At 48.4% G+C, this 69,397-nt stretch overlaps 4 protein-coding genes and 1 non-coding gene across 13 annotated transcripts; 1 reads left to right on the forward strand and 4 right to left on the reverse strand.

Annotated features, from left to right (window-relative positions):
- Window positions 1-12,412: 12,412 nt before the first annotated feature.
- Window positions 12,413-15,182, forward strand: LOC100191538 (uncharacterized). Of its 6 annotated transcripts, none has more exons than XM_035962012.1 (5): window positions 12,413-12,998; window positions 13,983-14,067; window positions 14,163-14,304; window positions 14,425-14,476; window positions 14,714-15,182. In XM_035962012.1, the coding sequence occupies exons 2-5, from the start codon at window positions 14,025-14,027 to the stop codon at window positions 14,891-14,893; spliced, it is 417 nt and encodes a 138-aa protein (XP_035817905.1). In that variant the 5' UTR covers window positions 12,413-12,998; window positions 13,983-14,024; the 3' UTR covers window positions 14,894-15,182. The 6 variants fall into 6 exon arrangements, with proteins under 6 accessions (XP_035817905.1, NP_001130441.1, XP_035817904.1 ...); NM_001136969.1 differs by having other exon boundaries at window positions 12,616-12,998; window positions 14,160-14,304; window positions 14,425-14,485; window positions 14,714-15,176; XM_035962011.1 differs by having other exon boundaries at window positions 12,621-12,998; window positions 14,160-14,304.
- Window positions 15,183-15,287: 105 nt separating this feature from the next.
- Window positions 15,288-24,219, reverse strand: LOC100280309 (uncharacterized). Its single transcript, NM_001153235.1, has 12 exons — window positions 23,871-24,219; window positions 23,549-23,688; window positions 23,203-23,421; window positions 22,985-23,125; window positions 22,701-22,892; window positions 22,578-22,624; window positions 16,680-16,756; window positions 16,453-16,528; window positions 16,300-16,369; window positions 16,063-16,186; window positions 15,899-15,948; window positions 15,288-15,623 (listed from the first exon to the last, which is right to left on the reverse strand). Exons 1-12 carry the CDS (start codon window positions 24,178-24,180, stop codon window positions 15,417-15,419), a joined length of 1,653 nt encoding a protein of 550 aa, NP_001146707.1. The 5' UTR covers window positions 24,181-24,219; the 3' UTR covers window positions 15,288-15,416.
- Window positions 24,220-25,163: 944 nt separating this feature from the next.
- LOC100275724 (uncharacterized) lies at window positions 25,164-30,667 on the reverse strand. Of its 3 annotated transcripts, none has more exons than XM_035962176.1 (11): window positions 29,697-30,667; window positions 29,107-29,596; window positions 28,459-28,557; window positions 27,417-27,517; window positions 27,265-27,336; window positions 27,048-27,138; window positions 26,824-26,904; window positions 26,197-26,253; window positions 25,994-26,116; window positions 25,875-25,913; window positions 25,164-25,687 (listed from the first exon to the last, which is right to left on the reverse strand). In XM_035962176.1, exons 2-11 carry the CDS (start codon window positions 29,449-29,451, stop codon window positions 25,559-25,561), a joined length of 1,137 nt encoding a protein of 378 aa, XP_035818069.1. In that variant the 5' UTR covers window positions 29,452-29,596; window positions 29,697-30,667; the 3' UTR covers window positions 25,164-25,558. The 3 variants fall into 3 exon arrangements, with proteins under 3 accessions (XP_035818069.1, XP_035818070.1, NP_001358653.1); XM_035962177.1 differs by having other exon boundaries at window positions 25,875-25,909; window positions 30,267-30,628; NM_001371724.1 differs by having other exon boundaries at window positions 25,179-25,687; window positions 30,267-30,455.
- A 7,033-nt stretch (window positions 30,668-37,700) lies between these two features.
- MIR169r (microRNA MIR169r) lies at window positions 37,701-37,826 on the reverse strand. The gene has a single exon (NR_121141.1). It is a non-coding gene; the product is annotated as a microRNA MIR169r (primary transcript).
- A 3,599-nt stretch (window positions 37,827-41,425) lies between these two features.
- On the reverse strand, window positions 41,426-43,807 carry LOC100284034 (uncharacterized). Of its 2 annotated transcripts, none has more exons than XM_008660451.2 (6): window positions 43,455-43,807; window positions 43,221-43,323; window positions 42,688-42,823; window positions 42,507-42,582; window positions 42,280-42,405; window positions 41,426-42,188 (listed from the first exon to the last, which is right to left on the reverse strand). In XM_008660451.2, the coding sequence occupies exons 1-6, from the start codon at window positions 43,611-43,613 to the stop codon at window positions 41,919-41,921; spliced, it is 870 nt and encodes a 289-aa protein (XP_008658673.1). In that variant the 5' UTR covers window positions 43,614-43,807; the 3' UTR covers window positions 41,426-41,918. The 2 variants fall into 2 exon arrangements, with proteins under 2 accessions (XP_008658673.1, NP_001150404.1); NM_001156932.1 differs by having other exon boundaries at window positions 41,429-42,188; window positions 43,221-43,302; window positions 43,455-43,772.
- Window positions 43,808-69,397: the final 25,590 nt, after the last annotated feature.

Below are 69,397 nucleotides of genomic sequence, written 5' to 3' on the forward strand. Positions count from 1 at the left end.
CAGTCCGGTGCACACCGGACAGTCCGGTGAATTTTAGTCGTACGCCGTCAGCAAATTCCCGAGAGCGGCCTCTTCGGCCGAGGCAGCCTGGCGCACCGGACACTGTCCGGTGCACCACCGGACAGTCCGGTGCCCCAGACCGAAACAGCCTCTTGGCTGTACACAGCCAACTCTCTTCTTTTCTTCTTCTTCCTGTTTCTAATACTTAGACAAGTATATTAGTACACAAAACCAATGTACTAAGACTTAGAAACATACCTTTGCTCTAGATTTGCACTTTGTTCATCCATGGGCATTGATTCACATTTAAGCACTTGTGTTGACACTCAATCACCAAAATACTTAGAAATGGCCCAAGGGCACATTTCCCTTTCAATCTCCCCCTTTTTGGTGATTTATGCCAACACAACATAAAGCAACTAGAACAAGTGCAAAATCACTTCAAATAACACTTAAATTTATTTTGATTCATTTTTGGCATATATGGATCATCCTTTGCCACCACTTGGTTTGTTTTTGCAAATCAAACTCAAATCTCTATCTTTAAGTCAAACACACATGTTGAAGCATAAAGAGAGTCATTCCAAAAGAGATTGATCAAAGATTTCAAAAACTTCCCCTATTTCCCATAATTACAACTTCTCCCCACAAGAAGCCAACTTTTGACAAGAGACACAATAAAAGAGTTTTGCCAAAACAAAAAGCTCTATTCTACTATTTTCAAAATCTCTCAAGTGGTAGCTGATCCATTTATCACTTTGCTTTGGCCTTTATTTTCTCCCCCTTTGGCATCAAGCACCAAAACGGGATCAATCTTGGCCCTTTAACCTCATTGCCTCACCAAATTCTTCAATTAAGAGCAAAATAGGCAATAAAAGTACATGAGATGAACTTGGAAAAGTTACTCTTTTCATCGGAGTGCAGTGGAAGTCTTGCATGGTCCAATTCCACCTTTTCCCTTTCAATCCTTCTTTGAGACTAAATCATGAAACTCAAGCTCATGGTTAGTCTCAAAGGGTCAAGTTGTAACACATCTCCCCCTACACATGTGCATCACTTTGCAACGGACTTGTGAGGTCCAGGGAGTGTTTGTACAACTTGAGCACCATAATAAGCAACAAAATGCAGAAAGGAACATGATCAAAAGCATAAATACATGTATGCTGCAAATCAATCCAAGTTCCGCGAATCTAAGACATTTAGCTCACTACGCAACCTGCAAAAGGTCTTCTCATCTAGAGGCTTGGTAAAGATATCGGCTAGCTGGTTCTCGGTGCTAACATGAAACACTTCGATATCTCCCTTTTGCTGGTGGTCTCTCAAAAAGTGATGCCGGATGTCTATGTGCTTTGTGCGGCTGTGCTCAACAGGATTTTCCGCCATGCGGATAGCACTCTCATTATCACATAGGAGTGGGACTTTGCTCAGATTGTAGCCAAAGTCCCGGAGGGTTTGCCTCATCCAAAGTAGTTGCGCGCAACACTGTCCTGCGGCAACATACTCGGCCTCGGCGGTGGATAGGGCAACGGAGGTTTGTTTCTTAGAGTTCCACGATACCAGGGACCTTCCTAGGAATTGGCACGTCCCTGATGTACTCTTCCTATCGACCTTACATCCAGCATAGTCGGAATCTGAGTATCCAACCAAGTCAAAGGTAGACCCCTTTGGATACCAGAGTCCGAAACAAGGCGTAGCAACTAAATATCTAAGAATTCGCTTCACCGCCACTAAGTGACACTCCTTAGGATCGGATTGAAATCTAGCACACATGCATACGCTAAGCATAATATCCGGTCTACTAGCACATAAATAAAGTAAAGACCCTATCATTGACCGGTATGCTTTTTGATCAACGGACTTACCTCCTTTGTTGAGGTCTGTGTGTCCGTCGGTTCCCATCGGCGTCTTTGCGGGCTTGGCGTCCTTCATCCCAAACCTCTTTAGCAAGTCTTGCGTGTACTTCGTTTGGGAGATGAAGGTGCCATCCTTGAGTTGCTTCACTTGGAACCCAAGGAAGTAGTTCAACTCGCCCATCATCGACATCTCGAATTTCTGCGTCATCACCCTGCTAAACTCTTCACAAGACTTTTGGTTAGTAGAACCAAATATTATGTCATCGACATAAATTTGGCACACAAACAAATCACCATTACAAGTCTTAGTAAAAAGAGTTGGATCGGCTTTCCCAACCTTGAAAGCATTAGCAACTAAGAAATCTCTAAGGCATTCATACCATGCTCTTGGGGCTTGCTTAAGTCCATAGAGCGCCTTAGAGAGCTTACACACATGGTCGGGGAACCGATCATCCTCGAAGCCAGGGGGTTGCTCTACGTACACCTCCTCCTTGATCGGCCCGTTGAGGAAAGCGCTCTTCACATCCATTTGGTACAACCTGAAAGAATGGTGAGCGGCATATGCTAGCAAGATTCGAATTGACTCTAGCCTAGCCACAGGAGCAAAAGTCTCCTCGAAATCCAAACCTGCGACTTGGGCATAACCTTTTGCCACAAGTCGAGCCTTGTTTCTCGTCACCACCCCGTGCTCGTCCTGTTTGTTGCGGAACACCCACTTGGTTCCCACAACATTTTGCTTCGGACGAGGCACCAGCGTCCAAACTTCATTTCTCTTGAAGTTGTTGAGCTCCTCCTGCATGGCCAGCACCCAGTCCGGATCTAGCAAGGCCTCCTCTACCCTGAAAGGCTCAATAGAAGAGACAAAAGAGTAATGCTCACAAAAATTAACTAATCGAGAACGAGTAGTTACTCCCTTGCTAATGTCACCCAGAATTTGGTCGACGGGATGATCCCTTTGAATCATCGCTCGAACTTGGGTTGGAGGTGCCGGTTGTGCATCTTCCTCCATCACATGATCATCTTGTGCTCCCCCTTGATCATCCGCCTCCTGTTGATGAACCTGTTCATCGTCTTGAGTTGGGGGTAGCACCATAGTTGAGGAAGATGGTTGATCTTGTTCATCTTGTTCCTGTGGCCGCACTTCTCCAATCGCCATGGTTCGTATAGCGGTCGTCGGAACATCTTCTTCATCTACATCATCACAATCAACAACTTGCTCTTTTGGAGAGCCATTAGTCTCATCAAATACAACGTCGCTAGAGACTTCAACCAAACCCGATGATTTGTTGAAGACTCTATACGCCTTTGTATTTGAGTCATAACCTAACAAAAACCCTTCTACAGCTTTGGGAGCAAACTTAGAATTTCTACCCTTCTTCACTAGAATGTAGCACTTGCTCCCAAATACACGAAAGTAAGATACATTGGGTTTGTTACCGGTTAGAAGCTCATACGACGTCTTCTTGAGGAGGCGGTGAAGGTAGACCCTGTTGATGGCATGGCAAGCCGTGTTCACGGCTTCTGACCAAAAACGCTCGGGGGTCTTGAACTCTCCAAGCATAGTCCTCGCCATGTCGATTAGTGTCCTGTTCTTCCTCTCTACCACACCATTTTGCTGTGGTGTATAGGGAGCGGAGAACTCATGCTTGATCCCTTCCTCCTCAAGGAACTCCTCCACTTGAAGGTTCTTGAACTCGGACCCGTTGTCGCTCCTTATCTTCTTCACCTTGAGCTCAAACTCATTTTGAGCTCTCCTGAGGAAGCGCTTGAGGGTCCCTTGGGTGTCAGACTTATCCTGCAAAAAGAACACCCAAGTGAAGCGGGAAAAGTCATCAACAATAACTAGACCATACTTACTCCCTCCTATGCTCAGATAGGCGACGGGTCCGAAGAGGTCCATATGCAGCAGCTCCAGGGGTCTTGAAGTGGTCATCACATTCTTGCTGTGATGTGCTCCTCCCACTTGTTTACCTAATCCTTTTACCTTGCCTTGATTCCCATCACCGAATATAATTGAATCTTGGGAATCCTTATTCTTGACGTAGGAGGTGAACATTTTCTTCTCCCCCGTCATATGGTTTGTGCATCCGCTGTCGATAATCCAGCTTGAACCCCCGGATGCATAAACCTGCAAGGCAAATTTAGGCTTGGGACTTAGGTACCCAACTCTTGTTGGGTCCTACAAGGTTAGTGCAAATATCCTTAGGGACCCAAATGCAAGTTTTGTCTCCCTTGCATTTTGCCCCTAACTTCCTAGCGACTATCTTCCTATCCTTTCTACAAATAGCAAAGGAAGCATTTAAAGCACAATAAATTGTAGAAGATTCATTTACTACTTTCCTAGGAGCATGAATAGTATTCTTTCTAGGCACGTGATGAATAGCATTTCTCCTAGTCATACTTCTACCATGCATATAGGAAGAACTAGAAGCAGTCATGGCATAAGAATCATAAGCATGTGAATCAAAAGCATCATAACTTCTAAAAGCATTTCTAGAATTTTTCCTATCATGATACAAAAAGGCATGGTTCTTTTTAGCACTAGTAGCCATAGGGGCCTTCCCTTTCTCCTTAGTGGGAATGGGAGCCTTATGGCTTGTTAAGTTCTTGGCTTCCCTTTTAAAGCCAAGTCCATCCTTAATTGAGGGGTGTCTACCAATCGTGTAGGCATCCCTTGCAAATTTTAGTTTATCAAAATCATTCTTGCTAGTCTTAAGTTGGGCATTAAGACTAGCCAATTCCTCAGTTAGTTTGGAAATTGAAACTAAATGATCACTACAGGCATCAACATCGAAATCTTTACACCTAGTGCAAATCTTAACATGTTCTACACAAGATGTTGATTTACTAGATTTTTCTAGTTTAGCATTTAAATCATCATTTATGCTCTTTAAACTAGCAATTGAATCATGACATGTAGACAACTCACAAGAAAGCATTTCATTTCTCTTAATCTCTAATGCAAGTGATTTTTGTGCTTCTACAAACTTGTCATGTTCTTCATACAACAAATCCTCTTGCTTTTCTAAAAGCACATTCTTATCATTCAAGGCATCAATCAATTCATTGATTTTGTCTATCTTAGATCTATCTAAGCCCTTGAATAAGCATGAATAGTCTATGTCATCATCATCACTAGACTCATTATCACTAGAAGAAGCATAAGTGGAGTCTCGAGTACTCACCTTCTTCTCCCTTGCCATAAGGCATGTGTGACGCTCGTTGGGGAAGAGGGATGACTTGTTGAAGGCGGTGGCGGCGAGTCCTTCATTGTCGGAGTCGGAGGAGCAATCCGAATCCCACTCCTTTCCGATGTGTGCCTCGCCCTTGGCCTTCTTGTAATTCTTCTTCTTTTCCCTCTTGTTCCCCTGTTCCTGGTCACTATCATTATCGGGGCAGTTAGCGATAAAATGACCAATCTTACCGCACTTGAAGCATGAGCGCTTCCCCTTTGTCTTGGTCTTGCTTGGCTGCCCCTTGTGACCTTTTAGCACCGTCTTGAAACGTTTGATGATGAGAGCCATCTCTTCATCATTAAGTCCGGCCGCCTCAATTTGTGCCACCTTGCTAGGTAGCGCCTCCTTGCTTCTTGTTGCCTTGAGAGCAAGGGGTTGATGCTCGTTGATTGGTCCATTCAAGGCGTCGTCCACGTATCTTGCCTCCTTGATCATCATCCGCCCGCTTACGAATTTTCCGAGTACCTCCTTGGGCGTCATCTTCGTGTACCTGGGATTCTCACGAATATTGTTCACGAGATGAGGATCAAGAATGGTAAATGACCTTAGCATTAGGCGGACGACGTCGTGATCCGTCCATCGCGTGCTTCCGTAGCTCCTTATTTTGTTGATAAGGGTCTTGAGCCGGTTGTATGTTTGGGTTGGCTCCTCGCCCCTTATCATTGCAAACCTTCCAAGCTCGCCCTCCACCAAATCCATTTTAGTGAGCATGGTGATGTCGTTCCCCTCGTGAGAAATCTTGAGGGTGTCCCATATCTGCTTGGCATTGTCCAAGCCGCTCACCTTATTGTACTCGTCCCTGCACAAAGAGGCTAGCAACACAGTAGTAGCTTGTGCATTTTTATGAATTTGTTCATTAATAAACATAGGGCTATCCGAGCTATCAAATTTCATTCCATTCTCTACAATCTCCCATATGCTTGGATGGAGAGAGAATAAATGACTACGCATTTTGTGACTCCAAAATCCGTAGTCCTCCCCATCAAAGTGTGGAGGTTTGCCAAGAGGAATGGAAAGCAAATGCGAATTCGAACTATGTGGAATACGAGAATAATCAAATGAAAAATTCGAATTGACCGTCTTCCTGTAGTCGTTGTCGTCGTCCTTTTGAGAAGAAGAGGATTCGTCGTTGTCGTAATAGACGATCTCCTTGATGCGCCTTGTCTTCTTCTTCTTCCCATCTTTGCGCTTGTGACCCGAGCCAGGGTCGTTGGATTTGTCATCTTTTGGCTCGTTGACGAAGGACTCCTTTTCCTTGTCGTTGATCACGATTCCCTTCCCCTTAGGATCCATCTCTTCGGGCGATTAGTCCCTTTCTTGAAGAGAACGGCTCTGATACCAATTGAGAGCACCTAGAGGGGGGGGTGAATAGGTGATCCTGTAAAAACTTAAACTTATAGCCACAAAAGCTTGTTAAGGGTTAGCACAATAATTGCCAAGTGGCTAAGGAGGAGATCTTGCACAGTACGACAATCACAAAGAATTCAACACAGAGAAGACACGGTGATTTATCCCGTGGTTCGGCCAAGTACAAAACTTGCCTACTCCACGTTGTGGCGTCCCAACGGACGAGGGTTGCAATCAACCCCTCTCAAGTGGTCCAAAGACTCACTTGAATACCACTGTGTTTTGCCTTGCTTATCTTTATCCCACTCGCGAGGAATCTCCACAAATTGGAGTCTCTCGCCCTTACACTTAAGATTCACAAAGAAGCACGGAGTAAGGGAGGGAAGCAACACACACAAATCCACAGCGAAATGCGCACACACACGGCCAAGAATCGAGCTCAAAGACTATCTCAAAGTTCTCACAAGAACGGAGCTCGAATCACTTAGAATGACAATCGGATGCGCAAAGACTGAGTGTGGATGATCAAGAATGCTCTAAGGTTGCTTGGTGTTTTCCCTCCATGCGCCTAGGGGTCTCTTTTATAGCCCCAAGGCAGCTAGGAGCCGTTGAGAGCAAATCCAGAAGGCCAATCTTGCCTTCTGTCGTCGGGTGCACCGGACAGTCCGGTGCACACCGGACACTGTCCGGTGCCCGATTTCCTTCCTTAAACAGCGCAGTCGACCGTTGCAGATGCGAGAGCCGTTGGCGCACCGGACATGTCCGGTGCACACCGGACAGTCCGGTGCCCCCTTCCGACCGTTGGCTTGGCCACGTGTCGCGCGCAGAATCCGCGGCCGACCGTTGGCCCGGCCGACCGTTGGCTCACCGGACAGTCCGGTGCACACCGGACAGTCCGGTGAATTTTAGCCGTACGCCGTCAGCAAATTCCTGAGAGCGGCCTCTTCGGCCGAGGCAGCCTGGCGCACCGGACACTGTCCGGTGCACCACCGGACAGTCCGGTGCCCCAGACCGAAACAGCCTCTTGGCTGTACACAGCCAACTCTCTTCTTTTCTTCTTCTTCCTGTTTCTAATACTTAGACAAGTATATTAGTACACAAAACCAATGTACTAAGACTTAGAAACATACCTTTGCTCTAGATTTGCACTTTGTTCATCCATGGGCATTGATTCACATTTAAGCACTTGTGTTGACACTCAATCACCAAAATACTTAGAAATGGCCCAAGGGCACATTTCCCTTTCACATCCAACGACGGATCTACGGTCGAGATCGCGCACACCAAACTGACGACGAGCACGACGGCGGCGCTCTGGTCCCGCAGCGGATAGCTCGCCGGCGAGCGCGCAATTCGACCAACCACTACCCCGTGCCCAAAATTAAACAGCGCTACACATTGAGAAGGACATGGCGAACTATATGGGTAACATCTCACCGAAGTTAGGGCGGCAAGCACAGGTGGTCCCAGCAGGCGGATCCGCGGCACAGACCGAGCTCCGATGAGCGATTGCTGCTGTGCTGGACCGTTCTGGGCGAGGGCGAGTCTCACACGGTCTTCCGTGACAGGTGGTAGTCACCCCACACGTATCCGCAGGGACCAGAACAGCGACGAGACGGCGGTGGCCAATGGAGTAGCTCCACCGTGTGCCAGCAACCTGTTTCCTCACGACGACGGCGAGCTGACTTAGGGTTTGGGGAACAAGGGAGGAGAGGACGAGTCGGCGCGGGGCTCGCGACAATTATACTGCGGCGCGCGCACCAGGACGCAGCGAAAACTCCGGAGGTGGGTGCGCCATGCCAAGATCATGGGGGAGAAGACGGCGCTGACCGCCTGACCCCACCTGGACGTCTTACCGAGCGAGAACTGGACGCACTGCGTGTATGACAAGTGGGAACCACACGTTAGGGTGAGCGGCACGCGCGAGTCACCGCAGCTGGTGAATGGAGCCCACATGTCGGTGCAAATAAAATTGGGCTGCGTGGGGTAAAGGAGGGATGGACCGGATTTGAGGTTGGCGGCCCAGGTAAGCTTTCCTCTTCTTTTTCTTTTATATTTTCTTTTATTTTTCTTTCCCCATTATTTCCAAATTTAAAATTCAAATTTCCATTTAAATTCAAACTTTGTGGTAATTTTGCCTTCTCATTAAATATTCAACTTGGACATGGTAGGGGTGAATTTACCTAATATTTATTTCATGTTAACTAGTGTTCTCTTTCTCTAAATTCTAGGATCCTAATTTAAGTATGAATTCCAAATTAAACATTAACATCTTCTTATAAATTTGTATTGCTCTCATGTGGACACACAAATAAAATCCAGCATCATGCATGTATTATTTTTGGTGTCATTAGTTAATTAATGACTTTTGGAGTGTTTGTTCACATGTGATAATAAATACATGCAAAAACATGTATGTAATCCAACTATGTTTCCATTTTACATTTTTGGGTATAACACAGCACGAACAACTTTGTCCATCACTTTGTCACACATTGCTTTCATGACACCACGGTCATCCCCTAAGGCCTTAATGTCGTGACGAGCGACTTCCAACTCCTGCGAGATAAGTTTCTTCGAGGCGCATGACTCCTTGATGTCAGAATCTTTTGAAGACAGTAGCTTACTAAGTCGTGACACTTCAGTCTGGGAGGCCCTCAGCTCATCCCTATGATGGTCAAGCTCCGACATAGTAAAACAATGAATCCTCTCCAAGATAGTAAGGGAATTGCTGGCATCGCGGTACAATCTATCCAGATTGTCACGAGAATCAAGAAGCGTTCGCCTCTCCTCCTATAGGCAAGAAGAGCACTGAATATGAGGGTAAAGGCGCGAAACAGAAGCATCAGAAACAGTTAGGAAGATCTACCTCATGGGCCCTCTTCTCTAAATCAAGTTGAGCGTTCAAGGAAGAATTCAGGGTCCGAGCGCCATCCAAGAATGCAGAAACCTGATTCAGATCGGCTTGACTCTAAGCATACATTTCCTCAGCATCAGAACATCGTTGAGTCAAAGCTTGTAAAGCAATAGGAAAAATACAGGAGGTAAAATGAGAGAAGCGATAAACAACAAAGAAAGCTATAGACCCACTAACCGATGTTCGAGGCTTTTAGATCATCTATTTGCCTCTAGAGCAGGAGAGGATTCCAGTCCAGCAAGGACAAAATCTGATCGGGAACAGGAGCACCACAAGACCTCAATTGAGCCGACACAGAGCTCAGAACATTCTGCAAACACAAAAGTTAGCAAAAGAGACTGTTTGTCGACATAAGTAACGCAGGGCAAAGATCAGCTCACCTGAAGGTTAGAAAGGAACAAGGAAATCCTAGAGCCAGAGGCATCGACGTGCTATATGACGGTGGAGTATCGGCAGAAGCAATATTGAGAGCAGACTCGAGCCTCAAAGGAGGATTAGAGCTCATGCCCAAGGCATCACTCTGGGAGACCTCAGCTCTGACAGCAGACAGCGGATTCCTAGCATCTGGGTCACTGACCTCTAAAGTGATCGTACCGACAAGAGCAGTAGGACTTGTCATCACGGGTTCCTCAGATTGAACCAGTGGCGATCCGGCATGAACGTCCATGGAAGAAGCCGAAGAGGAGCCGAGCTCGGCACCCTTGGGGGCTAGGTCATCCTCAGCAGCACCCTCAGGGGCTGGGTAATCCTTAGCGGCACCCTTGGAAGCTGAAGCACCCTCGATCATACCCATAGAAGCTAGGTAACCCCAGCCTGTAACCTCAGGAACAGATGTGTTCCCATGAACTGGGCCGCCCTTAAACGTCGAAGAAGCGTGAGAAACCGTTCGGGTTATTTCTTGCCCGACTGGATTACTTGCTGAGGGGATGACATTCGAGACCTCTGTACGGATGTCAGCACCTTCAGTCTCAGGAAGCTCCAATAAAAGATCCTCAGGGATAATCTCCTCCAGTGCATGGTCAATGGCAGACATTATCAATCTCTGGAGACTAACTAGTCCTGATAGAGCTTGAATTGGGACGTCATCGCTGCTTTGGCTACGACTGTTCTTACAAATCAAAGGGAGAACTTCCTCTTCATCCTCATCAAGCGCACGACACCGACTCTGGCACCATCACAATTCTCAATATCATCCTCGAGGTTGGCGCTCGCCGAGCCATCGCCGAGAACTGATATAGTAGAGTCGGCACCCAGTTCCAAGCCAGATGACCGCCGAAGTCTTTTCTTTCTGTTCTTCCCCTCGACAGACGTGACTGGATGGCTCGTTCGACACAATCGTTTGCGAGTTGCGACGAACACTTCCAGGACTGTGAGTTCCTTCATCCTCGCCGAGATATGCCCAGTTGCAGCACTCGCCGACTCTGTACGGGCAGAGTCAGACGCCTCACCCGCCAGCATACTGAGAACAGCATTCACCTCAGCCACAAAAGGTAAAGACGTATCACGCGCCACCGCCGAGCCAAGGTGTGGCATGTCACAATCTAGCAAATGTCTGTCGTTGAATATGCTTCTTCTTAAGGATTGTTCCAAATCTATAGAGCTAATTGTTAGCTAGCTAATAAGTTGTTAGCTAGGTTGGAGAAACTAACAACTAATGATTATTTGAGGGTTATAGGTAACAGTTAGTTGGTCCATTGGCTGACCCGTTCTAAACCTCTCAGCTAATTTTAGTCGCTAACTATTGGAACAATGTCCTAGTAGTTTAAAATTGTGTTGCCCTCTACTTTATGCTAAAATCACACTTATATTTTTCGGTTGTCACCAATATTTTATTATTCTTTTGATGGATTAAAATTTAGGTGAAAATGTCTAATAATGTGATATTAATGTTCTCTTCTTTGTTAGTTCCTAGAACATGTACGTCGTTTTAGTTTTAGTTAGTGGTGCAGACACGCTCAATAAAGTTATCTTTCTTAGGGCTTGTTTGGGAGTAAGTGGAATGAAGGGTATTGATAGGGCTAGAATCACTGACTATTTAAAATTGAATAGTAGAGGATTATAACCCCTCCAACCCCCTCTATTACCCTTACTTCCAAATAAACCCTTAAGGACAGCTTGGTTCCTAGGTATTAGTCTCTCTATTTTATTATATTTTATTAGTTCCTAAATTGCTAAATACAGAAACTGAAATAGAGTTTTAATTTTCGTATTTGAAAATTTAGTAACTAAAAATAAAATAAAATAAAGAAACTAAAAATTAATCCCTAGAAACCAAACACTCCTTAAGAAGTGCTAAAACCTCATCCACCCTATATTTAGGGAATATTCTCCTCCTCTATCACACAACGTCTTCTAAACAATACTGACATTCATTCACCCTCTATATATGGAGGTTCTTTCCTCCCTCCTCTATCAATTTTAATGTCTTAAATAACAGATTTAGCAAAACTAAAATATGCATAAAATATTTTAGAGTGTGACAAATACATACATATAAAAATTAAAAATAAAATGTCTTTAAAATTTGGTATTTAGTATAGAAAACCAGATATAGAGAACGTGGCTGTAGAGAAAAAATATAGATGAGAGAATATTTTAAAGAAGATAGTAAAGAATCCATATATATCAATATATAAGATGAATATAGAGTACCTTGTTAAGACAGTGTAAAGCGCTCTCAAGCAATCAGGCCGGCACATCACACTTAGAGATGGCAATGGGTACCCGCTACCCGAAACCCGGTGGGTTTTTGCTCTATTAGGGTATGGGTTTGGGTCAATTTCTCTACCCATGGGTTTGTTAATGGGTTCAAATGGAAACCCAACGGGTACGTGGGCATGGGTTTGTTCTTCCACTACCCATACTCGCAAACCCATGTGTTTTTTAAAACCCGCCTTAAAATTAACATTCCTTATAAATATGTCTCATAATATTATTAATTGAATATGTTCTAATTGAAATAAACTTCATGTAACAAATTTTAGGCTAAAATTAGTTATCACTTGTTCCTTTTATGCTAGCTTATTAATGTATTGATTGTCATTTACATGATAAATTATTTTTTATGTTGAAGTTAGTGAGTATGGGAAACCCGTTGAGTACCCGAAACCCGCATGGGTACGGATTTGGCCAAAATTTTATACCCGTCATGGGTATGAGTTTTTTAGCGGACATATTTTTTTTCGTAGGTATGAGTTTGGGCAAATAATACCCTGCGGGTTTTTACCCATTGTCGTCTCTAATCCCACTCACAACGCATCTGCAACTGCGCGTGACAGGGTCACGGCGGCTGGGCGCGAGACGCGGCCCTGCGCCCACGCCAGCCGCCAGCCGCCGCCCATTTCCCTTTCGTCCCCGCAAGTGCTTCTTATCCTCTCGCAGTCTCGCTCTCGAGCCTCGCGTCGCAGCCCTCGTCGCATAGGCGTGCATCCAGCATCCTCTCCCGGATAAATACCTGGGGGCAAACAGCCCGGCTCTCCTCGCTTTCCCTTCACGCACGCACGCACGCACGCTCGCCAAGAGCAAAGGCGGCCGGACGGGGGGCGGCGGGGGCGGGGCAGAGCGGAGCGGAGCGGTTTGTCTCCACGCCTGACGTCTCCCTCTTCCCCGCTGTCCGCAGCTTCGGTGCTTCCTTCTCCCGTTCAGGTGTTTCCTCTGCGCTTTTTCATATCCTGGTTTGTATATAGGAGGACGACCAATCTGGCGAACTAGCCCCGAGTAGCGGCGAAGTTTGCCACAGACGTGACGTTTCCTTCCCTTGCCCGTGGTTGCCATTTCGACGGTGGTTTTGTTTCGCGTAGATTAACCGTTGTGGTGTCCTAATATTCGGGCGTCTCTTGCTTGCATCTATGTTCTTGTTGGTTCCATGGCGAATGGCTGTCTTGTGTGGATTGGAATCTAGGGTGAAGCATTGTGCGAGGCCGTTAGGTTTGTTTTTTTCGCGGCGTCAGTAAATGTCTTGATTCATTTACGGCTAGTTTGGGAACTCAAATTCCCTCTAGAATTGGAGGGGAAATTAGCTGAGAGATGGCAGGCAGATACAAACTTTCTGCGATTATTACTAAGAACAATTGAAGGCTCGAGGAAATCAATTGACCTATGCTCATCTCCAAAGTAGAAGTCTCACCAGCCAGACAGGCAGTCATTACAGAACGAGCACCTATGATGGGGATGGAAGTACCTCTCCAACCATTCCCCCTCCCAACCCTACTTTATATTCTATTATTCCTCATATTTCTCCTTCTCTCCAATCATTCTCCCTATTCAGCTCCCCTTTAACTTAGCTATTTATTTTTTACATCAGTTTTTGGAGTTTGTAGTACCGTAATACACATTGTTATCTATTAATTAAACTAAAAAAAATCTAGCCGTAAATACAATTATTAAGTGGAGATTGGGAGACTACAACTCCAACTCTCCACGGGGAAAATGGGGGGGGGGGGGGGGGGGGGGGCGGACGCCCCCACATACACCGGATAGCAGGCAGGGGGCCGTTGGAGGCCACCAGGTGAGTGCAGGGCCCAGTGTTCGGTCAGTGAGGCAGCAGGTATCCACAGGGCTTTCCAACTTTTCATTCTTGATTTACTGATCATTCACCACTTGTTACACTTAATTGACTTGATTGTGCAGGACCATTGTGTTTACTGAAGCAGCTTAGTTCATGTTCCTGTCATGGGTATGGAACATTTCATCAGTTCTGCAAACCTTTCAGCAGGTTCAAACCATGCTTTGTTGTACATAATATAGTTCCATTTTTTGGGTAACTTGCACAAATTGTGACTAAAACCCAGCTTACGTCTTATAAAGAAGGTTTCACATCGTATGGAAATGAAGCAGCAGAGGAAATGAAAAAACTACGAGGTCTAAGATTGGAAACACTGATGGAAACCTGCCAAAACACAGAAAGCAGAGATGTAGCGATCAGGTGTCCAATACCATGCAAAAGCAGCAGGTACAATCCAGCTCTCTGATCTGGTCTGGAAGTTATGTTACTATTGTACTTCTAAATTTGCATAAGCAATCACACACTTTGCATGTTCTGATGTTTCTTGTACTGATCTCATGAGTCAAGGCGGTATAGGGAACATGACTTGAGAGCTGCACAAGATCTTTCTGAATTCATTGTGAGTAAGGTTCGTTTCTGTACAGTTGTTTCATCAAACTGGCGCCTGTATACTGTCGTTTCTCAAATGTGCTTCCACTTCCATTTAATCTATCGCCTTTATTAAAAAATTTCTTTTTCTTTCTTGGTTTCTTTCTCTTTTCTTGAGGTGATTTTGTTGCAAATTTTTAGCACAGTTAAATTGAAATTTATTTGGAATTAAACTAATGCTTCTGTTGTGGGACCTTGCAATCTGCAGGCTTCACCTCCATACTTTATGGGATCTCCACCACTTCGTGCAACCAATCCTCTTGCTCATGATGCACAATTCTGTGCGTGGAAGGTGCACAGCGTAGATCAGTCACTAGGAATTCCTATACCAGCCAAGAGTTACAATGCTCGCTACTATGCAAGGAAAGAATCTTTTAGGAAGGCTTGAAGCTACTTTTTGTCAAGTTCATGATCGTCAGTGATGTCATAGTCGTATCTCCGCTTCTCTCAGCAAGGCTAACTTGTTTACTTGTATATGAGTGGCTGTCCCTTTTGAAGGTGTGAGTTGTCTTATTTGAGTGTTTAGAGTATCTCATCCCTAGTGTTGTAAATATATTTCTTTGCTCATTTTTTGTTAGTGGAGCTAGTTTTGGTGAATAAGTACTGGTATAAAGTATAAACAGTGTTGCTGAGTAATGAGGTAATCTGAATGAAAATGTTTGCCATTCTTCAGTTTCTGATTGCCATGTTAAAATGTGTTGGATGTGCAAGTCAATGTTCAGGTCTTCTGAGTCTTTGTGCTGGACTGCTGGATCTGCTGACAAACGTTGCAAAGTGTATCTGAATGCATCAATGAACATTGCATAAGACCATAGAGTAATTCGCGTATGTTTACACCACAATCAGTTGTGTAAAAATTTGCTTCATCTCCTACTGATAGATGGTTCAATTTCAAGTGAATCAAGAGCCTCCTATTTTACTTGTCTTATGTACACGTTGTTTGGTCTTCTCTGCCGGTTGAATTGCTGATCCTTCCTCTGATTTCCACCATCAAACTTCAGTGGTACTACCTGCCTGATGTATGAGGCTCCTGGGAAATTTCTCCTTTCCTTTGCAAGTGACCGAAGTTCTGGTAACCAGTATGCAACGTATTCCCCTTCAGGATCATATGACTTGGCCTGCAGTTACAAATTAACATGCTGCGAAATTAACGTCTTGGTATGTTTGAAGTGACCAGTTGATTCATAGAACATACAATTTCATATGCCCCTCAGTTTTGAGGCTTTGAGCCTAAGAGCTCATGTAACTTTTGTCTGCAAATATTCCAAGTGGATATAGAGGCTGGATTTTATACCATTTATCTAAAAAATATTGCAGTGGCAATATATCCTAAGATTCAGTTCATTACAGTATTGATTTTTCAGGTAAGAGTTCAGTCTGGTCAACTACTTACTTGTTTTGGGATACTGAAGTATCGATCTTCTCGTGGATCATTGCCAACTCCTGTCAGAGTACACCAGAAACATTTCATTCAGTTCCAGTCTACAAGGATATGTAAGCGACACTTGTAATTTTTTTTTGAATTTATTTCCTTTGGTCATACTAAAGACAACTAACCTGCTCCATATGTCCAATTGCCATAATTCGAAGCTGGGTCATAATCCAATAAGCATGTCTCGAACCATTCGGCTCCCATTCGCCAATCAACACCCATATCTCGAACAAGAAATGAGCAGACAATCTGCAGATAGGCAGTGATTGAGAGATGAATAATTGGGACTAGATGCCCTGCAGTGCTAAGCCCTCTGCTGTCTTTTCTGCTTATGTGGTCAGTGGTCAGACGTGGAAGCATACCTGACGACCACGGTTGGACATGTAACCGGTGGCTGAAAGCTCCCTCATGTTGGCATCAATAAGAGGGTATCTGGAACTTACAATGACTGGATTCAGAAGGCAGAAGGACAGTGGCTCCAGATTTCAAAAGAATAAAGTGGAGTAACACCGTACCCAGTTCGACCATCTCTCCATGATTCAAACAGTGCTTGGTCCTGACTCCACTTCGATACTACTTTCCTCGGGCCTCCTAAAACAACAGTTTGCAGCCGAATTATACCTTTACCAGCCAAAATGGAAATGTCTCCCAAATGGCATAGTAGTGCATTATTTTCATCCTAAAAGATCTTTTTTATACAAAACCTAAGGGTATGAGAGGGAGCACCACATTTGGTCCTTACCCAGGTGAAATATGGCGTTTCCATATTTTGCTGATAGAAATCTGAAGTAGTCTCTCCATATCAACTCAAATAAAACCCTGAAGCCATTGACTTATCAGGAAAAAGGCGATTTAATCAAACAAGTTCAACATGAAACTAGGGTAAAAACATATTGTTATGTATGGCCAAGCCTATGTTAGGCGCAATAGGGCCAAGGCTGCCTAGGTGGGGCCCAAGGCCCAATAGCTAATAGATAAGCTCTATCTAGTTAGTTATACTTATCCAAAGTTAGTAGATAAAGATCAGCTCTATCTAGATAGTTATACTTATCCAAAGTTAGTAGATAGACTTGAGATAGCTCTATATATAGATCTGTAAACTCTGGAATAAAGGCAAGCAGAATTCCAATCTATTCTGGCTTCCCAGAGGGAGCCAGAGTCTCCTGTGATCTTCTCCCTGCGCGCAACCCAGCCAGGATCACGACGGCGCCCCAACGCCGCCACCCTGGTCCCACCAAATCCCCTCCCTACAATCTACGCAATCTGCCCGGTAGAATCCGTAGTTCTACCAATCTGGTATCAGAGGACTCGACGATCATGAGTTCCTCCAAGTCGCCGTCACCGGGACAGCAGCCGCCGCCGGCCTCAAGCCCGCCCGCAGCGCCGATCGTCTCCCTGGCCGCGGTCCCTGCGTCGTCGGAGGCCATGGCGCTCGGCCCTCCCGGCGCGGCCATCAACCAGCAGGCCGCCCCCGCGCTCACACCGGCCCAGATCGCGGCGTCCTTGGCGGATCCCAGCCACGCCGTGCGCGATATGCAGATCACCATGAACGCCATGCTGACAGGCCACCTCCCCTTCCCTAATCCACAAGCCGCCCATCCACCCCAGCCGCCGCACCCGTCCCTGACAGCGCAGCCACCGCCGGCCGCACTGCCCCCACCCACGCAGCCACCTGCGCCACTTCCTCCACTCCCCCGGCAACCAATTTCTTACCAGTACGGCATGCCGATCGACCCCGGGCCTTCATCCACCGCATCACCGACCACAGCCCCCATCCATATGATCCGCTTCCCACCATCCCCATCCCCCATCCCATCTTGGGCGCAGGGCGCGCCTACGGTTTCACCACCAGTGTACTCTGAGGCACTCCCGCGACCGGCGCTCACGACTTCCTTACCCAGCAGCACCGTCGGTGGGCCTCCCGGGATGCTGTTAGGAGGCGGCGACGGCCCCCTGTTCCTGGGTCGGGGGCCCTTGCGCCCCCACGTACCCGCAGCGACAGCAGCGTGGTCACCGTACCACGGGCTGCCTCAGGACGACGACGTGGAGACCGCAGCCTACGGGGGCGCTGAGGCGCGCGCGCCTCCACGCTACTACAAACTGGATTTCGCCACATACGATGGCTCCGAGGATCCGCTGAACTGGCTAAATCATTGTGAGCAGTTCTTCCGGGGGCAGCGCACGCCAGCCTCGGATCGCACGTGGCTGGCCTCGTACCATCTTAAGGGGCCGGCACAGACGTGGTACTATGCCCTGGAACAGGACGAGGGCATGCCGTCTTGGGATCGCTTCGCCGAGCTGTGTCGCCTTCGCTTCGGTCCAGCAGTGCGCGGTTCTCGCCTTGCGGAACTGGGACGCCTCCCCTTCCTGTCCACGGTCCAGGAGTACTCGGACCGCTTCCAGGCGTTGCTGTGTCGAGCTCGGGACGTCTCCCCCATGCAGAAGACGGAGCTATTCGTGGGCGGCCTTCCCGAGTACTTGCGGGTGGACGTTGAGCTGCGCGAACCGCAGGATCTACAAACTGCCATGTACCTGGCACGGGCGTTCGAACGGCGCGCGGCGGCCTGGCCCCCATTCCAGCAGCGCGGGTCGCGACCACCGCAACGGGCGCAGGGCTCGGGTCGTGTGACACCAGCACCGCCCGGGGCTCTACCGACCGGTACGACGACGCCAGGCGATAGTACGACTCCGACACGCCCGTTTCGCCGATTGTCCCCGGGCGAGCAGCAGGAGCGGCGCCGGCAGGGGCTCTGCTTCAACTGCGATGAACCCTACGTTCGGGGACACGTCTGCCAGCGGCTGTTCTACTTGGAGGTCGACGACTTCCTCGACGAGGCGTCCGGTGAGGGTGGGGTCGACCCCCTTGAGGAGTCGGCCGCCCCAGACGTCACGGGAGCCAACGCGTTGGTGGTCTCGTTACACGCGCTGGCGGGCATCCGGACGGACAAGACGCTGTTGCTACCAGTCACCATCAACGGCGAGCGACTACTCGCGCTCATGGACACAGGGTCAACCCACAACTTCCTCAACGCTGACACGATGAGCCGCCTCGGATTAGCTATGGCGGGTGGCGAGCACCTTCGGGTCACGGTGGCCAACGGTGACCGCCTACCCTGCGCCGGCATCGCCCGCGACGTCCCCGTCATCATCAACGATGAGTCCTTCTCCATCACGTGCGTCGGGATGCGCCTGGGCTGCTTCGACTTCATCCTCGGCGTGGACTTCCTGGAGACGCTGGGCACCATCCAGTGGAACTTCCGAGCACTGACCCTGTCGTTCCAGCGCCAGGGCCGGCGCATCCACTGGCAGGGTGTGCGGGCCACACAACAGCCTGCCCCGCAGCAGCTGGCTGTGGCAGTCGTCGACACTGCCCAACAGCCCCTCATGGACGTCCTTCTGCAGCAACATGGCGCCATCTTCGACGAGCCCACGGGACTGCCCCCGGCCCGCCCCTACGACCATCGCATCCACCTGCTGCCCGGTACAGCTCCGGTGGCCGTACGACCGTACCGGTACGCACAGCTGCAGAAGGACGAGCTGGAGCGACAGTGTGAGGCCATGCTCACACAAGGCATCATACGACCCAGCACGTCGCCGTTCTCCGCTCCGGTGCTCTTGGTTCGCAAGGCGGACCGCTCGTGGCGTTTCTGCATCGACTACCGCGCCCTCAACGCCAAGACGTCCAAGGACAAGTTCCCGATCCCGGTGGTGGACGAGCTCCTCGACGAGCTCCATGGAGCCCGTTTCTTCTCCAAGCTAGACCTACGCTCAGGCTACCACCAGGTGCGGATGCACACCGATGACATCGCCAAGACGGCGTTCCGCACCCATCATGGCCACTATGAGTTCCTGGTCATGCCGTTCGGCCTCTCGAACGCGCCTGCTACTTTCCAGTCCCTGATGAACGACGTACTCCGCCCATATCTTCGGAAGTTTGTGCTTGTCTTCTTCGACGATATCCTGATCTACAGTGCATCATGGGCGGAGCACCTCCAGCATGTGGGCATCGTCCTCGAGACATTGCAGGCACACCACCTCCACCTGAAGCGCTCCAAGTGTTCCTTCGGCGCCACATCAGTGGCCTATCTGGGCCATGTCATCTCCGAGGGCGGGGTCGCCATGGACGCCGACAAGGTCGCGGCAGTGGCCTCCTGGCCGCCCCCGCGGTCTGCACGAGGCCTCCGGGGCTTCTTGGGACTAGCAGGGTACTACCGGAAGTTCATCAAAGACTTCGGCCTCATCGCAGCCCCGCTGACACGTCTCTTGCGACGAGACGCGTTTGCCTGGGACGATGACGCGACAACAGCCTTCCACGCCCTAAAGCACGCCCTAACGACGGGTCCAGTGCTCCAGATGCCGGACTTCGCCAAGCTCTTCGTCGTCGACTGTGACGCGTCAGGTGCAGGGTTCGGTGCTGTCCTTCATCAGGGCGCGAAACCTCTCGCCTACTTCAGCAAGCCATTTGCAGCCCGCCACCTTAAGTTGGCGGCCTACGAGAGGGAGCTCATCGGCCTCGTGCAGGCCGTCCGTCACTGGCGCCCATACTTGTGGGGGCGCCACTTTTCTGTTCGGACTGACCACTACAGTCTCAAATTCTTGCTGGATCAGCGCTTGTCCACAGTTCCTCAGCATCAGTGGACCAGCAAGTTGTTCGGTTTCGATTTCTCGGTGGAATACAGGCCGGGGCGCCTGAACACCGTGGCCGACGCCCTGTCCCGCCGTGACTCGGAGGCTGCCGTGGAGGACACGGCTATGGCAACACTGGCCATCTCGGGCCCGACATTCTCCCTGTTGGACGACATCAGGCGGGCGCTGGCAGCTGCACCTGACGGGCAGCACCTCCTCCAGCAGCTGCGGGACGGCGTATTGGCTGTGCCATGGCGCCTCGTCGACGGGCTGCTCCTGCACGGCACACGCATCTTCGTGCCGAACTACGACGACCTGCGCCACCAGGTGCTGACACTGGCGCACTCGGCAGGTCATGAGGGCATCCAGAAAACCCTCCATCGACTACGGGCAGACTTCTACATGCCACATGATCGCGCGCTCGTCCAGGACTGGGTGCGCACCTGCACCACGTGCCAGCAAAACAAGACACTGGCGCAGCAGCCGGGCGGCCTCCTGCAACCCCTTGAGGTGCCGTCCCAGGTGTGGGCCGACATCTCCATGGACTTCATTGAGGGGCTGCCCAAGGTGGCAGGCAAGTCCGTCATCCTCACGGTGGTGGATCGCTTCTCCAAATACGCCCACTTCATCGCCCTCGGCCACCCCTACACCGCGTCGTCCGTAGCACGGGCATTCTTCGACGGCATCGTACGACTGCACGGGTTCCCGTTGTCTATTGTCAGTGACCGGGACCCCGTCTTCACCGGGCACGTGTGGCGCGACCTCTTCAGGATGGCGGGGGTGACACTAAAGATGAGCACCGCCTTCCACCCACAGACGGATGGACAATCGGAGGTGGTCAACAAAATTATTGCGATGTATCTTCGGTGTGTCACCGGCGATCGACCGCGGGCATGGGTGGATTGGCTGTCCTGGGCGGAGTATTGCTATAATACCTCCTACCACACAGCATTGCGTGCCACTCCCTTCGAGGTGGTCTATGGCAGATCCCCACCGTCCATGCTACCTTACACGCCAGGGACGGCACGTACTGAGGCCGCAGACGACATGCTACGCTCCAGAGATGAGATGCTGGCCGAGGTGCGCCAGCGCCTTTTGCAGGCCCAGCAGCTCGCCAAGAAGTATTACGATGTCGGGCATCGGGAGGTCCAGTTCCAGGTGGGCGACTGGGTGTGGCTACGCCTGCTACACCGCACCTTTCAGTCCCTCCATCCGCGCGCGAAGGGAAAGCTGGGACCTCGCTACGCAGGCCCTTTCCGTGTCCAGGAAAGGATTGGGTCGGTAGCCTACCGCCTGCAGTTGCCAGATGGTGCTCGCATCCATGATGTCTTCCACGTCAGCCTGCTGAAGCCGCATCGTGGGGATCCTCCTGCAACTCCGGGGACGCTTGACCCAGTGATGGATGGTCGGCTGCTTCCTGTGCCGGCCAAGGTGCTTCGCGCTCAACTTAGGAGGGGCGTGTGGCAGGTTCTCGTACAGTGGCGTGGACTGGCTGAAGATGACGCCACATGGGAAAAGCTTGAAGAGTTCCGTGCTGCTTACCCCAACTTACAGCTCGAGGACGAGCTGTTTGAGAAGGCGGGGAGAGATGTTATGTATGGCCAAGCCTATGTTAGGCGCAATAGGGCCAAGGCTGCCCAGGTGGGGCCCAAGGCCCAATAGCTAATAGATAAGCTCTATCTAGTTAGTTATACTTATCCAAAGTTAGTAGATAAAGATCAGCTCTATCTAGATAGTTATACTTATCCAAAGTTAGTAGATAGACTTGAGATAGCTCTATATATAGATCTGTAAACTCTGGAATAAAGGCAAGCAGAATTCCAATCTATTCTGGCTTCCCAGAGGGAGCCAGAGTCTCCTGTGATCTTCTCCCTGCGCGCAACCCAGCCAGGATCACGACGGCGCCCCAACGCCGCCACCCTGGTCCCACCAAATCCCCTCCCTACAATCTACGCAATCTGCCCGGTAGAATCCGTAGTTCTACCACATATAGTCCATGAGAAGGCACACTAACCAATATGTTGAATCATTTGCCACTCTTTGCTTCTCATATCTCTTCACCTGCACCATAAAGTACACTTAACATATTGTATTAGGCAAAGCTAACGGGCTCTCCGGGCAATGAGAAACTCTTTACCTCTTCGCAAATATAACGCGGCGAAAGGCTGCCAGAAGCAAGCCAAGGAGAGAACTTTGTGGAGTAGTCTGGACCTAACATGCCGTTCCTGGTCACCTTGTAATCTTTCAGCTGATCCTTCTTCCAGAAGTACTCATGTACCCTACCAAGAGCTGCGCTCTCTCCTCCTATGAAATGCATTCCTTTCTCAGACTGCAGAGAGAAGAAACGGTAGAGATTAAACCTAGAACAGGTGAATCACCTGACTAAAGCACAACTAGCTACAAGCCTACAGCTAAACCTGCCTTCGTAACACTGGGGCCTAGTGACTCCAGTGTTGGTACTGTCCCCCATCCTCCAATCTCATCTATGCTGGAACTAGGGGGTGGACCGAGCGACGTTGGCAACTTGGCGCAGTTCCTAACTGAGCACTTCGATTCAACTGCCTGGCAAGAAGCACGGCTTCATCATTTAACCATTACGCCTGCAAAAAAGGCCTAGAATTTGCAAAGAAAATCGCAACCTTTCTGAACTGTGTGTACACGTCTGGCAAGCTGCTAACTGGGAACGGGAGGTCATCGATGTGGTACATTGTTGCTCCCCAGATGAGCTGCAACCTGGGGTTCAGAGGCCTCTTCGGGACAGATGCTCCTCCTTGAGCAATCTGGACTTGTTCCAAGCCTTTGCTCACTAGGCGTTCGACGAGGAGCTCTTCGCTACAGGTTTCCTTATGAGCGTATATCTGGAGACACATCGCTTACTGACTTAACCTTTGGTGCCTGTCATGAGTTTAGTACCTAAAGATCCAGAATTCAACTATGCTAACATTGGTTGAGAGATAAATATGAGGGTGCAGAAGGGGAACCTACTGTGTGTGCACTGACGGCCTTTGCAATTGAAGGAAGGATCTCTTCAGGCTTGCCATGCCGGACTAGCAAATCGAGGCCCTTTTTCCTCAGGCTCTGCTTCAGGTCTCCTAAACACTCTATCAAGAACTGCGCCCTCAATGCTGAACAGGTGATTAAGTTTCACCAAACACAAACAAATACACGTAAATCACCAATATTTTCTAATCAGGCTATGCTTGCTTGCAGTTGGCTCTACGACGACAACAGATCAGCATTACCCCTGACCTACTCAAATCCCAGAAGCAGCAGCAACGAGCAAAATGCAGAATCGCTAGGTCCTCACCTCCCTTCTTGGGGAACCCAAAGTAATGCGTGCTCCCCGCAAAGACCCGCGGATCGACACAGTACACCGGCAGGACCGCCTCGGAAGCCGCCCATGCTCGCAGAAGCGCCTCGTTATCGATAACTCGGAGGTCGTTCCTGAACCACACGACGGCCACCCCGACGCCGCCTCTCCTCAATAAGCTCGGCGACGTGTACCTCCGGAAGGCTTCATCTGCCACTGCGCAGGCCTCGTCGGCGCCGAGGGAAGGCACCGACACCGCCGCACCGCGCACCGAACGGGACGAGGAGCTCGAGGGGGAGGCGCTCATGGTGAGGAAGCGAAGATTGGAGGGTGGGCTCGGGAGGAGGAGGAATCGGGGACGGAGAGGGGAAGAGGAGATGTAGTGGAGCATTTCTTGATTGGACTGGTAGTGGTAGTTGGGAGTTTTGAGAAGTGAGGGGGTGGTTTGGAAAGTTGGAACCGGAAGGTGGAGGGAAGAGCGGAGAATGGTGCCGCGTGTCCGGGTTCTACTGGTGCTACGTGGCTTGATGTGGGCCTACTGAAATAGGTTGTGGATATTGTAGGCCTGGGTCGAATTAAGACGGATGGGTCCATCGTCCACATGTCAGTGTCTCATCTGGGAGATGGAAAATGTACTACTCCATCCATTTAAATTAAAATTCGTTTTAGATATCATCTCTATCCTAAATTAAAATTTGTTTTAGATAATTAATAGATTCATAATAACATTATATATGAGTTATATATATATTTCTAGATTTATTATCTATTTAAATATAGACGTAACAATCAAGAACTAAAATAAACTGAGGTAATATATTATCTCCTAAAAAAATATAAATATTATGTTTTGTGATTCTGTATTAGCTGCGGCTGAAATGCGCTTACTTCGCTCAAATAACTTTTTGCTATGGTTCACCAAAACGACCGTAGACAGTTGATTTAGAAGTTAATTATCACATGTTACCTAACAGAAGTTAATAATAAAAAAAGTAAGAAATATTTTCCTATTAAACATATCTAACATACATATGTATACGCTCTATTTTAAATTAAGTGCATAGCAAAATCTAATACATAAAAAAATCAAAATAACTTTGTTAAAAAAACAAGATGACTTATAATTTAAAACAGATAGATCATCATTCACGTGTCAGTGTCTCATATTGGAGATGAAAAATGTACTCTACTAGTATATCTCCTCTAGCAGCAGCTCAAATACGCTTACTTTGCTGAAAATTGATCACAGTGAAATTTAAGAAATGCTAACACCTAATTCAGTAGAACGCATGATAAAAGATTTAATAGTGACAAAATTAAGACTGCATTTGTGATACATCTGTTGTAATCTCTGTGTCTACAAAGAATGGATCATATCATGACAGTATAACACTCTGACAAAAACTGTTCTCCAAGAATAAAGAACTAATGAGTTGGGAGTTGGGTGGAAGACTATGGAGACATACATTGAACACGATAAATTACTATGAGGGCAGTGCCATTCTATAAACATCGCTGTGGCCGTTTTACCCATGACTCAGCTCCAAGCCATCACAGCTGTTGCAGTTGTACCGGTATCTTCAGGCCCAGATCCTAATAAGTACGGACTTCACAATTTACATATAAACAGGAAGAGAAAAAAGCTTGTCGGATTTGACAGCACAAGGCAAAGAATCCGGTAGGACTCAAACAGATGTGTAACTGGTAAATTGCTTCAGTAGGTTGTCAAGTGCTTCAGGATTAAACTTCCTAGCGAAAAGATAGCACGGTCTCTTTGATCCATTCCACAAACACGGCTTCTGCATCACAAGTTTCTGCAATGGGGGAAAAACAGCACACCAGCATTCAATGGTTGTTGAGACGCGTGGAAACTGGAAATTTCAGTGCTTGATGGATGCAGGATACAATTCAGCAGTTTTTTTATAAGCAATGATGAAGTTCATGACCAATTTATTTAGTGTTTTTCAAGAGTCAATAATGACGACAGGTCTTTGTGCTTACCTTGTCATCACTTGTTACATGGAAGTTCTCATCAACTGCCTGTACGCTCATGCACATCAGCGTATGCACATAACAATCATATGATAGATAAGGAAAAATTAAGTATCCATGAAACATACTGTAATGTTCTTCAAGAGATCATAGGTGACATCATCAGCGCTATATGACCTTGGATGCCATTTTCCCTCAGACCAATCCACATGTGTAACAGACCAATTAGAGATCCCACCAGGATCTACCATCTGAAGCCAAGGACATGAATTAAGCAAGCACCCAGCTAAATAAAGGCTAAATGTCACTTCAATAGATAGTGAATACCGACATTGAACAGGGTTGGCAAATAATGCTCATCTGCAATACAGTTGCGCCCTTCTGCTGGCTGTAGATCACGGGAGAAAGATAATTCCCTTAACAACAAATGAGCTTACTAGAAAAACATAAGTGAAAACTGGAAAAGTGAAAAATCATGGCCATCGGTTCAGACTTGAGAAGCGCTGACTTGAATGTATGGGCCCCTCTTTAGCTTCACATATTTATCGATGACCCAGTATGTATTCAACTATTTCTTCGGTTCTTCAAACTTAGATTCTGAGGCGTTGTTATTGTATGGACTATGGAGTGGTTGAGGTCCATTTCACATTTTGAATTGTGTTTTTTATGTTACTATCATAGCCAAGCAAGGTTTTAGAGGTCTTATCAAATTTCTCCACTGAAGCTTTTTTTAGCATAACTGCACTGAAGTTCCACTACAACAAGACTATACTACAGCAAACGAAGTAACAAACATCTAAACAAATATTTGAGCAAACGAAGTAACAAACATCTAAACAAATATTTGAGCAAACATCTAAATTAAGTCATTGCTGTATTCTATGCATGTTCCCTGTTAAGATACTTGGTATCTAGTTTTGTTCTATTATTAACTAAAGATAATAATTCCGCAGCATACCTTGCAGTATAGCTTGAACTTCTTGTAGTACAAGCTGTCAGCCAGAATCATTAAAGCATGTCTCCTTGTAACTGCAAACCACTACAAAAAGAACAGAAGACACTTAAATTGATTTCTGCTCAGCTATCTATGTAAAGTTTTTGACGAACGACAATACCACCAATAGAATTTGATAACAGCAAATATTTTACATCCTAACAAATTACTATAGAGAATAACTGTACCTGGGCACCCTTTCTAAAATCCCTCTCGTCTATTTCAGGATACATCTCAATAGAGTACCTTCCACTGCCATGTGGACCTGGATCCTTGAAACTTATAAGTTGAAAACAGAGGCAGACAAAAGTCAAAGTTAGTGGACACGAACATTTTCAAGAGGAAAAAGGTTCACATATCATATTTTTCAATAGGATTTTGAAATATAAGTTACAGTGTTCTCACCAATCAATGAAGCTAACATTCGTTCCCATGAGGTAATTATACACATAATCAAATGAATGCAGTGGAACACAACTGTGAAATAAAACAAAGATGACTCAGTAATTGAGAACAAAGGATAAAAAAAACAGATTCACCATAATCAGGGTCTGAACCTGTCAGAAAGCAAGATAAAAACTTGATTATCAACATCTTCCAGTGCATTCGCTAACAATCTTTTCTCAGCATCAACCATTGAAATCAATCCCCATACTACCTGCATAATAAATACATACTCTGCTCAATTCAACAATCTCAAAATTATAGCATAAGGAAGATGAAAATCCATTAGAAGAGAAGAATCCAACTGAAGATACCCATGTATAAGGATCCATTTAATTTGCAAGCAGTGGATTCAGAAGTTATCAATCCAGATTGCTAGTAGCGATATTTGTTAGAACTGGACCTACTGTTGTAGGATGTGGGTTTTAAACAGTAATATTCTCAACCCAGAATGCTACCTTTATCAAGTCAGTTTGGTGTGTTCGACATGAGTTGAAGTCCTGTTAATCCTGTAGTCCTACGCGAAAGATGCGACTACTGTGGCTTTACACACAAAAACACTATTGTAACTAGTGTTTATCTAATTGCTATTGCTGGTTGTTGCTACAGTGGAACCTAGTTCAAAGAAGTGTTTGATGGTACCTGGGGTCAACCACTTACACATTCTTCATTCACTATTGACCAGGGAGGAGGAGATAATATTGACCAGGGGGATGGGGACATGGGGTATTTTTGTCTTCTGTAAACAAAAGGCTTGGAATATAATGAATTAAGTTTACAAGACGAACCACTGATAAACAAGATAGTTAAATACAGACGAAAATGGAATGATGACATGCTGTGGTCCTTTCTAGATACGTTGGGCTTAGCTGTGTGTAGGTGGCTGCCTTCTGGGGCCTCTGGCTGATGCCTGACATCGTGCACTTGTTTGTGAGGGCCTCTGGCTGACGCCCGCCATCGTGCACTTGTTTGTTGGTAGGTTGCTCAGGGTTAGTTGTCCAGGTTGCCATGTTCAGGTTTTCACACAGTTTTCCTCAATAAACCATGTGTTTGTAAGGGTTTTAGGCCCAGTTTCCCTCATAAACTGGGTTGACTCTTTTCTACCTATTCAGAATTGCTTTGGAAAATAAATGAAACACAGACGAAAATTATTACCGCATCACTGTGAATATCCCGGCCAGCAAACAAAGAACTAGTATGAACAGGCTTTTCACGTGATGCGTGCACATAGATGGAGTATCTTCCCTCATGTCCCTGTTCAAAGAAGGCACATTGATTCAATTTTCTTTAAAAGTAACATCAATCATACAAGATATAGGAAGTGTTAAGTCACAAAAGCACACAGAGGGTTAGTACCAACAAGGGAGGAAATTACAGTGAGTACAGGTTACTACTTGCTAGGAATATTACCGGCTTTGGTACCTACGTGGTGAAAACATAGGCTTAACCTATTTATACAGAGAAACAACCTATCCGCTAATGAAGGTTCATAGGCTTAATCTATTTATACAGGCTACTACTTGCTAGGAGCATTGTTACCACTTACCACTATCTAATAAAGGTTCATAGGGAAATCAACATGTTAGCCAAATGCTATATACTCATATTTCAATAATACACACTACAAACAAGTATATCAACTAAATTGTTTCTCTAGAACCAACCTATGTGTCGTTATACGTTTGAAGAACTTATGATACCTTGCAGTTTAAGGAAACAGAAAGACCCTTGAAAGACTTAGTGGCATAAAAATAACAAGTACATCTTAAGTGGCACAAAGACAACAAGTACATTTTGACCAACCTGTAAAAACTTCTCCCACAATTTCTCAAAGGGCAATGAACCTGGTGTCAAGAACATAAGGGCAATCTTTGGATTTTTTGGCATAGGCATGGGCATTGAAAGGATATCCCTAATAACTACAGATGAAATAATCTCCTCGTCAGTTCTCTCCCGACGGCCCATAGAAGGGAGCCAATCCTTGAAAGGTGCGCATACACTTGAAGCAGAGAGGTAGCAGTTAGAGAAGCGCCGCGGTGGGAAGACGTAAGCCCCAATCAGCACGATGCAAACCATGCACAAGAGCACGATTATCCACATGGGCTTCTTGGCTGTAGCCCGGTGGCGCTGAGGCATCATGACAGTCATATCCTTGCTACCCCACTGTACACTTTGTGGTGCTTCTATCTCATCTCCATCTTTAGACCATCTAAAGCTCGTTCTTCGCCATTAAACTGGGTAATTCAGCTGCTACACCAGGGCCTGAAGAACTTTCAGGCAATGTTTTTTCCCCCTGCAGTTGCAATCCAAGGGAAGCAGAGCGTTAATACATGGATCCATTGAAATGATTCAAAAACACCCAAGAATGCCCCTGCACATTCAAGTCAACTCACCAAGATTTGTCCCTACAATTCTACAACAACCGAGCAGTCCACCCACCCCCAGTGATATTCGGTGGTGGTTCTAGTACGTATTGCGATGCGCTAGCTAGTACGCCACCCAGTCACGATCTGTTCCGGAAATTGTGATGGCAAGCTACTAACATTGGACGAGCACCACTCTATCCAAAGCTTCGCAAGTTGTTCGACAATCCAGAAAATGTGTCGAGGTAGGTGATCTACAATGTCCAAAGCAGGCGATTTGCAGAGAGAGAGAGAGAGAAAAGACAGAGGCCGAGTCCACGGCGGCGGCTGGCGAAAAGTCAAGCTCTGACCAAACCAAACGACCCCTTCCCATTCGCATTACCCGGCCGGTCCACATCCGGCCACGGGCCAGCGCCACCCGCGGCAACCAGCCCCAAGCCCCCACCCCAACCGAAGCAAAATCCCAGCGCCAGCACCGGAAATTGGATGTTACACCACGTAAAAATCGAAGCTTTTACACCCAAAACAGCGCACGGAAAAGCTCCAGCAACCGTGCCCAATGCAGGGAGCAGCCAGCCAGCAAGAACGGCCCGCACGGACCTGGTAAGGGATTCGGAGAGGCAGAGGAGAGGAGCGCTGCGAGGGGGGGGCTTCTTGGCCGCCTGGAGCTCGCCGTCTCCGCCCGCCGGGGGATCTGGAGGCCGCGGAGATCGATCGGATTTGGATTTTGGAGGCGCGGGTGGAGGTGGTGGTGGTGGAGCTGAGGCGACGAGGCCACGAGGGAGTCGGTATAAAGAAAAGGATTAATTAAGCTATAACTGGATGTTCTGCTGAATGGGGTTGGGTTTGGGTCAGAGGTGGAAGCTGCTCGGCTGGCTCGAGGTCTCGGTCTCGGCTATTGGTGCTTTTGCTTCTTTGTGGTGGGTTTCCAATTGGAGGCAGGAGGAACGAAACGGAACGAAACGGAACGAAAAGAGAGCAGGACAAGTGTGTGTGTGTGTGTGGTGGGCTGGTGGCCGTGGGGGCTGAGGGGGGAAAAATGGATGCAAGTAACGTTTGGGCGTGTGCTTTTGCGTCTCGCGAACTGGTAAACTTTTATCGTTCCGAGCTATAAGTATAACTGGATGTTCTTCTTCTACCTGGAAGCTTTCCTTAAAGAGGAATACCTTTGCGTAAATACTCAGCTTGCTGTACCGTTGGTAGAAAAAGTACATGCATGGGCTGGGTAGAAGCGAGTCGAGTGCGAGAAGTGCAGGCACCGAAGGGATATCGGCACGCACGCACGCACGACGCCAAGGCCAAAGAGACAAGAACCTTTTGAGACGCTAACGGAGAGCATGGACAGGGGAAGAAACGGCTGGATCTACCTAGCAGCGACAATAACTTCTGCATGGTGGTGATGGTGCCCGGGCACTAACAGAAAAACGAAAGCCGACTGAGGCTGTTCCGCTTGCGAACATGCATCCATTCCAGTTTCCAGACAGGCGGAGATGCGCCAGTGCTGGTCTGCTATGCAGCTAGAGACAAAATTAGGTGGGCATGCTCCCAAAGATTGATGACGCAGCGAAACCCCCTTGTCTGGTACTACATGATTTACGTACGATCGGATCTACCCCCCGAACTATCATCCAGGAGCCGGATAAGGTCCACACATTGTAATGTCATCTCACGTCTCAAGATACTCAGCTCTTGAGGAGAATATGGGGTTTTTTTTCCAGAATTAAAAGAATGGCTACTTTTCAAATGAGAATGAATTGAGGGCATGTTTGGATTAGTTAGGGCTAAAGACCTGGGGTGACTTTTTTTCACATGTAGTTTGTAGTCAAGAGGTCTAAAGTACTGATGTTTAAGCTGATTGGCATCTCGCTTATTAACTACGAACATGTGCACCAGTATCTTACATTAAATAATGGTACACACCGGGCAACAACACATTTTCTCCGTTCTAATTATAACTTATTTTTAGCTTTTCTAGACTCATAGCTCTCGCTACACAGCTAGATACCCATTATATCTAGATACATAGTGAAAACATTGAATCTAAGAAAGTCAAAACATCTTATAATTTAGGACGGAAGGAGTAAGGGCATGTTTGTTTTCCTACTAGATTATATAAGTTGGATTATGGTGGAAGGAGTATCTTATTTCAGCTTATTTGTGATTCCAAAGTGATATTTTACCATTCTACCTTTTCACCATAGTCCAATTTATATAATATAGGATGGAAACAAACGGACCCTAATTCTCATTGACCATAGGGAGGAAACAGACTGCTCTCGGATCCATCCGGTGAATTTGGTCTTATTTGTTGATACGGACTGTACAATAGTCACCGCGCTTACGGCCTGTTTGGACAGGCGCCGTAGGCGCCGCAGCGCGCCACACCCGCAGCGGCCGATTTGGGCGCCACACCCGCGGCAGCCAGAGTGTGGCGCGGTGTGGCGCCCGAGCCAGCCCACCAAACACGCTCTTAGTCTTCTAGGTTGCAGAATCCGGCTGTAAGGTTGCTTGAATTTTCCTATTGTTGAGTTTGTGATCCAAATTATGTATATGGAGGCCGTGTTGGCTAGCGGGGAGACCCATCACCGAGAAGTTTGGGCCGGAGCGTGATACTATTAATGGTACTGTTGCCGTTGTTTCTAATGCTATTGATATTTCTAAACCTGTTGATATTATCAATGATGTTGTTTTTCCCACTACTGCTCTTACGTCTGATAAGTGCAGTGATTCTAAGCTATGGTATATACGTCTTGGGCATATGAGTGATCTCGGCATGGAAGAGTTGAGCAAGAGAGATGGATTTATGTGAGCACTGTATTTTGGTAAGTATAAGAGGGTAAAATTTAATACTACTATTCATAAAGGTAAAGGCATATTGGATTATGTGCATGCTGATTTGTGGGGACCCTCTAGAAAAACTTCTCTTGTGGTTGTCGTTATATGCTTACTATTATTGATGATTACTCCAGAAGGGTGTGGCCTTATTTTCTGAAACACGAATATGATGCTTTTGAAGATTGGAAAGTTAAGGTAGAAAGGCAAACCGAGAAGAAGGTAAAGGTTTTGTGTACTGATAATGGCATGGAATTTTGTTCAGATGCTTTTAAGTATTTCTGCAGATAGTAAGGTATTATGAGGCACCATTACCATTCCATATACTCCACAGCAGAATGGAGTAGCAGAAAGGATGAACATGACTATCATCTCTAAGACTCGTTGCATGTTGTTCAATGTTGGTACGGATAAACATTTTTGGGTTGAAGCAGTTTCATAACATGTTATTTAATTAACGGATCACCTTTCATTGCTCTCAATAAGACCAGTTAAAGGTTTTCGTTTGCACTGCCTATGCACATGTTGATAATGGAAAATTAGAGCTTAGCAGCAAAGTGTGTCTTTTTGGGTTAATGGTTCAGGGGTAAAAGGATATAAATTATGGAACCCTGAAACCAATATGGCCATATTGAGTAGAAATGTTGTTTTCAAAGAATCTGAAATGTATTATGCTAATTGTTCATCTAATGTTCAGCAGTCAGTTCCAGATAAAGTAAGTTTGGGTACTCTAGTATTGACCATAATCCACATGTCTTGAGGTAGATTGTGGTGTAACTTAAACTAATTTACATCCCAATCCACCTCAACACATGTGGATTGAGGTCAATACTAGAGTACCCAAACAAAGTCTAAATGGAGTGCCACGAGACATAAAGGTATGATGCTCCTCGTTATTAGTCCCCAACTCAAATCTGCTGGTTGTACTGCACGAACTTAGCTATTGAAAGGACAACCATCACTCTTGGTATCCCTGCATTCGAATTCAGTTGTTGCAATTTGCCGGAGAAGGAATTCTCCGGTCAGGTGGCGGAACGCACCCTCCCTAAATCCTAAGATCAGGAGGGGCCTAAGCGTTTTGCCTGCTAGCTAGATCCATTCTCTAGAACCGAACCCTAGGTTCTCGAACCCACAGGGCTATAGTTCCAAATACTAGGATACCTGTCGCAGAGTGGTGGAGCGTGCAGGCTTAGGGTACAGAACCAAGATAAGCGGCTACATAGCTTCGGACCACCCCAGGAGACGAGTACCCATTCTCTAGAACTGGCCCCTAGGCTGCCGGACCCCCTGCTTTCGTAGAAGGGTCCTAAACTGCAAGCCTGGCTACTCAATTTGGATGTCATCATACCAGCAAGGGTGGGAAACTGTATGGGTGGGTTAGATAAAAAATAATATCCGGAGATTGTAGTAGAATAAAATATCATAGAAGCACATATGAGGGGGTAAATCCTTTCTTTATAACTCGATATGCATGGGTGCAGACTGCAGACCAACAGGCCGGGCTTATGAGGGCGGACCTCACCGGGCTGGCATACACGTATGCACAACCTAGTTACAAGAAGAAAACTCAACCCCTCAGACTTGCTCCTATGGATAGAACTTACGGAGATGCTCTATGTTCCAGGGGTTGGGAAGAGGCACTCCTTCAGCTGTGGCAAGGCGGACACACCCGGGTCGGCATACTTTCGTCACCTTGAAGGGTCCTTTCCAACTGGGGGAGAGTTTGTGGAGCCCTTATCGGTTTAGTACTCGCCGTAGGACTAGGTCCCCGACCCTGAACTCCCTACTATGCACGAACCGCTGGCGGTAACGCCTGAGCGCCTGGTTGTACCGTGCATTTTGGATCGCCGCTTGCCATCTACGCTCGCTGATGGAGTCCACGTCCTTGCGCCGTGGCTGTTCCTGCATAGACTCATCGAACGCCTGGACCCGTGGGGAGCCCATAATGATTTCCGGGGGAAGGCAGGCTTCGGCCCCACAGACCAGGGAGAACGGGGTCTCCCCGGCAGCTCGACTAGCTATCGTCACCGGAGTCGGAGTCTCCGGTGAAAACATCCTTCAGGACCCCTCGGGCTGATACCTGAGGTCCCGATTTCCCGCGGCCACCTCGTCGTCGTCGACCCTTTCCTTGCCAGGCCGGCGACGAGGAGGGGAGCCATCCTTGGAAGTCTGTTCGCGCCGCTCGCTGACGCGCTTCGCGAGCTCGATGATCTCGCGACACTCCGCGGCGCTGTGGCGACTGTTGGGGTGTACAGGGCATGAGCCGCTGTTACCCCTCTACGGCCGTGGGCACTTGTTGCGCTCGCTCCGGCCCCCAGTCACAGCTGCGACGATCGGAGCGGCAGACTGTGGCTTCTCATGGCCGCGGTTCTTCTTCTTCTTCTTCTTCTTTTTGCCGTCCCGAGCGACGACACCCGAGCCACCCGTCTGGGTAACCCCGGTCTGTGGTGCCGAGTGCCATGCATGGCCCTCGGTGACCCTGGCGCACTTGTTGCTAGAACGAAGAGCGTGGTGACAGTCTCCACGTCGTGTATGGCTAACTTCTCCAACATCTTTTCATCACGTACTCCCTAGCGAAAAGCAGTGATGATGGAAGCATATGAAATACGAGGTATGGTGCCTCGTACCTTGGTGAAGCGGGAGATGAACGCCCGGAGAGTTTCCTCGGGCTCCTGCCTCACTGCGTGGAGGTGAGCCTCCACGCATGCTGTTGGTAAGCGCTAGCGAAGTTCGCTGTGAACCACGCGCAGAGTTCTTCCCAGGAGTAGATCGATCCTGGGGCAAGGTTCATGAGCCAAGTCCGGGTCGGCCCAGATAAGGCAACATGGAAGTATGTCGCCATTACAACGGTGTCTCCACCGGCTGTCGTAATGGCGGTGACGTAAACCTGCAAGAATTCCGACGGATTTGTCGTACCGTCGTACTTTTCCGGCAGGTGTGGCCGGAACATGGATGGCCAGGTCGTCGTGCGGAGATGATCCGCCAGTGCGGCGCAGCCCACGCCGGCCAATGGGACACCCGCTTGGATCCGAGCGCCCGTTGGGGTCTGCGGTGCTACCGCAGCGAAGTCGTAGTCGAGGTTGCGACCCTCGATGTTCTGTCGGCGCTCACGTGCCCTCTTCAGAGAGACGCGAGCATCCTCGCCCGCACGGCTGCGGTTGAGTTCTGCCCGCAGGTCATTAGACCTCTCCAGAGAGACTGGAGTGTCCTCTCCCGCACGTTGGCGGTTGAGCTCCACCCGCAGGTCCTCAGTCGGTGCGGTCCTCACCAAGGGGGAGCACACTGACGCCGACGCCTCATGTTGACGCCGGGATGACCGAGGCCTGGGCCTGGCTGAGCCTGAGTGCGCCATGCCGAGTAGACGGTTGACGTCGTCACGCCACTGCTTCATGGCCCCCGGCGAGGCCATGGAGCTAGGAGGGTGGCGCATCAATTCTCTGGCCGCAGACAGCGCCCCAGGCGCAGCCCTAGACGCCCTGGATGTTTGCACGGGAGTGTGCTGCCGCGCAGAGTGCACAGCAGCCGCTGCACCAGGCACTGGGAGGTTGGTGGCCCGCGGTGTGGAAGAGGCAGCCGCCTCTTCCACCATGAAGTCCTCGGGCATGAAATCATGGTGCTCGACGATGTGAACCATGATGTCGAGCAGAAAAACAAGCAAAAACCTAAAACCTAAATCCCTACCTGGCGCACCAAATGTTGGAGAGGGAATTCTTCGACCGGGTGGCGGAACGCACCCGCCCTAAATCCTAAGATGAGGAGGGGCCTAAGCGTTTTGTCTGCTAGCTAGATGGACGATGAACACAAGAACACACAAGGGTTTAGAGTGGTTCGGGCCGCCGGAGCGTAATACCCTACTCCATTGTGTGCTGTATTGAGCTTGAGAGCTTGTATGAACTTGTGCGTCTGAGTGTCTGGGTGAACTTGAGCCTAAGTTGGGTCTGCCTTGTAACGTTGTGTGCCCTCCCTTTTATAGCTCAAGGGGAACACGTACAAGGATACTGATCCCCGACATGTGGGCGCATGGGCAAAATGGAAGGAAATAACTACTGCCTGTAACGCAGGGTGATCTCCGAGCGCCATAATGTCCGTAGTGCATATAGTATTGATATGCCGCCGCTGTTTCCCTGGTACGCGCGAGTCATGATGAACGCAACGCATGCGGCAGCATGGGCGTACTGCCTGCCAACGGAATGGACAGACACGCCGCCTGCAAGATGGCCTGGTCGTCGCCTGTCATCGGAGTGAACAGGGCTCATTAAATGCTGAGGCGGCACATCGTCTGCCAGTGGAGTGGACAGGGCTCATTAAATGCCGAGGCGGCACATCACCTGCCAGCGGAGTGAACAGGCGGCGCGCCTTATCTGCAATAAATGCAGAGGCCGCGTGGCCCATAGGCCTTACGTCAGGCTTCGCCCGCTGGCTTACGTCACGGGCAGCGTGCCACATGGCAGCATCGGGGCTCGGCCTGAGTGGGGAGCAGAAGCGTACGTGGTATGGCCCGGACACGTGTCAACTCCGGACCCCGTCTGACCTTGATTAAGGCCTGGGTATTCTTTGTCTCGGAATCTCGGGACCCTGCTGTGAGTGGCTCGGACCTCACACAGAGGGGTCTGGGACCCGTCCTAGGGGTCCGGTTTGTACCCGTGGAGGACCTAGACCTTGCCCGAAGGTCCGGTCCGTATATGCAGGGGTCCGGTACTTTCCCATGAGGGTCCGGACCTACTGTTGATACCTTGGAGGATATTGCCTCCTCTGGCCATGTGGCGGATCTGGAGCCGTCCACGTGGTGGGGTCGGGTGTTGCTTACCACGCGACTAGAGATAGCCGCGCAAGCACCGCGTTTTCATACTGTAGTAAGGGGTACCCTGTTTCAGGGTACCGACACAATTGATCAAAATACAATGGAAGTTTCTAGTAGCCGCTTATTGCCGGTGAGAGTTTGTGCCCCCAGGAGCGTCTCTCTGTACGCGGCTTCTTTTAGTGCTGAGTTTCGTCAGTCACAATCTGTTTGCTAGGTAATTAACCTGTGAACTTCCTGGGGATCTTTGTGAGGCTTTTCTTGCAAGGATCATGTTGGTCCTGGTATGTGTTGTAACTCACCTTTTCTCTTAACGAAAAATGTGCTTAGGCACGGTTGCGAAAAGGTAAATCAGCGTGTAGGTTAAACCCTGCAAAAGCCTCACGTGAGAGAAAAAGAACAAGATGTAGCCAAGGACAACTTGCCGGAAGACAGGCACCGCACGGTATGGGCTCAAAATTCCAAACAGATTGCATATGCTCCCCTGTAACATGCATGCTCAAAATACCCGGCAAGTCATCCTTGGCTGCATCCCACTCTCTTTCTCGCTTCACGTAGGGCCGTTGGCAGTCACAACAAGCACCAAACTAAGGGCCGCTGACAGTCACAACGGGCACCAAACTGAACTCTAGGGTGTGCACCACAGGAAGCCGATGCATGTGTGTGTGTATGCCTAGTCATTGGCTGCTACTACTTGAGACATGTGAGGCTCAGTTATCTATATGACTCTATGCTTGTTTTCTGTATGACTTGCTGAGCCTTCTAGGTTGCTATATATATAGACTTCCAGAAGTACTTGATGGAGATCTGATCTCCTCTTTTGCCATGAACTTTGTCAAAGTAGATGCCTTCTCTATTTTATTGAGGTGTTAGGTCTGATATGGCTAGATATTTTGACCATTTACACGCAGCTAAGTGAAGTTAATTTACTAGTACTAGTACCATACTATAGGTATGCGTAACAACACTAGTTAATTTCACTTTCAATTTTCTCCAGGTGGTTGTTTGCATAGGTTATGAAGTTGTTTCTTGTAATCATATTCAAAGGTACTGTTGGCGTCGATCCGAACGCCAATCACTACGATGAAAACTGGCAGCGGTGTTCTCTGCTGAAGCGCGGATGGTCTATGACCTGGCGTAGAGGCTAGGGTTCCTGCCTGATGAGCTGGACGGTCCGCGCGTGCGCAGGGACGACGGAGTTCGCCGATAGTGCCTAAATCTCGCTCCCGGAAGGGACCCTGTCGGGGAAGAGAGATTCTAGGGTGTGTCTTGGGATCAGCAGGCCACCCAAGACATCTCTTAACGACGTAGAGCCGGAGTGAGGTGATGATTAGAGAGATAAATCTAAGTTATTGTCTACTCGTAGGGCAAAAGGTAAAGAGCGAAAGGTAATTTGATTGATTAATCAATTATTGGTTCTTTAATAGGCCGTACCTTTTCAAATATATAAGGGAAAGGTATGGACCCATTCTTAGGCGTTCTCCAACAGTTCCCGCGGGATTAGAGCACTAAACACGCGAGGAGATAGGAATTTTAACCGCCTGATTCGATCTACTCGCGAACTGTTCGCACCTACGGGCAAACCGTTTGCGGGCCGGACCGTCCGACCGTGCTCAGTGCAATAAATGGTGCTCAACAGGTACATGAAAGGTTAAGAGAATCTTAGAACCAATTTAGTTGAGATTTTTATGATTTTCTAAAGTTAATACTGATTTGGAATTTTAAGAAACACCAAAGCATTCACAATATCGTAAAAACTAATTTTAAATAGTTTATAAATACTAGGGAGTAGGAAGCCAATACAAGAAAATCTTAGTAAATTTTAACAAAATATACCTATACTTTAACAATATAATCGGAAGGCACCATATACCTCTTATCGCATTTTCTCAGTCTACCTCTTATCTCATTTTCAAACCAAAAGAATAGGCAGCACTGTAGTAAGATTTTCTTGGCCGAAAGCTTTTTAGTAAGATTTGATGCTCTCCTCCTTCCATTGCGTTATCCCTATTTTTTCTGTCAGTCATTTATGATTCATGAGTGGGTATTTCGGTCACCAAGCGATTGACTATGAGCCTATGAAAGTGTATATCGTTTTCGCTTTCTAAATTTTGAATTGATCTGTCTCCTGGAGAGAACATTCCTTCATCCCTGGATTCACCTTCCATGGACCATGATGTGGTGGGGGAAATCATTACAGATAGCCTTTTACTTGCTCCTCGTTGCTGACCATTGATTTTTTTTTTTTTACAAAATTTGCATGTACAGGTATGACTAGAGGATAAAATATGCAAGATATCTTCGACCTACTTCAGACAAGAGAAGGCATAACATTGACTTGAATCATTGCAGGTTGTCAAAATAATGGAAGGTATGGTAATGATACTTGCAAGATGGCCCATTAGATTGTATTGGACCACATGACCAGAACAAATTCTGTGTCCTAGAATGGCAATTCGACACGTCTGAACAATAATGCCATACCTTTTTTTCAAGGAGAGGGACACACAGAGAGAAAGAGAATAATACTATCATGTCCTTTTGCTGGGGGAAAGGTGCTGTGGCTGGTTGCTCTTGGTCAACTATGGAAGTCCTTTTTGATGGAGCAATATAGAGAGCAGAAGAGGTATCTACATATGATTTTCATCAACTAAGAGGATGCTTATGAAAAAATACCAAGAAACGTTACGTGGTGGCCTTTCAACAAACATAAAGTTCTAACAAAATATATTGGACTCATTAAGGACATACATAAAGTTCTAAAGAAATACATTGAACTCATTAAAGACATATAATAATGTTTGTAACTAGTGTTCGAACAAGTGGTGAGGACATAGATGATTTTCCGATCAGAATAGTACTACATAAAAGATCAGCTTTGAGCTCGCCTTGGTGATGGATGAGGTCTCAGGAGACATATAAGAGGATATCCCTTTGTATATGCCTTTTACCGACGATGTAGTGCTAGCTGATGAAAGTCAGACATAAGTAAACAGGAAACTGAAGTTGTGGTAGGAGACTCTAGAGTCCAAAGATTTTAGACTCAGTAGAACTAAAACCGAATACATGAGATGTGACTTTGTCACTACTATACATGAGAAAGGAGATGCCTGTTTGAAAGGTTAAGTAGTATCTAGAAAGGATATCTTTCGATATTTAGGATCAGTGCTACATATTAATAATGATGTTGATGAAGATGTTAGTTATAGGATCAAAGTATGTTGGGAAAAGTGGCATCAGGTATCTGACATTCCATGTGACAAGTGGTTACCACAAAAGCTAAAAAGGCAAATTTTATAGAACAACGATCAGATCTGCTATGTTGTATGGTGCAGAATATTGACCTACAAAAAGATATCTTGTTCAAATAGATAAGTGTATATTGTGATAGATTATGGTCATACAAGAAGGAATTGCGTCTAGAACGATAATATACATGATAGGCTAGGGGTAGCACCAATTGAAAAAAACCTTGTCCAACGCCAATTGAAATGATTTGAACATATCCAACTGAGACCTCTAGCTACACTAGTGCGCATTGGATCATAAGGCACAATAGTAATAGCAAGAGAGACATGAAAATATCGAAGTTGATATGAGAAGATATAGTAAAAGGAGAATTAAAAAGATGGAATATGCACGAAGATTTAGTCTTTAATATGAGTGAATGAAAAAGCTATCCAAGTGTCTCAACCTTGATTTGTAGCTTCTGTTATGTTTCAACTGTAGCCTACCCAAAATTTGCTTCGAAGTAAAAGGTTTTGTTCTTCTTTGAGAATTTTACCCGGTCAACCCTTGTTTTGTATGATTCCTGTCATTCTCGTTCTTCCATTACCTGTATTTTTAGTTCTCAGGAAATGTTCTGAATTAAATTCTTGAAGTAAACCAAATACGAGGAAAAGATGATCCATCTACAAATGTTCCTGTTCGTTTGTTTTTGGAAACGAGCCCGACAGGAGAGCTACCGATTATAATAATAAAAAGGAAGGTTCAAAATAGGTAAACAACAACCTCCCCAAGAGTACTACAACAAAAATTCCTGTTCTATGAAACATCAGTTTTCAGTTCTGCAGATGCCTGAAATTTTTATGAGGTGTACGTAGAAGTGACAATTGACAATGCCTGAAGGTTTCGAGTCAAGAACCTCACTAGTTATGCATTTTACCATCATGATGTACAGTTGTAGTCCCAGCAAGTAGTAGTGAAAACATGGTTGAATCTACTAGAAGGTAGGGGTGCAAATCTACTAGATGACTTGTACTGGATTGAACATTCCTGTGAATTAATAGCGGTTTCTAAACAACATGTATTGCTTTTTGTTGTAAACATAACTGTCTCATCTGACCTGGAAATAGAGCCTATGTATCATTCCTACTTCACAAGTTTGTCCAGGACGTTTCATTTACTTCTCATTTGCAGCTTTGTACAAAGACAGCTTCATTTTATACTTGAAACTAAGTGACATCAAAAGAGTGATGCATCCTATAAAGCTTATGTGGAAATATGGTTCAAGAGAACTCGTGCCAGAAGCTCTGCTCAAGCCACCAGCTATTTGAGTTGACAAACTCTGGTCCTTTTTTTGAGGGTGGAGCAAGCTTTGAATCAGATCAATGGCTTGAAGCTCAAGGCCAAATGTCCGCCGCGCAACTGGTCACCTCGTTGGACTTTCGGTTATCCAGACTCTCTAGGCTTGCAGTGCTCTGTACTGGTGAGTTCTGTACTCGTGTACCTGCGGTTGGACCCCTGAACGCATCACTCCCTAGTAAATCCAACCCTGTGAGCACATTCAAAGCTTGGCACATCTTCCTTGAGTTCACGTATGGTGCCAGGCCAAGGTCGCCTAGGCCACACGATACAGCACTTCTCGCTACCATATCCTCTGCCATCTTTACCTGCAAATTCAAACGGGTTGGTTACTGTTAGAGAGCTGCAAAGTTTGTGATCTTTCAGTGTTCTGGCAGCTGTGAGAAGCGAACTGGTCACCTTAATTCTTAACGCTTCTACATCGGATTTGAGGATTCTGTTGTCTGTGACTGCAGTACTGAACTGTTGGTTGGCATCTGAAAGTTGCTGGAACAGTGTTGCGTTTTCACCTTTGAGTCGTTCAACCTGATAACGAGGCAACATGTCAGTGCGCATCCTACAAACTTGCAGTATACATCATTGGTTGGAAGTCATTCCTGGCCAGGTGAGTGAGGTGGTTATGGTACCTGTGACTCAAGGTCAGACAACTGTGCCTGTTTCCTCCTCCTAGACCGCCGCGCAGACTCCCTATTGGACACCATCCTGAAATTTACAGGAGCAATGCACCCCACAACAAAAAGTGACCTCTCTGCTCAGACATTTGTTGGAAACTTGCATAATTTTGCCACAGGCTTGATCTATTCGTACCTTCTTATTCGCTTCGTCTCAATGGATCTGTTACCTCGCTCGTATGGAACTCCCTCTACCTCATACAGTGATTCGCTGTCGGAGTCTGACTCGCTTTCAAGAGCATGATTGGCTGAGGTGGTTAGCCCGGGGCTAGCTGTGACCAGTGCAATACGGCAGGTGAGCAATACTTGACATGAGTCTAATTTGGGTGTTTTCGTTTTTTTTTTAAAAACCCCGCATAGTTTGGATGTGATAGTAGTACTCTAAATCGGTTCGGCAAGCTGTTAACATACATTCAAATAGGCCTGTTTAGCAGGCAGGAATTTCCCTAGAAGTTTCGACAAATGAAAACACTGATCTGTTAAAAACGCAATAGGATTCATGTGCAAACTGTCATAAATAGTTGATGGTTGTGGTGTCACATAATATCTGACCAACAGTTGATCACAATTACTTTACCCTTTGTACAGAGGTCACAGCATTTGACGACACAGTTAAATTCCAGTTTGTATAGATTGCAGGAGCAGGGCAGTATCATGTTTGGCGCTTACCGGATATGGACGCCGCCTGCGACATGACTGGGTTCGGCGTGCGGACGTTCCCGTACCACCAACTGCCTCCATCCATGGTGTCCTGCTCGGGCGCGAGAAGATCCTTCGTTAATGAAATCACAATTAAGTGTAGCGAACTCTACCTATCTTCTTTGTATAAGCACAGATGCATTTTCAGTTGCGAGAGTTGCCGCTGTTGCTGCAATCACATTGCTCGTGGTTGGCAGTGCTCACCGAGTCGGCGAAACCGAAGCCGGGTGAGAAGACGCCGCTCCCTCCGGGATCGCTTGATCCACCGCACCCCGGACTGCTACCTCCGGCGGCGGCGCGGGCGTCCTCGCCGCTCTCCCGGATGAACGCCTCCAGCTCCAGCTCCGACGCGCACTTCTTCATTCCGGCCTGCCAGTGGACCAACTCTCGACGCAGACCGCACCTGTGCCTCCCGTCCCGGCGTGGTGGTGTCGTCTCGTCTCGCCGGCCGGCGTGCGGACCTGCTTTTGAAGGGCGGGGCGCGGACAGAAACCCGGTGGTACGTGGAAAGGTTGGTTGGGGTGCTGGGGGATAAACCGCCTCGTCAAATGGATGGTGACGCGGGATGACTCGGATCCGCGTCGGCCTTGGCGAGGCAACGACGCCGATGCGGGGGCACGTGCGTGCCCGCCGACATGAGGGTCCCGCGTCCGGTGGGCCGTGGCTGTCACGGTGCGGGGTTCAGGTCGGGTGGGACGAGGCGGCGGCGACTGTCATGACGACCAGACCAGCGGCGCGCGGCCGTCCGCGCGTATCTCGCGATGAAAGCGAGGGAGGCGCGTCCGAGTCGGCACGGGGCTCGGGATCCGCCTCGTGGGCCTGGGGGCCCGCCCGCCGTGTCCGGGCGGCCACACGATCCGTGGCCCGGTGAGTGGGCGATGATGTGGCGCGGGTTGACCCGGGAAGGGACTGAACGCAATCGTGGAGCTGCGTCGGACTGGACAGCGGCTGCCGGGCTTTTCGAAGCCATCCAGCTCCGTGACTGATACAGTCATACAGGCTCGGTGGACGGTGGTAGATATGCAATTATGGATGCAGATGTTTCACACCCGGTATCCATTAGTGTTACAGATATGCATATTCATATTTGATTTAAATATAAATATTAAATAAAATGTATTCGCATTTATTTTATTTATAATTGCTTGTTCGCTTGGTTTTAATATGTACCGGCTTCTAATACTTCTACCGTGTTTTGTCTTTATAGATTGCAGCTACATCTGTCCGAATAGCCGACTTTAGTCTAAAGCGAACATTCTTATTTTAAAACCATCTAAATCATAAAATTATCATAAATGCAAGTTCTTACCAATGAAACAAGTATTGGCACATTTTACCCAAACTCAATAAGTTATCATGCATGTTGTATGGCCCTGTCCCTAATAGCTCCCAAATTGTACTACCATAAAGTATTCATAGTCCCTACCTTAGTGGCTACATCATCTATATAGATATATTTGGAAATGTCTTTGAGGGCACTGCTACTTTACACCATTTTATGGTCAGATGTAAGATTAGGCTCCACTATGTCTGTTCTGTGTAGATTTTTGTTGTGGGTAAAATCTAAATGGATCATTACATGCAGATCGGTGTGGTGATGTTGATCAACCCGTTAATAACATTCTTATGTTGCATAACATAGCTGAAAACCAACGTCTCAACCCCTGTTTCTTAAAGTATGTCGTGTTCTATATAGCTTTATATTGTGGTTCTACTGCTACATCTATGACATATTTTGTTAATGCTTATTCATTTGATCCGTGTAAATAAATTACTAGGTTATTCTTGTTTTTTGAATTACTTTCATGATTTATGGCATTCTCATGGTAAAAGCAAGATTCCGCATGGACTTTAGAATACGTTGCAAATCTCTATCCAATATACATATCATTCATACATGTTGGTCACTCGTTCTCAAATACTGTGAATCAAGAACAAGGAAACACAATTGTTAATTATTATGGACCTTCGTCTTCCGAAGCATTATCTCGTCATTGGTATAATGATCATCAGACGAAGGTCATGACAGACATGCCTTTATCATTTAGTATGTGAAAATGAATGCGAGAGGACAAAGACAGTAATTGCATCTCATTAATTCCTTCACATTCATATTCTATAAAACATGTATGAATATCAACATAATTCATATTACATTGATACATTCGGCTTATTCGAAGGTGAAGACGTGAGAGAGTGACTATCATTCAGCGTGAACAGTAAGGTGTTACTGTTCATCTATTTATAGGCACGGGACGCAGCCCAGGTAAAAGTACATTTATGTTCTCAATATTTACATATGATCAAAATACAAGTCATTAAGGACTAAGTAGTCTTTTCCTCTTTCGGGTCAGCATCATCATTATACTTCATCTCCGTTATGAGCCGAAACTGTCCATCTGGTGATAGCTTCAGCGTTTATTCTAATCCTCTTTAGACCCGGTCTTCATTTTGTGTGCCTTCGTCATGAGGAAGAGGCTTGCATTCTGAAGACGAAGCTTCCTGTGATGACTTATGCTGAAAAACAAATGGTTAATTATGTTTTTGAGGACCTTTGTAAGGAGAAGGCCCCTAACAATACATAAAGATTTACCATATCTTTCTCTTATCTGTTGAATCGATAAAATATCGGTTATCAACTTGGAATATATGAAGGGTGCATCAGCGATAATAATAAGTCGTTTATAACTTAATATTTTCTTATTGTTAATGCTATTTTTTATACTGTCATATTGAAGTAGATTTGGCTGGTGTAGAGAAGCAAGGCCTTGATACTGAAATACCCCATTCTCAGTGGCTTATGAAGGTAAGGTAAAATACGTTAGCACTGTGGAGAAACATTAATAGGGTATTTGTTAGGTGTATGTTAATATCATACAATGATTTATAAGATTGATTGTTTATTTAAGCATCCTGTTTCATAGGTGTTGAGGGTCTTCTTCTTCACTGAAGGTCTTCAAGACAAAAACACCTTCGGCAAGATGATACAAATGCTCGCCGAAGCTATCATCAACCTCGTCTTTGCTTCTCAAGACGAAGACTTTGTGTACAAGCAACGTTGCAGAATGCCGAAGCTCAATAGCTTCGGCTCGGACCAAGCAAAGAAATAAAAGACTAAATAGACCTTATTAGCTTTTGTTGCTTGTAAATAAGCGTTTAAGGGTACGGATGTAATTTTACCCGTGTTGCGTCCTGTGCCTATAAATAGATGAACAGTAACCCCATATAGTTCACGCTGGACTGTATTCACTTTCCCGCATCTGCACCTTCGAGCAAGACGAAGGTATCAATGTAATATTAACATTGTTGATATTCATTTATGTTTTATAAAATGCAAGAATAAATGAGTTAATGAGATGCAGTTATCATATTTATTCTTTCGCACTCATATTCACATAATAAATAATGAAGGTATGTTCTTCTTGACCGTCGTCTAATAAAATATTATGCTCATGAGGAGATAATACTTTGGAAGACGAAGGTCCGTAATAATTAACAATTGTGTTGCCTTGTTCTTAATATACATCATTTGAGAACAAGTGACCAACAATAGAGTATCTGCTTAGATATTTCATAAACATCAAGGATAATATGAAAAGATTTATCTCACTATGGAAAGAATGCCAACTATTATGAAACGGATATTGAAATGTATGACAATATTTTTGAGGTTGATGAAAATATGTGTTGTTAGTTTTTATATAATTGTTGCGCAATACTATTTTATTGAATAATTTGTGTGTTGTCACCACGTACGGACAATGTACTATTTATAAAACGTGCGTGAGACTACTACAAAGTTCTAGAGGCAGTTTAATTTTAATTAACAGCGTAACACATGGTCATACATATGTTATTATATTGCTCTTTTTCGTTGCAACGCACGGTTATTTACCTAGTTTTTGTTAAGTACTCTACTAAATAGACTTTAAATTAGTTAAACACTCTTGAGATGCTCCACCAAATCCTAATATTTGTGGAGTTAAAAAAGTTACCTACCATATCACTCGATAATAATAAGAGAAAACGACTCGATCATTTCTTTCATGTGCCTCAGCCCTCGCCATGTGTTGTCTCCGTCTCGGCGGAGCCCTTAGTTTTAGAATCTTTATTTTTTTAGTTTCATGGAGCTATTCCAAATACATGTACATAAAAAAAGATGAAACAGAAATATACCACTCCAATTTTGAAAAGTTAAAATCTAGTTCATTTTCATATGACTTCATGACAACGAAATGAAGTAATGAACTAACCAAAAGTTAAATACCTAAAAAAATCCCCGTGAACCTGTGATCCTATGATAGACGCTGCCATACCAAACAACCAGCTGTTCTTTCCGAAAGGTGGTAGTGGCTCGATTTGTTTTCATTATCCGGAGGCCGATCAGATCAGGGTTACCTTACCTTACCTACCTACTTGATGTGTGATGTGTGTAGTTCAGTGGCAGTGAAGCCGTGGCCATTATAGCTAGATAAATTTAGCTATCATCAGAAGAAAAACATATGAAGTAGACTTCGTAAATGGCTCTCTAAATTCAAATTCAGTGGCTCTCTATCCCCAAACAATCCCTCTATTTTTGGATAGCATGCTTCACTTGCTAAACAAAGTTCTGAATTTATAAAGGCTGTTGAACTAGTCTAGTCCTTTCTTTGTGAAATCTATTTTAGAGGGTAACTAAATCAGTCAAATCTAGTTTGAAAACTCAAACTTTCTTTGAAGATGGGAGGAAATCGATGGAGAAATAAACTATTTTTCTTCTCCATCTCCTACAATCTTGGAAGAAAATTTAAGTCTTTTAAATTAACCCTAAATTTACTAATCTCTTGGAAGTTGCTTAACATTACATCAGAGAAGGCGGCAGTAGCGTAACTTCGCGATACAATACAAATTAGGAGCGGCCACGTCGAAAGCAAAGCGTCGTGATTGGAAAACGAAGGCAAAGCGTCCCCTTTCCATACTGCGGTGTCCAATCCATGAACGATGGTGATGGACCATATACAGCCCACAAGCCGATAAAGCACCCGTCAAAGGCCCAAAGGCCAACTATAAAGTATCTGTTCAGTACTTCAGTCTTATTTGACACTGGTAATAAAGGTCCTCCTTTCTTTTCCGGGCCTCCGAAATATTTTTTTATTTACCACTAGATGTAAATTTAGTTCCACACTAATGTTAGTATGTTAGTTCTGACATCTAACAATATTAACTTTCATGTGAAAAAGACGATTCTACCTCCATTGAAGATATTACATATAAATTGTTGTAAAAATAGTATATATTAAAATAATGTACTATATGTTATACATTTTGCAACAAGTTGATAGACTATCTTTAATAGGGGTAAAATCATCTTTTCACATAAAAGTTAACACCATTAGAGATCAGAACTAACGTTAGTGAGAAACCAAATTGACATCTTGTGTCAAATAAAAAAAGCATATATTTAAAGGACCAACTATGCTTACCACAAACCATTAGATTTCTATATGATATTCCTGTGTTCCAAACACTAATTCCTATAAAAAAAACTGTATTTTTGATCTTCTATTTACACTTCTATTGCTGTTCTATGTATTTTATTTCTCATTCTAATGCTTTACATCCCTCCGTTGACATCTCTATTCCTTTCCTATTGTTTTTTTAGTTCCTATCAGACTGCAAAAGTGTACCAGAGTCACCTTTATTCATGGAGAACAATTTTTTTATTTAAGATCCTTTTCTACGCATTTTCCTACACACTTTTGTTCTGATAGTGTCGGCGTTTCGACCCCGGGGGGTCCCTGGACCGACGAGTAAATTGTCGCCGCGTGTCCCAGCCCAGATGAGTCGGCGCGAGACAGAGCACGAAAGGGGGGAAGAAACAGGCAAAGGGGAATCCCGCGGCTTCCGTGTTGTCCTGCGCCCAGGTCGGGTGCGCTTGCAGTAGGGGGTTACAAGCGTCCGCGAGGGAGAGAGAGAGAGAGAGCCTTATGCGGTGGCCCGTTCTCCCGCGCGGCCAACCTTCTTGTATGAGAGCCCTGGACCTTCCTTTTATAGTCATAAGGAGAGGGCCCAGTTGTACAATGGGGGGTGTAGCAGTGTGCTAACGTGTCTAGCGGAGAGGAGCTAGAGCCCTAAGTACATGCCGTCGTGGCAGTCGGAGAGGTTTTGGCACCTTGTTTATGTGATGTCGTGGCCGTAGGAGGAGTGCTTGAGTCCCACGGAAGTACAGCTGTCGGGGCTGTCGGATCCTTGCTGACGTCTCCTTGCTTCCGTAAGGGGCTGAGAGCCGCCGTCGTAATGGAGCACGCGGGGTGCCATCATTACTTGTTTACCGGGGCGAGCCAGATGGGACGCCGGTCTTGTTCCCCGTAGCCTGAGCTAGCTAGGGGTAGGGTAATGATGGCCCCCTGTGACGTGGCAGGTCCGAGCCCGGGGTCGGGCGAGGCGGTGACTCATCCGAGGTCGAGGTCGAGTCTGGACCCGAGGGTCGGGCAAGGCGGAGACCGTCGTCCGAGGTCGAGGCTGAGTCCGAGCCCTGGGGTCGGGCGAGGCGGAGTCCGTCTTTCGGGGTCGAGGTTGAGTCCGAGCCCTGGGGTCGGGCGAGGCGGAGTCCATCGTCCGAGGTCGAGGTTGAGTCCGAGCCCTAGGGTCGGGCGAGGCGGAGACCGTCTTCCGAGGTCGAGGTTGAGTCCGAGCCCTGGGTCGGGCGAGGCGGAGACCGTCTTCCGAGGTCGAGGCTGAGTCCGAGCCCTGGGTCGGGCGAGGCGGAGCTTCCTATGGCGCTCGAGGTTGGACTTAGCTGCTGTCAGCCTCACTCTATCGAGTGGCACAACAGTCGGAGCGGCGCAGGCGACGCTGTTTTCCTGTCAGGTCGGTCAGTGGAGCGGTGAAGTGACTGCGGTCACTTCGACCCTGTCGACTGTGGAGCGCACATCAGGATAAGGTGTCAGCCGATCCTTGCATTAAATGCTCCTTTATACGGTCGGTTGGCGTGGCAATCTGGCCAAGGTTGCTTCTCCGCGAAGACTGGGCCTCGGGCGAGCCGAAGGTGCGTTCGTTGCTTGAGGGGACCCTCGGGCGAGACATGAATCCTCCTGGGTTGGCTGCCTTTGCCCGAGGCTGGGCTCGGGCGAGGCGGGATCGTGTCCCTTGGATGGAGCCTTGACCTGAATCGCGCCCACCAGACCTTTGCAGCTTTGTGCTGATGGGGGTTACCAGCTGAGATTAGGAGTCTTGGGGGTACCCCTAATTATGGTCCCCGACAGTAGCCCCCGAGCCTCGAAGGGAGTGTTAGTACTCGCTTGGAGGCTTTTGTCGCACTTTTTTGTAAGGGGACCGGCCTTTCTCGGTTGCATTTCGTTCCGGCGGGTGCGCGCGAGCGCACCCGCCGGGTGTAGCCCCCGAGGCCTCGAATGAGTGTTTGACTCCTTCGAGGTCTTAATGCGTTTCGTGATGCTTCGGCCAGTCTGGTTGTTCCCTCATGCGAACTGGCCATAGCCCAGGTGCATAGTCAGGTCCCAAGTTCTCGGGCTGGTATGTTGACGCTGTCAACGGTTTGGCCGGAGCCGGGTTTGCGAGAGCAGCCCCCGAGCCTCCGCACAGAGCGAGAGGACGGTCAAGGACAGACTCGGCTTTTTCCTATGCCCTTGCGTCGCCTTTCCGCAAGGAGGAGGGGGGAGCGCCATGTTGCCCTCAGAGGGCGCCGAACATGGTGTCTCCAGTGAGTTGCTAATGGGTGATCCGAGTGGACGCTCGTGCCCCGTTCGATAAGGGTCAGCTAGTGGCCCAGAGGCGCGCTCCAAAAGTACCTGCAGGTGATTTGCCGGACCCGGTCCCATTTGGTAGGGTCCGAGGGCTCGATGCCTCCCTCTGATGGGATTCCGTTACAGAATCGCTCCTGCTGGTCTCGGAAATGTCCTAGGGTACCTCGGGAGCGTAGCCCGAGCCTCGGCCATGTATCAGACGTACCCAGAGTCATCCCTCGCTCTGCGTGGTCTGAGGCGGCTGTCGAACCCTTCGGGGGCCAGCCTACGAACCCCTGATCAGTAGTGGGCGCGGAGCCCGAGTGGCTTGAGGCGGCTGTCGAACCCATCCGAGGGGCCAGTCTTCGAACCTCTGACCAGTGGTGGGCGCGTAGCCCGAGTGCTCTGAGGCGGCTGTCGAACCCTTCCGAGGGGCCAGCCTTCGAACCTCTGATCAGTAGGAGGGCTCGGGGCCCGCTTCCTTCGCGGAGAAGGATCCCTTTCGAAGTATCCCCTTTCCCGGTCCCTGTAGCAAGAGAGAGAAAGAGGAAGAGGAAAAGGATACGAAATCGAACGACGTGGCGCACCTTTTTTGACGCGGTCATTATGGCAAAGGTGAAGCGTCGCCTGCTTCGCCTGCCAAAGGTGTCGCCTGTCCTGCCGCAGTGTTAATGCGACAGGACGAGTGGTTCGCGGGGCAGCCGTTGTGCGTGCGCGAGCCGTTCGAGGAACGGAACACGGGCGCGTCGTCTTCACGCCGTGAGATAGGGTTCTCTCGCTGTCCCAGGAGGGGACGTGAGCTTGCAGACGACTTGGCTGCTGCTTCCGCCCGCCTGCCGCCGCCATTACTGCCGGCCCATTTCTAGCCGTATCGATCGTCGCGGCTTCTCCCGCGGCTGACTGACCCGTGACCGATGTGCTCGGTTGGCACTGTTGGGTCATGCGCAGGGTCGCCTCGAGTCGCGGCACCAGTTCCGCAGTCGAGAAGGCGCGGTACTGGCGCGAGTGGCGGTGCAGCTTCTCGCACGCAGTAACCGGCGCGCCGGTTACATGACGTGTGGGCCTGGGCCTCCATGCTGGACGCGTTGAAGTCGAAAGGGTGTGCCCCCTTGGTGCGGTTGCATGCCGCCTGCATGGCGGTCCGCCTTTCACCCGCTGGTCTGGGCGAAAGTGGAGGAGCGCTTGTAACCGCTGGGCAGTTACGCGCATCGCGCGCGGCGGTTTGGCTTCTTCTGCCCTGGTGCCCCAGCTTGCATGACGCGTGGGACCCAGCCCCCATGTCGTAGGGGGAGGACCTTGGAGCGTGTTGGTGAAGACTCAGTCCGCGACGACTGAGGACACAAGTGGGGAGAGTCGCCTTTAAAAGGAGGGTGACCCCCTTGGATGGCAACCATGCCTTCGCACTCCCTTCATGCATCGCGTCCTTCCACCTTCCGAGCCCCCGGATGGGGAGCGCTCGCGTCGCTTTCGTCTTGCTGTCGTTGGAGGAACGCAACTTCATGGAAGTTGGTACCTTTCAGCCATCGTTCGGCTTCAAGGATTTTCGTCAGGCAGCTCGGCTGCATCCCCTCGCCGGTGGTCACCCAAGACGGTGACCACCAATTCGATGGTGGGGATAAGCGAGCCGGGCTGCGGCCTCTGCCCCTCCCTCAGCTTCAAGGATGTTCATCATCAGCGCTGGGGAGGGGAGTGCGCTGAGTTGGGGCCTGTCTCCGCACAGGCAGCGGCCTGCTCCTTCCCTTAGTGATCGGAGGGAAGGGCATTCGCCGTTCGTGGCGCTGGAGGCTGCCGCGTGCCTGGCTCTCTGGCCTGAACGGCTTCGGCGCTACTTCCGGTGCCACCTCCCACCGAGGCAGCCGGAAGAGGTTTCTCTGCCGACAAGATAGCCGGAGCCACCCGCGGACTGACCTCCGACTCTACGGCCTTGGTAGCTTGTCCTCGCCCCTCGAGTGGGGACGTGGGCGAGGGCCTTATCGCAGCAGCGTCTACCCTGAGGTCATCACTGCTGTTGTTTGGCCGCCCGGAGCGGAGGTCGTTGTCGCTGCTGCCGGAGCGGGCGTCGGCGAGCCACCTGGGGTTTCGTCGCCCCGCAGGCCCTCCAATGTGGGGGGTTGTTCGTACCTGCGGGGGTGGAACCGGAGTTCTGTTTGTAATGGCACCTTGAGTGCCGGTGTTTGTTCATTGTGGCTGTCGGGGCCTGAACATTTAGGTATTTTTGGGCGTAATACCATGTTTTTTCCTCATTTCGAGCACTAGGACTCGCCTGTCGGCTAACTGAACCGCTTAACCAAGTGTGAGTTGCCTCGTGCGAAGGTGACGAGTGAGATATCCGTATCCCGGAGGCGTAGGAGTCCCTCGGCTCGATCGGCCTTGCCGCCCGAGGCTTCTCTTGCTTAGTTAAAGGAACCCTCGGCCGCTCTGCGATGAGCCGAAGCCAGAGGCAGCGGTGCCAATACGAACAGAGGCAGAGTTGGCTCGAAAAGAAGCTTCGTCGGCCGGAGCCTGGCCGGGCCGTCCACTGGTGGGACTGACGCTGGAGTCGGGTTGCCGAGGCCACGAGCCGGGCTGATGTCCTCGGGGGACAGCTGGCTGAGGCTACGGAGCAGCCGGTCGAGCCATCTGCTCGGCCCGGGTTCTCGGAGGGGACCCCGGCGACGATGGCCCAGGCACGGTGCCGACAGGTTCCTTCGAGGTGGAGATCCTTCGACCGTGTTGCCGTCCGAGGCCGGGCCAGATTCCGCCGAAGGTGGAGTCGACGCCGAGGGTGCTGCTGCTCCCCCACTGATGTCTGATCCTGCAGGAACAATTTACCTGTAGTGTGCGTATGTTTTTTGGCGGCCGCCGAGGCCCAAACATATCGTCATCGTGTTGTAAAGTTGCGTTTCTTTTCCCCTTGTTTCGAGTATCTGGACTTATTTGTCGGTAACATAATTGTTTGTCCGAGCGAGAGTTACTTTTCACGGAAGGTGATGAGTGAGGTATCCGTATCCCGGAGGCGTAGGAGTCCCTCGGCTCGGTCGGCCTTGCCGCTTACATGTACTCTTACTCGTCCGTAGGATTCTGTTATCGATACAGTCGAGAAGGCACGAAAAATCGTTTCGGCAGAAAAGTTTCCGAGCATTAAGACTTGTTCGGTCAGAGGAATCGCTTATCCGAGCGTGAGTTACTTATCGCAGAAGGTGATGAGTGAGGTATCCGTATCTCGGAGGCGTAGGAGTCCCTCAGCTCGGTCGGCCTTGCCTGCTTACGTGTACTCCGCCGTTTTCAGGATCCCACTTTCAAAGTAGTCGAAAAGCACGAAAGACGTTCTGGCAGAAAGACTTTTTCCGAGGAAAATTTTGACGCAGAGGGGGTGCCCCCCTTCTAGCCCCCGAGGGAGGGTCGGGCTTTGTCGAGGCAAGGCTGACCCTTCCTTAACGGTTAGACTTTGTTGACGTATGTAAACGAGGTGTATGAACGACTTGAAAACATCTTAAGGGTAGAAGCGACGTAGCTGTCGGATGTTCCAAGCGTTGTTGTAGACCTCGCCTTGACTGTTGGCCAGCTTGTATGTTCTGGGCTTCAAAATCTTGGCGATGATAAATGGCCCTTCCCAGGGAGGCATGAGCTTGTGACGCCCTCGGGCGTCTTGTTGTAGCCGAAGCACCAAGTCGCCCACCTGGAGGTCTCGGGACCTAACCCCTCGGGCGTGGTAGCGTCGCAGGGACTGCTGATACCGCGCCGAGTGTAGTAAGGCCATGTCCCGAGCCTCTTCCAGCTGGTCCAATGAGTCTTCTCGGTTGGTTCGATTGCTTCGGTCGTCGTACGCCTTCGTCCTCGGGGAACCGTATTCTAAGTCTGTGGGCAAGATGGCCTCGGCCCCATAGACTAGAAAGAACGGCGTGAAGCCCGTGGCTCGGCTCGGCGTTGTCCTCAGACTCCAGACCACCGAGGGGAGTTCCTTCATCCATCGTCTGCCGAACTTGTTGAGGTCGTTGTAGATCCGCGGCTTGAGTCCTTGCAGAATCATGCCGTTGGCACGCTCTACTTGCCCATTCGTCATGGGGTGAGCTACGGCGGCCTAGTCCACCCGGATGTGGTGATCCTCGCAGAAGTCCAGGAACTTTCTACCGGTGAACTGGGTGCCGTTGTCAGTGATGGAGATCGGGACCCCAAAGCGATGGATGATGTTTGTGAAGAATGCCACCGCCTATTCAGACTTGATGTTGTTTAGGGGTCGGACCTCGATCCACTTGGAGAATTTGTCGATAGCGACCAGCAGGTGCGTGTAGCCCCCGGGTGCCTTCTGCAAGGGACCGATGAGGTCCAGACCCCCACACAGCAAACGGCCAGGTGATGGGTATCGTCTGTAGAGCCTGAGCGGGTAGGTGGGTCTGCTTTGCGTAGAATTGACACCCATGGCAGGTGCGTACAATCCTAGTGGCGTCGGCCACCGCGGTTGGCCAGTAGAAACCCTGCCAGAAAGCATTTCCAACGAGGGCCCGAGGTGATGCGTGGTGACCGCAAGCCCCCGAGTGTATTTCTTGTAATAACTCCTGACCTTCGGCGATGGATATGCATCGCTGGAGGATGTCTGAGGGGCTGCGGTGGTAGAGCTCCTTCCCGTCACCCAGCAAGACGAACGACTTGGCGCGCCGTGCCAGTCGCCGAGCTTCGGCTCTGTCGAGGGGTAGCTCTCCTCGGTGGAGATATTGCAGGTACGGGGTCTGCCAGTTTCGATTAGGCGAGACCCCATTCTGCTCTTCCTCGACGCGCAGTGCCTCACCCTCGGGGGCCGAGGGTGCCTCTGGCTAAGACGAGGGTGCCTCGGGCTGAGCCGAGGGCGCCTCGGGCAGGGCCGAGACCTTCTCGGGCTCGGGCGTGTCGTCGGTCTTGACTGAGGGTTGATGTAAGTCTTGGGAGAAGACGTCCGGGGGAACCGTTGTCCGCCCCGAGGCTATCTTAGCCAGCTCGTCCACAGTCTCGTTGTATCGTCGGGCGATGTGGTTGAGCTCGAGCCCGAAGAACTTGCCCTCCAGGCGCCGAACCTCATCGCAGTAGGCTTCCATCTTTAGGTCGCGGCAGTGGGAGTTCTTCATGACTTGGTCGATGACAAGCTGCGAGTCGCCATGAGCGTCGAGGCGTCGGACCCCTAGCTCGATGGCGATGCGCAACTCGTTAACCAGAGCCTCGTACTCGGCCACATTGTTGGACGCCGGGAAATGGAGGCGCAGCATGTAGCGGAGGTGCTTCCCGAGGGGCGAGATGAAGAGCAGCCCGCGCCCGCTCCTGTTTTCATCAACGACCCGTCGAAAAACATGGTCCAGAGTTCCGGTTGGATCGGAGCTGCTAGAAGCTGGGTGTCGACCCATTCAGCCACAAAGTCCGCCAAGACTTGGGACTTGATGGCCTTCCGAGGGGCAAACGAGATAGTCTCGCCCATGATCTCCACCGCCCACTTTGCAATCCTACCCGAGGCCTCTCGGCACTGGTTGATCTCCCCCAGGGGTAAGGATGACACCACAGTCACCGGATGCGACTCGAAGTAGTGTCGCAACTTTCGCCGCGTCAGAATGACTGCGTAAAGTAGCTTCTGGATTTGCGGGTAGCGGAATTTGGTCTCGGACAATACTTCACTGATGAAGTAGACCGGCCTCTGGACGGGCAATGTGTGCCCCTTTTCTCGTCTCTCGACCACGATCGCGGCGCTGACCACCTGAGTGGTAGCGGCGACGTAGATCAAGAGGGCTTCTCCAGCAGCTGGGGGCACTAGGATGGGCGCGCTTGTGAGGAGCGCCTTCAGGTTCCCGAGGGCTTCCTCGGCCTCGGAGGTCCAAGTGAAGCGCTCGGTCTTCCTTAAGAGGCGGTACAGAGGTAGGCCTCTTTCGACGAGGCGTGAGATGAAACGGCTCAGGGCCGCAAGGCATCCCATGACCCTCTGTACCCCTTTTAAGTCCTTGATGGGACCCATGTTGGTGATGGCCGCGATTTTCTCCGGGTTGGCCTCGATGCCCCGCTCGGAGACGATAAACCCCAGGAGCATGCCTCAGGGGACTCCAAAGACACACTTCTCGGGATTGAGTTTTATGCCTTTCGCCTTGAGACACCAGAATGTCGTTTCAAGGTCGGAAAGGAGGTCGGAGGCTTTCCTCGTCTTGAATACGATGTCATCGACGTAAGCCTCGACCGTTCGACCAATGTGTTCTCCGAACACGTGGTTCATGCACCTTTGGTATGTCGCACCCGCATTCCTCAAATCGAATGGCATAGTAATGTAGCAGTACATGCCAAAGGGTCTGATGAAAGAAGTCGCGAGCTGGTCGGACTCTTTCATCCTGATTTTGTGATACCCTGAGTAGGCATTTAGGAAAGACAGGGTTTCACACCCAGCAGTGGAATCCACGATTTGATCGATGCGAGGTAGAGGGTAGGGAACCTTCAGACATGCTTTGTTTAGACCAGTGTAGTCTACACACATCCGCCATTTCCCTCCTTTCTTTCTCACAAGCACAGGGTTGGCAAGCCATTCGGGATGGAATACCTCTTTGATGAACCCTGCAGCCATCAGCTTGTGGATCTCCTCGCCTATGGCTCTGCGCTTTTCTTCATCGAATCGGCGCAGAGGCTGCTTCACGGGTCAAGCTCTAGCTCGGATATCCAGCGAGTGCTCGGCGACATCCCTCGGTATGCCAGGCATGTCCGAGGGACTCCACGCAAAAACTTCGGAGTTCGCGCGGAGAAAGTCGACGAGCGCTGCTTCCTATTTGGGATCGAGCTCGGAGCCGATCCGGATCTGCTTGGAGGCGTCGTTGCTGGGGTCGAGAGGGACGGACTTAACCGTCTCAGCTGGCTCGAAGTTGCCGGCGTGGCGCTTCGCATCTGGCGCCTCCTTGGAGAGGCTCTCCAGGTCGGCGATGAGGGCCTCGGATTCGGCGAGGGCCTCGGCGTACTCCACGCACTCTACGTCGCATTCGTACGTGTGTCGGTACGTGGGGCCGACGGTGATGACCCCGTTGTGGCCCGGCATCTTGAGCTTGAGGTAGGTGTAGTTGGGGACGGCCATGAACTTGGCGTAGCATGGCCTCCCCAGTACCACGTGGTAGGTTCCTCGGAACCCGACCACCTCAAACGTGAGGGTTTCCTTTCGGAAGTTGGAGGGAGTCCCGAAGCAGACAGGCAGATCGAGTTGTCCGAGGGGTTGGACGCGTTTCCTGGGGATGATCCCATGGAAGGGCGCCGCGCCGACCCGGATCGAGGACAAATCGATCTGCAGGAGCCCGAGGGTCTCGGCGTAGATGATGTTGAGGCTGCTGCCTCCGTCCATGAGGACCTTGGTGAGCCTGACGTTGCCGATGACGGGATCGACAATGAGCGGGTACTTTCTTGGGCTCGGCACGCGATCGGGGTGGTCGCCCTGGTCGAAGGTGATGGGCTTGTTGAAAGGGAATTAGGCTTACACCTATATTCCTAATTGATTTTGGTGGTTGAATTGCCCAACACAAATAATTGGACTAACTAGTTTGCTCTAGTCTATAAGTTATACAGGTGCCAAAGGTTCACAACAAGCCAATAAAAAGACAAAGAAAAGGGTTCAACAATAAGAGCAAGGGATAACCGAAGTGTGCTCTGGTCTGGCGCACCGGACAGTGTCCGGTGCACCAGAGGACTCCAAGCTGAACACTTCACCTTCGGGAATTCTTGGAGGCGCTTCGCTATAATTCACCGGACTGTCCGGTGCTACACCGGAAAGTGTCCGGTGCTCCAGGGGAGAGCGACTCTGAACTCACCACCTTCGGATTTCCGCTCCGCTAAAATTCACCGGACATGTCCGGTGAGCCAGTGAAGCAACGACTACTTCGCGCGCAACGGTCGACTGCAACGCATTAAATGCACGCCTGCACGCGCAGAGGTCAGAGCACGCGCGGATGGCACACCGGACAGTCTACAGGACTTGTCCGGTGCGCCACCGGACAGCCAGGCGGGCCCACAAGACAGAGCTCCAACGGTCGAACCCTAATGGCCGGGTGACGTGGCTGGCACACCGGACACTGTCCGGTGGCGCATCGGACACTGTACGGTGGCGCACCGGACTGTCCGGTGCGCCCGTCGACTGTAGCCTTCACCAAACGGCTAGTTTGGTGGTTGGGGTTATAAATACCCCCAACCACCCCACATTCAAGTCAACCAAGTTTTCCACCTTCCAACTACTTACAAGAGCTCTAGCATTCAATTCTAGACACACCCAAGTGATCAAATCCTCTCCCAATTCCACACAAAGCTTTAGTGTTAAGTTAGAGTGATTTGTTGTGTTCTTTTGAGCTCTTGCGCTTGGATTGCTTCTTTCTTTCATTCTTTCTTGCGATCATCTCAATTGTAAATAAGGCAAGAGACACCAATTGTGTGGTGGTCCTTGCGGGAAGTTTGGTTCCCAATTGATTTGAGAAGAGAAGCTCACTCGGTCCGAGGGACCGTTTGAGAGAGGGAAAGGGTTGAAAGAGACCCGGTCTTTGTGACCACCTCAACGGGGAGTAGGTTTGCAAGAACCGAACCTCGGTAAAACAAATCCGCGTGTCACACTCTTTATTCGCTTGCGATTTGTTTTGCACCCTCTCTCTCGGACTCGATTATATTTCTAACGACTAACCCGACTTGTAGTTGTGATTAAGTTTGTAAATTTCAGATTCACCCTATTCACCCCCCTCTAGGCGACTTTCAATTGGTATCAGAACCCGGTGCTTCATTAGAGCTTAACCGCTCGAAGTGATGTCGGGAGAACACGCCAAGAAGGAGATGGAGACCGGCGACAAGCCCACTACAAGCCACGGGAAAGCTACATCGGAAGAGTCCCGCAACAAGGGGAAGGGGAAGGAAAAGAAAGCCTCTTCCCACAAGTCGCATCGGAGTGGAGACAAGAAAAAGAAAATGAGGAAGGTGGTCTACTACGATACCGATACTTCATCACCTTCCACCTCCGGCTCCGACGTGCCATCCATCACTTCTAAGCGCCATGAGCGCAAGAAGTTTAGTAAGATCCCCCTACGCTATCCTCGCATTCCTAAACATACGCCTTTACTTTATGTCCCATTAGGCAAACCACCAACATTTGATGGTGAAGACTATGCTAGGTGGAGTGATTTAATGCGATTTCATCTAACCTCACTCCACAAAAGTATATGGGATGTCGTTGAGTTTGGTGTACAGGCACCATCCGTAGGGGATGAAGATTATGATGAGGACGAAGTGGCCCAAATCGAGCACTTCAACTCCCAAGCCACAACCATACTCCTCGCCTCTCTAAGTAGAGAGGAGTACAACAAGGTGCAAGGATTAAAGAGCGCCAAGGAAGTTTGGGACGTGCTCAAGACCGCGCACGAGGGAGATGAGCTAACCAAGATCACCAAGCGGGAGACGATCGAGGGGGAGATCGGTCGCTTCCGTCTTCGCTAAGGGGAGGAGCCACAAGACATGTACAACCGGCTCAAAACCTTGGTGAATCAAGTGCGCAACCTCGGGAGCAAAAAATGGGATGACCACGAAATGGTTAAGGTTATTCTAAGATCACTTATTTTCCTTAACCCTAATCAAGTCCAATTAATTTGTGGCAATCCTAGATATACACTAATGACTCCCGAGGAAGTAATCGGGAATTTTGTGAGCTTTGAGTTTATGATCAAAGGCTCAAGGAAGATCAACGAGCTTGATGGCCCCTCCACATCCGAAGCACAACCAGTCGCATTCAAAGCAACGGAGGAGAAGAAGGAGGAGTCTACGTCAAGTAGACAACCAATCGACGCCTCAAAGCTCGACAATGAGGAGATGGCGCTCGTCATCAAGAGCTTCCGCCAAATCCTCAAACAAAGGAGGGGAAAAGATTACAAGCCCCGCTCCAAGAAAGTGTGCTACAAGTGTGGTAAGCCCGGTCACTTTATAGCAAAATGTCCTATTTCTAGTGACAGTGACAGGGGCGACGACAATAAGGGGAGAAGAAAGGAGAAGAAGAAATACTACAAAAAGAAGGGTGGCGACGCTCATGTATGCCGCGAGTGGGACTCGGACGAGAGCTTCTTCGACTCCTCCTCCGACGAGGACGCCGCCAACATCGCCATCAACAAGGGCCTTCTCTTCCCCAACGTCGGCCACAAGTGCCTCATGGCAAAGGATGGCAAAAAGAAGAAGGTTAAATCCAAATCCTCCACTAGATATGAGTCCTCTAGCGATGATAATGCTAGTGATGAGGAAGATAATTTGCATACTCTTTTTGCCAACCTAAACATGCAACAAAAAGAAAAATTAAATGAATTGATTAGTGCCATTCATGAGAAGGATGATCTCTTGGACACCCAAGAGGACTTCCTAATCAAGGAAAACAAAAAACATGTTAAGGTTAAAAATGCTTATGCTCTAGAAGTTGAAAAATGTGAAAAATTATCTAGTGAGCTAAGCACTTGCCATGAGACTTTTGACAACCTTAGAAATGAGAATGCTAATTTGTTAGCTAAGGTTGATTCAAATGTTTGTAATGTTTCAATTCCCAATCCTAGAAATGATAATGATGATTTACTTGCTAAGGTTGAAGAATTGAACATTTCTCTTGCTAGCCTTAGAGATGAAAATGAAAAATTGCTTGCTAAGGCTAAAGAATTAGATGTTTGCAATGCTTCCATTTCCGACCTTAGAAGTAAAAATGATATATTGCATGCTAAGGTTGTAGAATTAAAATCTTGCAAACCCTCTACATCTACCGTTGAACACACTTCTATTTGCACTAATGTAGAGATGTTTATATTGATGTTATTCATGATCATATGGTATTAATTAAGCAACAAAATGATCATATAGCAAAATTAGATGCTAAAATTGCCGAGCATGAACTTGAGAATGAAAAATTTAAATTTGCTCGTAGTATGCTTTATAGTGGGAGACGCCCTGACATCAAGGATGGCATTGGCTTCCAAAAGGGAAACAATGTCAAACTTAATGCCCCTCCTAAAAGGTTGTCTAACTTTTTTAAGGGTAAGGCTCCCATGCCTCAGGATAACGAGGGTTACATTTTGTACCCTGCCGGTTATCCTGAAAGCAAAATTAGGAGAATTCATTCTAGGAAGTCTCACTCTGGCCCTAATCATGCTTTTATGTATAAGGGTGAGACATCTAGCTCTAGGCAACAAACCCGTGCTAAGTTGCCTAAGAAGAAAACTCCTAGTGCATCAAATGACCATAATATTTCATTTAAGACTTTTGATGCCTCATATGTTTTAACTAACAAATCCGGCAAGGTAGTTGCCAAGTATGTTGGGGGCAAGCACAAGGGGTCAAATACTTGTGTTTGGGTACCCAAAGTTCTTATGTCTAATGCCAAAGGACCCAAAACCATTTGGGTACCTAAAGTCAAGAACTAAACTTGTTTTGTAGGTTTATGCATCCGGGGGCTCAAGTTGGATCATTGACAGCGGGTGCACAAACCACATGACATGGGAGAAAAAGATGTTCTCCTCCTATGAGAAAAACCATGATCCCCAAAGAGCGATCACATTCGGGGATGATAACCAAGGTTTGGTCAAAAGATTGGGTAAAATTGTTATATCACCTGACCATTCCATTTCCAATGTTTTTCTTGTAGATTCCCTAGATTACAATTTGCTTTCCGTATCTCAATTATGTCAAATGGGCTACAACTATCTTTTTACTGATGTAGGTGTCACTGTCTTTAGAAGAAATGATGATTCAATAGCATTTAAGAGAGTGTTAGAGGGTTAGCTATACTTGGTAGATTTTGATAGAGCTGAACTCGACACTTGCTTAATTGCTAAGACTAACATGGGTTGGCTCTGGCACCGCCGACTAGCCCATGTTGGGATGAAGAATCTTCATAAGCTTCTAAAGGGAGAGCACATTTTAGGGTTAACAAATGTTCATTTTGAGAAAGACAAGATTTGTAGCGCATGCCAAGCAGGGAAGCAAGTTGGTGTTCATCATCCACACCAGAACATCATGACGACTGACAGGCCACTGGAGCTCCTACACATGGACCTATTCGGCCTGATAGCTTACATAAGCATCGGCGGGAGTAAGTACTGTCTAGTTATTGTGGATGATTATTCTCGCTTCACTTGGGTATTCTTTTTGCAGGAAAAATCTCATACCCAAGAGACCTTAAAGGGATTCTTGAGACGGGCTCAAAACGAGTTCGGCTTAAGGATCAATAAAATTAGAAGCGACAACGGGACGGAGTTCAAGAACTCTCAAATTGAAGGTTTCCTTGAGGAGGAAGGCATCAAGCATGAGTTCTCTTCTCCCTACACCCCACAACAAAATGGTGTAGTGGAGAGGAAGAATAGAACTCTATTGGATATGGCAAGAACCATGCTTGATGAATATAAGACGTCGGATCGGTTTTGGACCGAGGCGGTCAACACCGCCTGCTACGCCATCAACCGGTTGTATCTACACCGAATCCTCAAGAAGACATCATACGAACTCCTAACCGGTAAAAAGCCCAATATTTCATATTTTAGAGTCTTTGGTAGCAAATGCTTTATTCTTGTTAAAAGAGGTAGAAAATCTAAATTTGCTCCTAAGACTGTAGAAGGCTTTTTACTAGGATATGATTCAAACACAAGGGCATATAGAGTCTTTAACAAGTCCACTGGGCAAGTTGAAGTTTCTTGTGACGTTGTGTTTGATGAGACTAACGACTCTCAAGTAGAGCAAGTTGATCTTGATGAGATAGGTGATGAAGAGGCTCCGTGCATCGCGCTAAGGAACATGTCCATTGGGGATGTGTGTCCTAAGGAATCCGAAGAGCCTCCAAATGCACAAGATCAACCATCCTCCTCCACGCAAGCATCTCCACCAACTCAAAATGAGGATGAAGCTCAAGTTGATGAAGAAGAAGGTCAAAGAGATGAGCCACCTCAAGATGACGGTAATAATCAAGGGGGAGATGCAAATGATCAAGACAAGGAGGATGAAGAACCAAGACCGCCACACCCAAGAGTCCACCAAGCAATCCAACGAGACCACCCCGTCGACACCATCCTTGGCGACATTCATAAGGGGGTAACCACTAGATCTCGTGTTGCACATTTTTGTGAGTATTACTCTTTTGTTTCTTCTATTGAGCCACACAAGGTAGAGGAAGCACTACAAGATTCAGATTGGGTGGTGGCGATGCAAGAGGAGCTCAACAACTTCACTAGGAATGAGGTATGGCATTTAGTTCCACGTCCTAATCAAAATGTTGTAGGAACCAAATGGGTCTTCCGCAACAAGCAAGATGAGCATGGTGTGGTGACAAGGAACAAAGCCCGACTTGTGGCCAAGGGATACTCCCAAGTCAAAGGTTTGGATTTCGGTGAAACCTATGCACCCATAGCTAGGCTTGAGTCAATTCGTATATTATTAGCCTATGCTACTTACCATGGCTTCAAGCTTTACCAAATGGACGTGAAGAGTGCCTTCCTCAATGGACCAATCAAAGAAGAGGTTTATGTTGAGCAACCTCCCGACTTTGAAGACAGTGAGTATCCTAACCATGTCTATAAGCTCTCTAAGGCGCTTTATGGGCTCAAGCAAGCCCCAAGAGCATGGTATGAATGCCTAAGAGATTTTCTTATCGCTAATGGCTTCAAAGTCGGAAAGGCCGATCCTACTTTATTTACTAAAACTCTTGACAATGATTTGTTTGTATGCCAAATTTATGTCGATGATATTATATTTGGGTCTACTAACGAATCTACATGTGAAGAATTTAGTAGGATCATGACACAAAAATTTGAGATGTCTATGATGGGGGAGTTGAAGTACTTCTTAGGATTTCAAGTAAAGCAACTCCAAGAGGGCACCTTCATTAGTCAAACGAAGTATATTCAAGATATTCTAAGCAAGTTTGGGATGAAGGATGCCAAACCCATCAAGACACCCATGGGAACCAATGGGCATCTCGACCTCGACACGGAAGGTAAATCCGTCGATCAAAAGGTATACCGGTCGATGATAGGCTCTTTACTCTATTTATGTGCATCTCAACCGGATATTATGCTTTCCGTATGCATGTGTGCAAGATTCCAAGCTGACCCTAAGGAAGCTCACCTTACGGCCGTAAAACAAATCTTGAGATATTTGGCTTATACTCCTAAGTTTGGGCTTTGGTATCCTAGGGGATCCACTTTTGATTTAATTGGTTATTCAGATGCCGATTGGGCGGGGTGTAAGATTAATAGAAAGAGCACATCGGGGACTTGCCAGTTCTTGGGAAGATCCTTGGTGTCTTGGGCTTTAAAGAAGCAAAATTTCGTAGCTCTTTCTACCGCCGAAGCCGAGTATATTGCCGCAGGTCATTGTTGCGCGCAACTACTTTGGATGAGGCAAACCCTTAGGGACTATGGTTACAAATTAACCAAAGTTCCTCTTCTATGTGATAATGAGAGTGCAATCCGCATGGCGGATAATCCCGTTGAGCATAGCCGCACTAAACACATAGCCATTCGGTATCATTTTATAAGGGATCACCAACAAAAGGGAGATATCGAGATTGTATATATTAACACTAAAGATCAATTAGCCGATATCTTTACCAAGCCACTTGATGAACAAACTTTTAACAAACTTAGGCATGAGCTAAATATTCTTGATTCTAGGAATTTCTTTTGATGTCTTGCACACATAGCTCATAAATATATCTTTGATCATGTCTCTTTCATGTGCTATGACTAATGTGTTTTCAAGTGAATTTCAAAACAAGTCATAGGTATATTAAAAGGGAATTGGAGTCTTCGGCGAAGACAAAGGCTTCCACTCCACTCCATAACTCATCCTTCACCGTCGCTCCGAGCAACTCTCCGCATTTGGTATAATCTTCACTCATATTTTGTTTACCAAAGGGGAGAAAGTAGTTCCAAGGGCTCTAATGATTCCGTTTTTGGCGATTTATGCCAAAGGGGGAGAGAGCATGAGCCCAAAGCAAAAGGACCGCACCACCACCAATTTCAAAAATTTAGTCTTTCAATTTGGTTTTAAAGGAGGATTTTCAAATTAGTATCTTATTCGTAGTGTAATTTCAAATTGGTATACCCTCTTCAAAACTAACATCAAAACCCTCTTGAACACTAAGAGGAGGAATTTATTGAGGGCGAGTTTTGTTTAGTCAAAGGAAAAACATTTGAAACAAGGAGAGAAAATTTCAAATCTTGAAAATGCTTCGCAAAATTCTATTCATTTACCTTTGACTATTTGCAAAAGGACTTTGAAAAGGATTTACAAAAGAATTTGCCAAAACAAAACATGTGGTGCAAGCGTGGTCCAAAATGTTAAAATTAAAGAAACAATCCATGCGTATCTTATAAGTATTTATATTGGCTCAATTCTAAGTAACCTTTGCACTTACATTATGCAAACTAGTTCAATTATGCACTTCTATATTTGCTTTGGTTTGTGTTGGCATCAATCACCAAAAAGGGGGAGATTGAAAGGGAATTAGGCTTACACCTATATTCCTAATTGATTTTGGTGGTTGAATTGCCCAACACAAATAATTGGACTAACTAGTTTGCTCTAGTCTATAAGTTATACAGGTGCCAAAGGTTCACAACAAGCCAATAAAAAGACAAAGAAAAGGGTTCAACAATAAGAGCAAGGGACAACCGAAGTGTGCCCTGGTCTGGCGCACCGGACTGTCTGGTGTGCCACTGGACACTGTCCGGTGCACCAGAGGACTCCAAGCTGAACACTTCACCTTCGGGAATTCTCGGAGGTACTTCGCTATAATTCATCGGACTGTCCGGTGCTCCAGGGGAGAGCGACTCTGAACTCGCCACCTTCGGATTTCCGCTCCGCTAAAATTCACCGGACATGTCCGGTGCACACCGGACTGTCCGGTGAGCCAGCGGAGCAACGACTACTTCGCGTGCAACGGTCGACTGCAACGCATTAAATGCGCGCCTGCACGTGCAGAGGTCAGAGCACGCGTGGGTGGCACACCGGACAGTCTACAGGACTTGTCCGGTGCGCCACCGGACAGCCAGGCGGGCCCACAAGACAGAGCTCCAACGGTCGAACCCTAACGGTCGGGTGACGTGGCTGGCGCACCGGACACTGTCCGGTGGTGCACCGGACTGTCTGGTGCGCCCGTCGACTGTAGCCTTCACCAAACGGCTAGTTTGGTGGTTGGGGTTATAAATACCCCCAACCACCCCACATTCAAGTCATCCAAGTTTTCCACCTTCCAACTACTTACAAGAGCTCTAGCATTCAATTCTAGACACACCCAAGTGATCAAATCCTCTCCCAATTCCACACAAAGCTTTAGTGTTAAGTGAGAGTGATTTGTTGTGTTCTTTTGAGCTCTTGCGCTTGGATTGCTTCTTTCTTTCATTCTTTCTTGCGATCATCTCAATTGTAAACAAGGCAAGAGACACCAATTGTGTGGTGGTCCTTGCGGGAAGTTTGGTTCCCAATTGATTTGAGAAGAGAACCTCACTCGGTCTGAGGGACTGTCTGAGAGAGGGAAAGGGTTGAAAGAGACCCGGTCTTTGTGACCACCTCAACGAGGAGTAGGTTTGCAAGAACCGAACCTCGGTAAAACAAATCCGCGTGTCACACTCTTTATTCGCTTGCAATTTGTTTTGCACCCTCTCTCTCGGACTCGATTATATTTCTAACGACTAACCCGGCTTGTAGTTGTGATTAACTTTGTAAATTTCAGATTCGCCCTATTCACCCCCCTCTAGGCGACTTTCACTTGTCAGACCAGTCTAGGTAGACTGGCGCTGCCACCTTTACCGAGCAGACCTCCCGGCGCTCTTGCTTGTGGTGCCGAGCCGAGGCGTTCGCCATTTGCCCACCGTAGATCATGAAGCAGTCATGGACCTCGAGGAACTCCTCTGCCTTGTGATCCTCCTTCTTGTCGTTGTTGTGGGCTCGGCCACCTTCCGCCGGTGGCCCGGCCCTGTGGAAGTAGCGCCGAAGCATGACGCACTCCTCAAGGGTGTGCTTGACGGGACCCTGATGATAGGGGCACGACTCCTTGAGCATCTTGTCGAACAGGTTGGCGCCTCCGGGAGACTTCTGAGGGTTCCTGTGCTCGGCGGCGGCGACAAGGTCCGCGTCGGCGGCGTCGCGTTTTGCTTGCGACTTCTTCTTGCCCTTCTTCCTCGCGTCGCGCTGAGCGGACGCCTTAGGGACGTCTTCCGGCTGGCGCCCCTGAGGCTGCTTGTCCTTTCAGAAGATGGCCTCGACCGCCTCCTGTCCAGAGGCAAACTTGGTGGCGATGTCCATCAGCTCGCTCGCCCTGGTGGGAGTCTTGCGACCCAGCTTGCTCACCAGGTCGCGGCAAGTGGTGCCGGTGAGGAACGCGCCGATGACATCCGAGTCGGTGATGTTGGGCAGCTCGGTACGCTGCTTCGAAAATCGCCGGATGTAGTCCCGCAGGGACTCTCCCGGCTGCTGGCGGCAGCTTCGGAGATCCCAGGAGTTCCCAGGGCGCACGTATGTGCCCTGGAAGTTGCCGGCGAAGGCTTTGACCAGGTCGTCCCAGTTGGAGATCTGCGTAGGGGGCAGATGCTCTAGCCAGGCTCGGGCGGCGTCGGAGAGGAATAGGGGAAGGTTGCGGATGATGAGGTTGTCATCGTCCGTTCCACCCAGCTGGCAGGCCAGCCGGTAGTCCGCGAGCCACAGTTCTGGCTTTGACTCCCCCGAGTACTCGGTGATGGTAGTCGGGGTTCGGAACCGGGTCGGGAACGACGCCCGACGTATGGCCCGGCTGAAAGCTCGCGGACCGGGTGGTTCAGGCGAGGGGCTCCGATCCTCCCCGCTGTCGTAGCGTCCGCCACGCCTGGGGTGGTAGGCTCGACGCACCTTCTCATTGAGGTGGGCTCGACGGTCGCGGCGGTGGTGCTCGTTGCCGAGGCGACCCGGGGCCGCAGGCGCTGTGTTCCGCGTGAGCCCGGTGTGGACCGAGGCCTCCCGCATGAACCGGGAAGTCGCGGCGCGATGCTCCGGGGGGTATCCCTGCCTTCGGGAGGCAAAGCTCTCGGCCCGTCGGACCGCGACATCTTCTAGGAGGTTCTTGAGCTCTCCCTGGATACGGCGTCCCTCGGTGGTGGATGGTTCCGGCATCGCTCGGAGTAGTATCGCTGCTGCAGCCAAGTTCTGGCCGACCCCACTAGAAGCCGGGGGCAGTCTTGCCCTGGCATCGTCGGCGATGCGGTGCTGGACGTCCTGGGCCAGATGACGCGCTTCTTCGGCCGGTGCTCGGCCTGCCCACTCCTGCCCGATATTTTGCCGAAGCTGCACAAGTTGTCCTGCTTCCTCGTCGAGCCTGGCCTGTACCTCGCGGATTTGCTCGAGCTGTGCGTCCTGACCCCCCGCAGGGACTGGGACCACAGCTAGCTCCCGAAGGATGTCAATGCGAGGCGCAGGCCTAGGGGGATCACCGTCCTCCGGCATACC

This window comes from Zea mays, chromosome 9, assembly GCF_902167145.1.
Source record: "Zea mays cultivar B73 chromosome 9, Zm-B73-REFERENCE-NAM-5.0, whole genome shotgun sequence".
Classification (NCBI taxonomy): Eukaryota; Viridiplantae; Streptophyta; class Magnoliopsida; order Poales; family Poaceae; genus Zea; species Zea mays.

Excerpts from the sequence above, each read along its gene's own strand:
- LOC100191538 (NM_001136969.1), top strand. The coding sequence starts at position 14,025 with ATGGGTATGGAACATTTCATCAGTTCTGCAAACCTTTCAGCAG. Across the intron at positions 14,068-14,159 it reads TTCTGCAAACCTTTCAGCAG|AAGGTTTCACATCGTATGGA; the intron begins GTTCAAACCATG and ends CGTCTTATAAAG. Across the intron at positions 14,305-14,424 it reads ATACCATGCAAAAGCAGCAG|GCGGTATAGGGAACATGACT; the intron begins GTACAATCCAGC and ends TCATGAGTCAAG.
- LOC100280309 (NM_001153235.1), bottom strand. The coding sequence starts at position 24,180 with ATGAGCGCCTCCCCCTCGAGCTCCTCGTCCCGTTCGGTGCGCGGTGCG. Across the intron at positions 23,422-23,548 it reads AGGCCGTCAGTGCACACACA|ATATACGCTCATAAGGAAAC; the intron begins GTAGGTTCCCCT and ends ATGTGTCTCCAG. Across the intron at positions 15,624-15,898 it reads ACTTCAGTATCCCAAAACAA|GCCAAGTCATATGATCCTGA; the intron begins GTAAGTAGTTGA and ends TTGTAACTGCAG.
- LOC100275724 (XM_035962176.1), bottom strand. The coding sequence starts at position 29,451 with ATGACTGTCATGATGCCTCAGCGCCACCGGGCTACAGCCAAGAAGCCC. Across the intron at positions 27,337-27,416 it reads TTTATCTTGCTTTCTGACAG|TTGTGTTCCACTGCATTCAT; the intron begins GTTCAGACCCTG and ends TTTATTTCACAG. Across the intron at positions 26,905-27,047 it reads ATTTTAGAAAGGGTGCCCAG|TGGTTTGCAGTTACAAGGAG; the intron begins GTACAGTTATTC and ends TTCTTTTTGTAG.
- LOC100284034 (XM_008660451.2), bottom strand. The coding sequence starts at position 43,613 with ATGAAGAAGTGCGCGTCGGAGCTGGAGCTGGAGGCGTTCATCCGGGAG. Across the intron at positions 42,824-43,220 it reads GCAGGCGGCGTCCATATCCG|CTAGCCCCGGGCTAACCACC; the intron begins GTAAGCGCCAAA and ends CACTGGTCACAG. Across the intron at positions 42,406-42,506 it reads TGTCTGACCTTGAGTCACAG|GTTGAACGACTCAAAGGTGA; the intron begins GTACCATAACCA and ends CCTCGTTATCAG.